At 38.2% G+C, this 65,386-nt stretch overlaps 1 pseudogene; it reads right to left on the bottom strand.

The window, feature by feature from the left end:
- Positions 1-56,916: 56,916 nt before the first annotated feature.
- On the bottom strand, positions 56,917-58,901 carry LOC107522393 (calcium homeostasis modulator protein 6-like; annotated as a pseudogene).
- Positions 58,902-65,386: the final 6,485 nt, after the last annotated feature.

The following is a 65,386-nucleotide window of genomic DNA, read 5'->3' on the forward strand; positions in this document are numbered from 1 at the left end:
TTGTCTGTCCAGGGAAGTCTGGTTAGCATCATGATAGCATCTGGAACCTGGTGGCTAAAAAGAGAGTTAAAATACAAAGCCAAACAAATTGTTGAACCTAAAGGCTGGAATAGTGCAGATAAAGAGTTGGGGGGGGGGTCCTCCATTTTGTAGATAGCTAGTAGGCATATTTTAGTTATATTCCAAAGGCCTGTGGCTATACTAGCTTTTTTTTCCCCCTTGAGCCTGAAATCTGATATGCAGGTGGATCCAAGTTATTGTCTGGGGAGATGATGTCATGGCTGGAAAAGGACAAGAAAGCTGGATCAGGGAAGAGAGTAGCTCCCTAATGTGGGAAAGGAGCATAAATAAGGATCCCGTGAAGCAGGTTGACAGGTGTCTATCTTTCTCTCCCCTCTCTGTTTTCCCTTCCATTTTTCTCTGTAATATCCAACAACAACATCAACAACAACAACAATAATAACTAAAACAATAAAACAACATGGGCAACAAAAGGGAATAAATAAATATTTAAAAAATAATTTGATTTGATGACTACTAAAGTGAATTATTGACCTTTACACTTCTGGGAGTTTTGTAAAATTGCTGACCTTTTGAATATCAGAAATTGTAGGCAATTTTAATAATTCTACTATTTAGCCACATACATAAAAGCTGAGTTTGTAAAGGCAATATGTTTAATAATGCTGCACTCATAGTTTTGCTTGTTCTTTTTTTTAAAATAAATATGTTTGTCCTATTATCCAATATAAATAACTTTTTGGATTTGTCTGATTAACTTTTCTGTGTACTCCTTCATCCTTGGAGAATCTGCAAAAGAGTAAAATATTCTATCTCTTCTTATGTTTGCCTATGAATGAATGAAACAAAATGCCTAGTTGGACAGTGATTAACCAGATCTGGGATGTCCTGAAACAGCTGTGTCCAGGGGGCCCCCTTAGATTTTATCAGAGTTGTAATCTTCCCCTAAGGATGGCATATGTTTCAATTTATTTAAATCACTCTACAGTGATTTTTCAAGTTTTTGAATGCAGGTGACATTGTGGTAAAGTATTAACAGAACTACTTCCAGTCAAAGATCAATGGTCTAGGTCTGTGTTATGCCCCTGACTAATAGACTGACCTTTGAGAAATAATCTATTAGCCTTAGATCTTATTTTAGGTCCTATCTATCATATACTGCCTACCTATCTATCATCTACTTTATCATTTTTCTAATCTATCATCTACCTATGTCCTATATATCTATCATTTTCTGAGGTAGCCTTGAAATAAAGGTACTGTCTAATAAATAAAATTTGTTATTATCATCATTTAAGTGCCAAATCAGAATTTTCACAGCATATATGTTTGAGAAAAGTTATAGTTTTTTTTTTTCTATTTCTGTATTTCATACTACTTGCTCTCATTACCTTTGGTGGTAGAACTCTGGATGAATGGCTTCAGGAAATTATAATACTTCAAATTCTGTCTTAGTAACTTCAAATTTAACTTTGATAATTAAAATTTATCCACCCTTTTTCTGTTTCACAAAACAGCTCTCACACCTAGGCTTCAATCACACACAAGTTGGCTGATGGCTTAGGAGGGAGCATCTAGACTATGGGTACGTTTTCCTCACCCTAATTATACACTGGGATGGACAGTCAATTCATTATTTTATTTTTATGGTGTGCAAAGTTTTTGCATCTCTGGAGTGCAGATTTTCATTGAGTTCTATTATAGTTCCAATAAAAGAAATCCTTTAGTACTATTCACTGTCATTTCTATGTCATTCTTGTTCATGTGGAAGGGATAGAAAGACTTGCCATGTAAAAAACAAAAAGAGGGAAATATAGATAGATAGTTATAGAAATAATACTCAACCCATATCTGCAACTTCGGGAGAACTACTATAGTTTCCAAAAAAGGGAATTAGGATACAGAACTCTGGTGATGGGAACGGTGTGGAATTAATACCCTTGCTATCTCATAATTTTGTAAATCAATATGAAGTCACTAATAAAATTTAAAGAAGAGAAAAAAAAGAAAAGAAAAGGCATCACAAAAGCAAAGTTTTCTTCAGTGTGATAATGTCTGGGTCATGCCAATGACAAAACAAGTGAGCTATCTTTTCAGACTACTTGCATTAAGTAGTAAGTACACATCTTTAAGTAGTAAGAACACATCTTTTTTTTTTTTTAATTTTTTATTTAAGAAAGGATTAGTGAACAAAAGCATAAGGTAGGAGGGGTACAACTCCACACAATTCCCACCACCCAATCCCCATAACCCACCCCCTCCCATGATAGCCTTCCCATTCTCTAGCCCTCTGGGAGCATGGACCCAGGGTCCTTGAGGGTTGCAGAAGGTAGAAGGTCTGGCTTCTGTAATTGCTTCCCTGCTGAACATGGGCGTTGACTGGTCGGTCCATACTCCCAGTCTGCCTCTCTCTTTCCCTAGTAAGGTGTGTCTCTGGGGAAGCTGAGCTCCAGGACACATTGGTGGGGTCTTCAATCCAGGGAAGCCTAGCCAGCATCCTGGTGGCATCTGGAACCTGGTGATTGAAAAGAGAGTTAACATATGAAGCCAAACAATTTGTTGAGCAATCATGGATCCCAAGCTTGGAATAGTGGAGAGGAAGTGTTAGGGAGGTACTCACTGTAAACTCTAGTGTAATCCTGCTTTCAGGTATATATTTTGCAGTAGTTTATGGATATGTGTGAACATAAGCTCTCTCTCACAGAAACTGGTGTATATCTAGGTTATGGGACTTTGTTAGAAAGTGAACTACCTGAGATGAAATTAGAGTGTACTATTAAAGGAAAGGTCTCACACGAGTAATGAAGCTGAAGGGTTGTCATTCCACACGTGAAGTCTCTGGATACATTCTGAGGTGAAGCATGTTGAGATGGCAATCGTTGCTTTGGTTAGGTTGTGATCGGCGGATGCAATATTATTTGGTTTGGATTGGGAGATGCATACGGGAAAGTGGGCCCTATCCAAGGGTGCCAGGACTGGGGGAAGTAGGGGCTCTATAGTGAAGATGTGAGGTTCCTGCTGTCTTAGGGTTCAAAAAGACAATCAATAGTTAATATTATTATCACATTGTTTGTTAATTGGGTTAACTTTGAAAAGTCCCTTTGTTATGGTTTGCTGTACAGTACCCAGTATCTTGTATATAGCTGTGCTATTGGAAACTTCTAATCTACTTGGTCTAGGCTTTTGAGAGAGTCTGCATATCAAATACGTAGCCTATATATTAAAAAGATTCAGTTTGTCTTTTGAGAAACTTTGAGACATACAATTGATTTCCCCCTCTCATATTAATTAACTACTGATTTATATGTCTACATTTTGCTAGGAGTGTACATAAACACCATTCCCACCACCAAAGGGCTGTGACCCATCCCTCCCGCCCACTCCCACCCCCCACTGGCCCAGGAAGCTACATGTCTACCCCTCACCACTGGGTTTTTACTTTGGTGCCCTACTTACAATTTGATCAGGTCCTGCTTTTAGTTTCCCTTTCAGATCTTCTTAGTCAGCTTCTGTTGATGAGTGGGATCATCCCATACTCATCTATCTTTCTGACTTAGTTCCCTTAACATAATTCCTTCTAGCTCTGTCCAAGATGGGTCAGAGAAGGTGGGTTCATTGTTCTTGATAGCTGCATAGTATTCCATTGTGTATATATACCACAGCTTTCTCAGCCACTCATCTGTTGTTGGGCACCTGGGTTGCTTCCAGGTTTTAGCTATTATGAATTGTGCTGCTATGAACATAGGAGTACACACCTCTTTTTGGTTGGGTGTTATGGAGTCCTTGGGGTATAACCCCAGAAGAGGAATTATTGGGTCATATGGAAGGTCCATGTCTAGCCTTCTGAGAGTTTTCCAGACTGCTCTCCACAGAGGCTGTACCAATTTACATTCCCACCAGCAATGTAAAAGGGTTCCTCTGTCCCCACATCCTCTCCAGCATTTGTTGCTGCTGTACTTTTTGATGTATGCCATTCTTACAGGAGTGAGGTGGTATCTTAGTGTTGTCTTAATTTGCATTTCTCTGACAATCAGTGACCTAGAGCAGTTTTTCATATGTTTGTTAGCCTTTTGGATCTCCTCTGTGGTGAATGTTTTGTTCATTTCCTCTGCCCATTTTTGGATGGGGTCATTTGCTTTTTTGCGGCTAAGTTTGCTGAGCTCTTTATATATTTTGGTGATTAGTTTCTTGTCTGATGTCTGGCATGTGAAGATCTTCTCCCATTCTGTGAGGGGTCTCTCTGTTTGTTTAATAGTTTCTTTGGATGTGCAGAAGCTTTTCAATTTGATGTAGTCCCATTGGTTTGTTTCTGCTTTGGTCTTCCTTGCAATTGGGTTTGATTCATCAAAGATGTCCTTGAGGTGTAGGTGGGAAAGTGTTTTACCAATGTTTTCCTCTAAGTATTTGATTGTTTCTGGTCTGACATCTAGGTCTTTGATCCATTTGGAGTTGATTTTTGTTTCTGGTGAGATAAAATGGTTCAATTTCATTCTTCTGCATGTTTCAACCCAGTTTTCCCAGCACCATTTATTGAAGAGAGCCTCCTTTTTCCATTTAATCCTTTGGGCCCCCTTATCAAAGATTAGATGCCCATAGGTGTTGGGATTTACTTCTGGGCTTTCAATTCTGTTGCACTGGTCTGTGTGCCTATTTTTGTTCCAGTACCATGCTGTTTTGATGATGATGGCTTTATAATATAGTTTAAGGTCTGGGAGTGTGATGCCTCCATTTCTGTTTCTTTTCCTTAAGATGGTTTTGGCAATTCTAGGTGTTTTCAGGTTCCAGATAAATGATTGTAGTGTTTGTTCTATTCTCTTAAAGAAGCCTGGTGGAACTTTGACGGGTATTGCATTAAATTTGTATATGGCTCTGGGGAGAATATTCATTTTGATGATATTTATTCTTCCAATCCATGAGCATGGGATATCTTTCCATTTCTTGGTATCAGTTTCTATCTCCTTGAGTAGCGATTCATAGTTTTCAGCATACAAGTCTTTCACTTCTTTGGTCAACTTTATTCCTAGGTATTTGATTGATTTTGCTGAAACAGTAAATGGGAGTGATTTCTGGATGTCTTCTTCTTCAGATTTAGTGTTTTCATAAAGAAATGCCACTGATTTTTGTACATTGATTTTGTAGCCTGATACCTTGCTATATTGCCTAACAACTTCCAGTAATTTTCTACTGGATTCTTTAGGTCTTTCTATGTATACTATCATATCATCTGCAAATAGTGAGAGCTTGACTTCTTCCCTTCCAATCTGTATCCCTTTGATTTCTTTCTCTTGCCTGATTGCTATGGCAAGAACTTCCAATACTATGTTGAAGAGTAACGGTGACAGTGGACAGCACTGTCTAGTCCCCGATCTGAGGGGAATGCTTTCAGCTTCTGTCCATTGAGTATGATGTTGGCTGTAGGTTTGCTATATATAGATTCCACTATCTTGAGGAATTTCCCATCTATTCCCATTTTTTGTAGAGTTTTGAGCATGAATGGGTGTTGGATTTTGTCAAATGCTTTCTCTGCATCTATTGAGATAATCATGTGGTTTTTGGCTTTGCTTTTATTGATCTGGTGAATGACATTGATTCACTTACGGATGTTGAACCAGCCTTGCATTCCTGGGATGAATCCCACTTGGTCATGATGAACAATCTTTTTGATGTGTTGCTGTATCCGGTTGGCCAAGATCTTGTTTAATATTTTGGCATCTATGTTCATCAGAGATATTGGTCTGTAGTTTTCCTTTTTTGTTCTGTCCCTATCAGCTTTTGGTATCAGGGTGATGTTGGCTTCATAAAAGGTGGAAGGGAGTATTCCTGTTTCTTCAATCTTATGGAATAGCTTAAGAAGTATGGGTATTAACTGTTTCCTGAAAGTTTTGTAGAATTCGTTTGTGAAGCCATCTGGTCCAGGACTTTTGTTGTTGGGGAGATTCTTAATAACGGTTTCAATTTCTTTGTCTGTGATTGGTGCATTTAGATTTTGTAGTTCTTCTTGGTTCAGTTTTGGAAGGGCATATGTTTCTAGGAATTGTTCCATTTCTTCCAGATTCTCTAGCTTGGTGGCATATAGTTCTTTATAGAAGTTTCGCTGAATTCTCTGGATTTCTGTGGTGTCAGTTGTGATATCTCCTGTATCGTTTACAATTCTATTAATTTGAGTCTTCTCTCTTTTTTGTTTGGTAAGAACACATCTTATCTTTTTTTTTAAAAAATATTTATTTCCTTTTTGTTGCCCTTGTTTTTTTTATTGTTGTTGTATTTATTATTTTTATTGTTATTGATGTCATCCTTGTTGCATAGAGAGAGGAAGGGAAGACAGAGAGGGGGACAGAAAGATAGACACCTGTAAACCTGCTTCACTGCCTGTGAAGTGACTCCCCTACAGGTGGGGAGCCGGGGGCTCGAACCAGGAGCCTTATGCCGGTCCTTGTGCCTCGTGCCGTGTGCACTCAACCCGCTGCGCCACCGTCCAACTCCCAGAACACCTCTTATCCTATAGTCTTGCCAATATTTCCATTTTATTGTAATGTGTGCACTTAACCAGGTACACTACAACCTGGCCCCAATATTTCCATTTTATAAATAAAAATATATAAATAGCAAGAACATCACTAATTGTATTGAAACTTAATTCCCAAGTTGTAGAAACAGATGAACTCTTTGGTTTAAGCTTTGTTATTATTGCTAGGAATTTTCTGCTCAGCGCTACAAAATGGAGCCGCCTCCCCAATTCTTCATCTGAAATACTCCAGCCTTTAGTTTCATAACTAGTCATCAACTTGCTTGGCTTTATATGCTAACTCTCTTTTCAGCCATTAGGTTCCAGATGCTAGCATGATGCCAACCAGACTTCCCTGGACAGACAACCCCACCAATGTGTCTCAGAGCTCTGATTCCCCAGAACCCTCCCCCACTAGGGAAAGAGAAGGTAGGCTGAGAATATGGATTGACCTGTCAACGCCCATGTTCAGCAGGGAAGCAATTATAGAAGCCAGACCTTCCACCTTCTGCATCCCACAATGACCTTGGGTCCATACTCCCAGAGGGATAAAGAATAGGAAAGCTATCAGGGGAGGGGATGGGATACAGAGTTCTGGTGGTGGGAATTGTGTGGAGTTGTACCCCTTTTATCCTATGGTTTTGTCAGTGTCCCCTTTTTATTAATATTTACTTTATTTATTTATTCCCTTTTGTTGCCCTTGTTTTTATTGTTGTAGTTATTGTTGTTGTCGTTGTTGGATAGGACAGAGAGAAATGGAGAGAGGAGGGGAAGACAGAGAGGAGGAGAGAAAGATAGACACCTGCAGACCTGCTTCACTGCCTGTGAAGCGACTCCCCTGCAGGTGGGGAGCCAGGGTTCGAACGGGGATCCTTATGCCGATCCTTGTGCTTTGCGCCACCTGCACTTAACCCGCTGCACTACAGCCCGACTCCCCAGTGTCCCCTTTTTATTAATAAAATAATAAAAAAAAGAAAAGAAAGTGTGATGGCACCAGCACCAAAGGCCCCATATTCAATTCCCAGGATGACTATAAGCCAGAGTTGAGCAATGCTCTGGTAAAATAAAAATGGAAAGACTCCCCAGCACTGACGCTTCCCCTGTGGTCTTTACACATTAAAACTGGAAGTCTAAGGATTTTTTGCTTTTGTTTTTATAGTGTACATCAACACCATTTCCACCACCAAAGGACTGCTTGGATTATTTTGATGTAAATGTAATAACAAAGAAAATCCAGAATGAGATAGATAACTCATTATTTCAAATGTCTCATATAAGTACTTCCAAAAGTTTGTGAAATAGCCTTGACTCTGCAATCATGCTAAGGAGCACAATTATACAAAAATATCCTAATGGTGGCTGTCTTGGAGTCTTAAATCATTTGCCAAAGTTGATACAAAGCATCAAAGCAAACGTTAAGTGGTCTAATTTCTTGACCCAACTTTGTTCACTTTCTTCTTATTCCAGATGTAAGTAAAATGTGACCATATATATTAGTGGAAGTAAAAGGTAGGAGCACTGGGCTAAGAGACAGTTCAACAAGTGTGGTATTTTGACATGAAACATTCTTTTTTATAGTAAATAATCTTTGCTCATATTTATTTTAAATTGTATTATCTTTATTTATTTATTAGACAAAGACAGTGTGAAATCTAAAGAGGAGGGGGAGAGAAACCTGTAGCACTGCTTCACCACTCACAAGACTTTCCCCCTGCAAGTGGGGACTGGGGGCTCGGACCTGGGTCCTTGTGTATTATAACAGGTGCATCACCACCTAGCCCTAATATTCTAACTCCAACTAACTCAGTGCTTCTCAAATATTCCAACAAAGGACAACAGTAAAATTGCAAGTAAGACCTTTATGTACTAGAGATTTGTACAACAAAGTTATACATGAGAAGCTCAGCACTCTAAAATCAATGATGTGATGGTATACTCTGTATCCGGCAAGTCTTCTATCTCCCAGGAAAAGTGACTAAGTATTATTTTAGGGAACTTACTATAAACAGTAGGAGACAAGAAGCAAGCAACTTATCCAAAGGATAGGATATTGCCTGTAGTGCTGTTCTATCATAGCATTACAGAAATAGGTAAGTACATGGCCACAGAAAAAAGACACACTAGGATGTTTTGTACCCCAGCTCCCACCTGGTTTCTTAAGTCACACACTGCTCTTTAGTTAGCAGGCCTCAGCCAGCTGGTCCCAAGGGTGAGCTACAGAAGATAAGGAAGAGTGATTTAGACTAGGACTGCTATGCTGACCCAGCAGAGCAAGAGAGTGCTGACAGCACATAGCTCTGGAGCCTGTGAGGAAAGAGCAGCTTCTTTCACAAGGTTCAGGAATCCAAAGCGATAAGCAGGCTGTCTCATCACAGACCCCTGCAAGCGTCAACCCGGCTTTGACCTAGCACGTTATGATTGGGCCCTCCTCAATCGCTATCAAACAGGCCATGGCCGGTGCGCCGCTATGTTCCATCGCTTGGGAGCCAGAGATGACCCGAACTGCCCCTGCGGCTCCAGACAGACTATGACCCACATAGTCAACGACTGCCACCTCTCCAGATTCAAAGGAGGTCTCGAAACTTTACATCAGGCTCAACATGACGCTGTTGACTGGCTACGGAAGAAGGGCAAATGCTAGAAGAAGAAGAAGAAGCAGGCTGTCTCCTGTCTCACAGCCACAGCCACACTGCAGAATGTCAGCAGCAAAAGGAAGGCAAATGAATTTCAATATTTTCTTTTGTTCTCTGCAAACTTTCATTACTGAGATGAACTGTTGTTTTATGGTAGATATTTTAAACAATAGAACTGTTGTTAATTGTATTAAGCCTTCATTCCCAAATGACAGAAACAGTTGAGACAGGAATATGGAAAGTGTTATATATGAGAAAAGAATGATGATCAAGGGAGAAAATAGCCTTGAGTCATTTATTCTGCAAAATAAACTTTCGAAGGTCTCCCTTGAGAGAGAGAGACCAATTATTAAATAAGAAGCAAATATATATGCAAAAAATGGCATTGGTAAAAAGTAATATAAGCTGGAAATTACAGAGTGCCTTTATATTGGATTTGAGAAAAAGTCCATGATACAGTGACTGAAATAAAAATGTAAGTGGCAGCGATAGAAGATAGGTGTTAAAAAAAAAAAACTGATGAGCATTATTTCCTTTTTTTATTTCTGAATTCTCTCTGAAAGATTATTCTGAAGGGCTCATTGCTTTTAGAAAAACAATTGCTGAATTGCTACTATGGAAAAGGTGCTAAAGAAAGGTTTATGAGTTAGAACAAAATATTCTTTCTGCCATGAAAATGATCTTGTATAGGTAGAATGTCATGGCTACCAAAATCTGAAAATCATAATGCCAATATGAACAGAGAAGACATTATGCACAGAGGAAGGAAGCATTCAAATAGAGTGTCAGTCAATGTTAACTACTGATTTATTGGATGGGCAGGAGGGAGAAGCCCTCATTGGTGGTGTCTGCTGGATTCTGTGGTGTTAAGTTCTAGCACCATATGTATTTGCAAACTATTTCTGTGAAAATGACCATGTAAAATTCCTGAAAATTTATAACTGGCTTTGGCAAGTCTATATAGAGTTGCTCTAGCACACTGTTAACTCTGATTTTGCCTTGAACCCCCATGGTCAAAAAATACATTTTGGAGAAACTGAAAGTAAGGTTGAATGTAAAGGACAAATGTTATGTATCTAGATTGGGGTGAAGGTGAAAGTGATTAAGACTGATTAAGGGAGTGAGGCGGTAGTGCAACGGGTTAAGCATACTTGGCGCAAAGCCCAAGGACTAGCCTAAGGATCCCTTTACAAACCCCCCCCCCCCTGCACCTACAGGGGAGTCGCTTCACAGGAGGTGAAGCAGGTCTGTAGGTGTCTGTCTTTCTCTCCCCCTCTCTGTCTTCCCCATCTCTCTCCATTTCACTCTGTCCTATCCAGCAACAACAACATCAATAACAACAACAGTAACTACAACAACAATAGAAAACAACAAGGGCAACAAAAGGGAAAATAAACAAATAAATATTTAAAAAAAGAAGACTGATTAAGTCCTCTTTGGGAATGTCTTCAGACATTCCATTGCCAAGAAAAACAAAAGTAAACCTAAACCAGTGAAGTTACATCAAACTGAAATATTTCAGAACAACAAAACTGATAATCACCAAAATAAAGATACTCTACTGAATGGGAGAAAGCATTTGTACACCATCTATCAGAGAAATGACAGCCAAAATAAATAGAGAACTCACAAGACTCATAAAAAATGGGACGACTGAAATGATTCTTCACCAGAGAACATATTCAGATTGCCAACAGATATACAAAATAATGCTCAGTGCCACTGTTATCAGAGAAATATAAATCTGGTATCAATGAGATAGACACCTTTCAACTATACAAATGTCTTATGTCATAAATTAAAGAAATAATAAATGCTGATGAAGTTGTAGAGAAAAACGAATACTTGTACCTTGCTGGTGAAAGGTAAGTTGATTCAGTCCTTGAGGAAAACAGGCTTGAGATTCCTGAAAACACTAAAAATTAGGGTCAGGTGCTGGGTTAAGTGCACATAGTACAAAGCTCAAGGACCTGTGCAAAGATTCCTATCAAGCCCTTGGCTCCCCACGTGCAGGGGGGTGGCTTCACAAGAAGTGAACCAGGTCTGCAGGTGTCTTTCTCTCCTCTTTATCTTTCCCTCCCCTCTCAGTTTCTCTTTGTCCTATCCAATAAAATAAAATAAAATAAAATAAAATAAAATAAAATAAAATGGACACCAGGAGTAGTGAATCCAATGGTCTTCGAGGCAAATATATATATACTCTAGGTTCCTGATTATTAAACAATTTGTTCTGCTTTATATCTTAATGCTTTTCAGCCACCAAGTTGCTGATGATGCTACCATGACGCCATCCTGGTTTCCATGGGCAGCAACCTCACCAGTGTGTCCTGAAACCTCACCTCCCAAGAGTCCTACCCCACTAAGGAAAGACAGAAGCAGGCTGGGAGTAAGGATCAACCAGCCAATACCCATGTCCAGCAGTGAAGCAATTACAAAAGCCAGACCTTCTACTTCTGCTCCCCATAATGACCCTGGGTCTGTACTTCCAGAGGGATAAAGAATAGGAAAGCTTCCAACGGAGGGGATAGGATGTGGAACTCTGGTGGTAGAAATTGTGCCCCTCATCCTACAGTCTTGTCAATCATTATTAAATCAATAAAAAAAATCTACCTACTCTATGACCCAGAAATTCCTCTGCTAGACATCTATCTAAAGAACATAAACATGCTTAACTGGTGATGTCTGTGCACACCCAGACTTATGGCAGTGGCATGTGTAATAGCCAACATTTGGAAAAATGATCCAAATGTCTGACAACAGGTGAGTGGATAAGGACATTGTGGTATATATACGCAATAGGATACTGCACACTTGTAAGAAATGAACTATCTCCTCTTTTGTGACAATATGGATGGCTGGAAGTAATCATGTGAAGTATTTAAATCCAGAAAGAGAAGAACCAGAAATAGATACTCTCACTTAAAGGTGAGATATAAAAAACAAAGCACAGCACAATACAGGGTAATCCTTAAAGGACTGTAGCAGATATTAAGACTTAGAAGAGGTGAGAGACGCACACTAAGAGGAGATTGGGGACCTTAGTTATTATGGTCCCAACATGTTTATTTAAATCATTATCAGTAGGAATACTGCTGGTAATAATGCCTCTTTATAATAACACCGGTGGTAATAAGAGTCCTCTTTCCAGATTTAATCTGTAGCTGTATCCATTGGCAGTTGAATGTTCTACCACTCTGTGATCTCTTCCAACGTCCTTATATCAGTGAAGACATCTTAGGAGTCAGTTACACCCATGTTTCACAGTGATGGCAACATTGCTCTCTAATGTCACCAGTGTACTTTTCTCTGCAGTCTCCTTTCTCTGTCTTCTGTGTGTGTGTGTGTGTGTGTGTGTGTGTGTGCATATGTGTGTGTGTGTGTGTGTGTGATGTGCGTGTGTGTGTGTGTGTGTGTGTGTATTTGATTTTGATTCTTTGAGGAGGGTAGGGAGAAGGGTTTTCTTCATTTAAGGGGAAACACTGATGTACTAAAGAATAAGGTCCTTGTTCTTTAATGGGAGAACCCGTTGAAATGCCCACTGCTAGAAAACAAATAAACTAGAAACCTGGTATTAGTAGATGGAATTATAAAGTAAGACTTTCAAAGTTCTGGGTTAAAAGGCTGGAAAAATAATGAACAACAGAACAACTTTTAATGGCCAAAACCTGGAAGCAATTGAGGTGTCCAACAACAGGCTGAGAAAGTTGTGGTCTATATACACAATGGGATACTACTCAGCTATTAAAAATGGTAAATTCACCTTCTTCATCTCATCTGGGACAGAACTTGAAGAAATCATATGAAGTGAAAAAAAGCCATAAAGAGAAGTGTGAATATGGGATCATTTCACTCACAGACAGAAGCTGAGAAATAAGAACACATGAGAAACACAAAGTGGAACCGGAACTAGATTTGGTGTATTGCACCCAAGTCAAGGACTCGGGGATGGGTGGGGGGACTTTCGGGCTCTTGTGCACGAAGGTGGTCGAGGACCTAGGCAGGGAGTTACAGTGTTTGGTAGAAAACTGAGAAATTCGGGCTGGGTGGTGGCACGCCGGGTTGAATGCACATGCCACAATGCACAAGGAACACAAAGCACCCCCCAGTCTCCGCTTGCAGGTGGAAGGTTTCACGAGTGGTGAAGCAGAGCTTCAGGTGTCTCTCTCCCTCTCTATCACCCCCTTCTCCCCCCATTTTTGGCTGTCTCTATCCAATATATAAAAGTCATATAAAAAAAATTAAACAAAAGAAAACTGAGAAATTTTACACGTGCACCAACAACTGCATTTACTGTTGACTATAAACCATTAGTTATCCCAATAAAATTTTTTTTAAAAGTGGAGAAAAGGGAGTCGGGCTGTAGCACGGTGGGTTAAGCACAGGTGGTGCAAAGCACAAGGACCAGCATAAGGATCCCAGTTCAAGCCCCCAGCTCCCCACTTGCAAGGGAGTCATTTCACAGGCGGTGAAGTAGGTTTGCAAATGTCTATCTTTCTCTCTTCCTCTCTGTCTTCCCCTCCTCTCTCCATTTTCTCTCTGTCCTATCCAACAATGACGACATCAATAACAACAACAATAATAACTACAACAATAAAAAAAAACAACAAGGGCAACAAAAGGAAATAAATAAATATTTAAAAAGTGGAAAAAAAGAAAAATATAAAAGTTAAAAATATAGATAGGTAGGTAGATATAGATGTATAATTTTGTGGATCCAACTGGTGTCTCACATATGCACAATTAGACTTCTCTGGGTTATTTTTTAACTTAAATTGAAAGATAGAGACAGAGAAGGGTAGATACTTCATAACATAAGAGCCTCCTCTGGGACCCAAATGATTTCTCATGTGATGTCAGAATTTGAACCAAGGCCATGTGCATGGCAAGACAGAGGCACTCCCCTGTGAGTCATATCTCTTTTGTAGTCTGGTGGAAAGTTGCTGTACTATTTCCCACTACATTCTATAAGTGATATCTAAAAAGTTTAATACACCAATATAATCAATATCAATTAAAATTGTATTTGTTATTAATAATTTGTTACAAGAGTGTAAGACTACAACATACAGCTCCACACCACACCCACCACCAAAGTTCTGTATCCCACCCTCACACCCTCTAAAATAACCACCATAATTCTCACAAGTCTTACGAGCAGACACAATATCATCTTTTTTGATAGCAGAATAGTATTCCTATATGACATAGTTTCTTGGGTCAGTCATCTGTTGATGACATTTAGGCTGCTTCCACTCTTTGGCTAATGTGAATAATGTAGCTATAAACACAGGGGCGCATATGTCCCTTTGAGTTAGTGCATGAGTGTTCACTGGATAAATCTCTACAAGTCATATTGCTGAGTCATAATATAATTCCATTTTTATTTGTTTAAGGACTCTTCATACAGTCTTCCAAAGGATCTGTGCCAATTTGCATTCCCACCAGAAGTGAAGAGAAGTCCCTTTTCTCCTCCACCATCTCTCCAACACCTGCCATTTCCTGGATTGTTGATGTAAGCCATTCTCTAAGGTGTGAGATGGTATCCCATTTAGTGTGGATTTTTCATTTTACTCAGTATCTCAGTATCTGGGGTTTTAGCTCCCAAAATTTAACGAGATGTTATTTTAAAGTTAATATTTAGTTAAAATAAAATTTATATGTAAAACCAGGAGTCTTGACATATCTCACCTAGAGCACATGCCTTATAAAGCTGGAAGCCCAGGTTTCAGACCCTGGTACCAGTATAAAATGGGAAAAAATGGGGTGGGGGGGTGGAGAGGGCAGTGGGCAGAGGATAGATAACATAATGGTTATGCAAAGAGGCTCCGAAGTCCCAAGTTCATTTCCCCGCACCACCATAAGCCAGAGCTGAGCAGTGTTCTGGTAATAAATAAATAAATAAATAAATAAATAAATAACAACAACAACAAAGTAACCCTGATTGGTCAAAGCACCTATGTGTAGAGCCTCAGTATTATGGTAACCAAGATCATACCAGCAAGACTAATCCTCACATAATAGACAAAGAATAAAGTTAATACAGTGAAAATAGGGAAACAAACAAACAAATAAAAACATTTCCTTAACATTTTCAAGAACAGAGATAAGAGATGAATTTATCTTTATCTGTCACTTGCTATTGTGGCTCATGCATATGCTTATTAGCTAGGTTAAGGACCAGCCACAGAAGGTCAGGTCTGGATTGTGTCTTCTCTACGAAGAGAGTCCTTTACATTTTTTTTTTTCTCCTGAGCCTTTCTTCTGAGATCTACTTTATGTCTCTTGCATCTAACTCCAAGATGGAGATGGTAATTTCTGAGTGCATTTAGCTTCTGAATATTATAAAAATTAGATAATGTGGTAAGTGTTTCTTGGAAAATACAGTTCTCTACCAAAGCAATGCTTGTAAAATCATATCATATTCATATATATTCTCTCACTAGGTTCTCATTTCTGTATTATATTTGCATTCATCTATGAATACAGAAACCTTACCTCGAGTTCAAGATCGACTCACATGACCTAACCCAGATATTTTCCTGTTCCTGGCAACTGTATGAACTTACCCTTTCCTAGTAAAAAAAAAAATTTGTGTTACTTGGCACTTTTTTAAATTGTACTGTTTATCAATCAGGTTTGCTTTTTACAGATCATTTACTGCTTTCACACTATGGATTTCTGGAAAGAACTATTTCTTTCCTGAAACTTCTGTAGTATATTTCTTTGTTTTTTTTACACATGATGGGAGCTCAAACCATACTTCTCTTTTGCATTTTACAAAACAATGTTAATGACCTCGCTCTGAAATACTGTGAAAATGGCAATTTCTGGCATACATTAAAAACAGAAAGCTTGGTAAGGTACTATATCTGATTTATCATGATTATGAAAAAAACTCAATTAATTTGAATACACCCATATTCCTTGACAAGTTGTTATAGTTTTTTATGTTCGTACTAATGAAGTTTTATATTTGCATAGTGATAAAAAAATGCCCTGTGATCTCAGATTATACTTTATTAACATTCCTCTTTAAAGAAGATCTAAATTAAATCTACTCCTTGACATCAGTAGTATATTTTACTCAGTTTCTACTATTAGTTCCCTCAGGGTTATTCTCATCAAAAGAAGTGGCTAAATTTCACCTCTCTCTAGCTCTCTTTTTCCTTGAAGTGTTTTGACCTCCTTTGGTGTTGCTAGCATGTATTTGGCGTCTGATCCCAAGAGATATTACCTTGCTCAGCATCCAGAGTGAATCGCTTGGAGACAATGGATTATTTTGATGTGATGCTGATTGTTTTTATTTTATCTTTTTCATATAGAAAATGTGGAAGGAAATGAAACATACTGTCATTTTTATTTGCTAGTTAGCCGTTTGTGACAGTAAAGCCTTAGTGGTAGAAAGTTTCATTCTTCTCTTTCTTCCACAGAAGGCTACGTCTCTTAACCTGAGTTTAATCTAAATGATCTGTGTAGGATACAACAGCAACATAATGTAGAAGACACATTTTTAATCCTTTTTTTTTTTAAGTCAGCTCCTTACCCATGCACAAATTCTTCACTCTGGGATGCCCCCCCCCCCCCCCCCCCCCCCCCCCCGTTCAAATAGAAAGACAAAGAAAGGGAGACAGGGAAAAGGAGAGATACTTCAGCACTAGAGTGTCCTTTGATGCTCAGTACTTCCCATATGGTGCTGGAGGTCAAATCTGGGTCGTGTGAATGGCTAGGCAAAAGTCCTATATTGTGGTTATTTCTCTAATCTCCTGTTTTGTTTTTCTGTTTGTTTTTTAAAGTTAGTATATATATTTGTGGCCCTCAGACATGTGAAAGACTTGTATTTGCAGACTAGGAATGCCAAGAAGAAACCCACTATACATTTTGTTATATCCTAAAAGTTGTTTATCTGCTAAAGAAAAGAGTTACTTTGTTGTGATCTCAACAGGAGTTTGGGACTATTAGCATACAAATGGGCACCCTGAGGAGGTTCAGAGAAGGGAATGCATAAAAACAAGGGACTTGGAGCACATTGCTCTCTTTGGCTGTTTCTTCTCTTGGGGAGAGGCATTTCATCTAGGTAGAGGTGCACCAGGTATCTCAGCATGGCTACTTCTCCAGGGAACTGAACACGTGTGACTCTGCTAGCCGTAAACTTTTAGACCCCTCTAAAGCCATGAGCAGCCTTTACCAGAGCTGATAACTGTGTATCTTATGGGACTAAACTTTTGAGAGCTATACTCAGACCTTATGGACCGAGTATACTCTTAACCCTTGATGATAAGTGCTTAATTTGCCTCTTATCTGTTTCACCCTGATAAACCTTGTGTTGTTTAAACCAGTTCCTGGCTCCCGCTGTGAGTCCTTTCACACGCTGCAAGCAGCCCCCACCAAACCCCTTTTTAAGTTAATTGACAACATATTTATCTCATTATTTGATATGAATCACTCCATGGTACTGAATATGATAATGATAATCGAAGGACATATGGAATCTCACATGGTACAGACTATAGTGGCAACTTTTACTATTAAGTGTGGTAATTATTATTAACTATTATTATTATTATTATTATTTTCCCTTTTGTTGCCCTTGTTGTTTTTCATTGTTGTTGTAGTTATTATTGTTGTTACTGATGTCATCATTGTTAGATAGGACAGATAAATGGAGAGAGGAGGGGAAGACAGAGAGGGGGAGACAGAAACACCTGCAGACCTGCTTCACCTCTTGTGAAATAACTCCCCTGCAGGTGGGGAGCTGGGGGCTTGAACCAGGATCCTTATGCCAGTCCTTGCTCTTTTGTGCCAAGTGTGCTTAACCTGCTGCACTATCGCCTGACTCCCTAAGTGTGGTAATTATTAACCATTGCTTCTATTCGGCAAATATATTTTGGGTGACAAAAATACTATATATTCAATTTTTTTTTAAAAAAACTTAAGACAGTGTATTCCTTACATGAGCAAGTCTCACCAGTAGTAACTTTGGAGCTGAAAGATTCTTTTTATGGACAAGTCTACTTACAGAACCAATGAAGTTACTGTTGGCTGAAATTATCATTGCTATGAAGCTAAAGCTTTGAAAAAGATAAACTCATTAAGCAAGTGTTCCAGAGTCAAACTGAAGGGTAGTCTAGAGAAAGATGACTGTAGAGTCCTTATTAATAAGTTACTTTGTGATGAGGGAAGGGAGAAAGTAGAGGAAGAGCAGGGTAGGAACAAGGGGAGGAAGAGGAGAAGAAGGAGGAGGGGCAGGGAGAGGAGGGGGAAAGTAGGATAAAGGGGACAGGGAAGGTGGAGCAAGGCTGGGAAAGGAAAGGAGGAGGAGGAAGAGGACAAGGAAAAGGAGAAGGAGAAACCACTTCCCAATACTCACTTTCAGATCATCTTTGAGATAAATTCCCATGCAGGGAATTCTTTTAATGTGAAACTGATGCAGTAGCTTTTAGTTCTGTCCTGGGGGAAATAGTCTTCATACTGTTAAAAAAAATATCCTTGGGTTGGACACAATTGCTAGGAAACTTCTAAAAAAAAAAAAAAGAAAAGAAAAAAATGCATTAAAACAACTTATCAGAATATCTTTTTTGAGAGGGGTCTGGGGGCATGTACTAATTATGTAACAATCTTGCAGAAGGGCAAATAAATGATATCTTTGTGGCAAACACAATCTATATGTAAGGTAATGTGAGGTCTAGGAGATGAAAATCTATCATAAAAAGTGTCTCACTTTTGTGAGAGATAAGGTTTCTTCAAAGGGGAAGAGAACTTTCACTTTCTCTATAAAATATTTTTCCTAATTTTAGAAAAATAAACATTTGTGTTTTTAAATAAACGAGCTACCTGTGTAGATAGAAAGAGTTCAAGTATAGCCATACATTCAAGGCTGCTGGAGACCTGCTTTATTAAAAGTCTGGTTGATTAAAATTGATTAAAGTTTATTAAGCATTTACTTGTGTCTGGCCCTATTGATTATGAAAGTAAAAAATAAAGTTTTTGTTATGTTGTAATTTTTTTTTTTAGAAAAGGGAACTCTCAAATTATAAGCAATATTAAAGAATACAGTTTATATATATTATGTTAATATATATAATATATAAAAATATATAATATATAATATATAATATATAATATATAATATATAATATATAATATATAATATATAATATATAATATATAATATATAATATATAATATATAATATATAATATATAATATATAATATATAATATATATATTATATATAATATATATTATGATTCTATGAGTTCTCAGTGCTTTTTTTTTTTTGTCCATAGGGCTTATTCATGAAGTAACTATTGAGACAAATACATTTTTTACGTTTCAGTTGAATATCAGCTTGCCACAAAGGAATTAATAGTTCAATATTCACTTCATTCAAGGAAGTTTTCAAGGAGTTTGGTACATAGAGCTTTAGAATATTATTAGAGCTAATAATGAGTTTTCTGAAGAGATGAAGGAAAGGAAAGGTGAACTCAGGATAGGTAGAAAGCAAGCCATTATTTTCATACGAGGACAAAATGGCTACCTATAAAGCAAAAAGGAGTTTTCAGCAAACACCAGTATCTTGACCTTAAACTAATCAGATTCTAGAAGTTGAAAAAGAAAAAAAAAAGTTTTGTATAAGCCACTCAATCTGTGGCATTCAGTTAGAGCAATCTAAGCAAACGTGAATAGTAATTCTAGAATTGAACCATCAGCAAGAGTTCTGCACCCAATTTACAATGTGAGGACAACAAGCAATTCTCATATGCCAGCTGGATGTTTTACAACTCAACTCAATTCTGAAATGAATTTTGCTAAGATAGTAGAATCAGGGATTCTAATAACTCCTTCTTTTTTTTCTTCTTCTCCTTCTCCTCCTCCTCCTCCTTCTTCTTCCTCTCCTTCTTCCTTCTTCTTCTTCTTCTTCTTCTTCTTCTTCTTCTTCTTCTCCTTCTCCTTCTCCTCCTCCTCCTCCTCCTCCTCCTCCTCTTCCTACTTCTTCTTCTCCTTCTTCTTCAAAAATAAAATATTTTCATAAAGTCTAAGACCATAGTGGATTCTCACTTCTTGTATCATGGAATATTAACCGTGACCAGGACTTGAGGCTGGAGATCTTATTTTGTGCATCTGTATTTCTCTATTCCTTTCCCTCAGTCTGGATGGATATTTTTGTATCTGTTATTGTTCCATTGCTATACAAATATGTAATATCACTTCTTTTTTAAAAAAAATGTTGATATATTATTGGATAGAGACAGAGAGAAATTGAGAGGAGAGGGGGAGCTAGAGATGAAGAGAGACAGAGACACCTGTAACCTGGCTTCACCACTTGTGAAGCTTTCCCCCTGCAGGTGGAGAGTGGGGGCTCAAACCCTGGTCCTTACATATTGAAACATGTACATTCAACCAGGTGCACCACCAGCTGGCCCCTCTTGTTTCTAAACTGAATCTCTTCATGGCAGATCTCTTTCTCTATCTCCCTCTCCCTTTTTCCTTTCAACTTGAAGGTCTAGTGTAATGAACAGCACATGCCAATGATATGCCTGGTTGTTAAGCTATATGGCTCGCGTTTTGTAATAGAAAATGTCCATCTAGTAGTCGGAAACTGGCGCAAGTTTTGAACTCAAGTAAGATTCAGTAGTCTTGTCCTGTACACACTCCCCACTGCCCTACTCACCCACACATTATTATCTGACTCCAGTTTTCACTCTTAGTGAATAAAAAAAGTGATTGTGTAGCTGCAAGAGTGAAGAGAAAACCTTCAGACCTAAAAGATCTCAGATAAAAGCTCAATAGGCTGTGAAGGCAATTATCTAATTCATCTGGGTCACCCTCACCTTTATTACTAGAAGAACTGGCTTTATTTCAATTCAGTCATAAAGCCAATGGGTGATTAGAAAGAAAACAGGCAAGCACTTCTTCCAATTTACTTACAGTTAAGAACAATTATGACATTAAGTTCATGGATAGTGAAGAGATTAATAGACATTTCAAGGAGTTTTATGGACAGTTATATATGAATGATAATGCCACTATTTGTTAAGGGAAAAGGCCATATAGATGCATTTTCTGAAGTGTGAACAAATTTTGGAACTAAAAGAGATCTTCCTGAATAAAGCTGTTTTTCCTTACTTAAAACTAAGTCCAAAAGAAAAAAAAAAAAGTCCCGAGAAGGTCAGGAGGCAGCCAGATGCACTAAGGCTTTACATTAAAGGTTTCTTTGATCTTTTATAGATTATATGATAATAAGACTATTTCATCTCAAATGATCCTGGCCTGGATTTTGTTTGACACGTGTTTTATTAAGTGCTCTTATCTGCCTTCTTAATAATCCACTGCTGTTATTTATTTTAAAAAATGTTTTTGTTAAATGACCTCCCCCCCCCCCCCCCCGCTACTCAGTGCCTTTATTTACATAAGTCGAAAGAGTTTTATGGCAATATATTTAAAATGCTGTCTTTTTCTACTGGAGCTACATAGGTGATATTTATCTTTTTATCATCCGATCATGTCTTTCTACTCCATGCCACCTGTGCTTGTTATGTCTCCTGGAAAACAGTGCCTAATATAAATAAGACAAAGACTTTTCTGGATTTAGGGAACTTCTCAACAGAACTTTCTCATTTAAAGGAAAACTAAAGAAACAATACAACTTATATCAAGCGATCTGGGTAAGAAATGCATTTTGAACCACTTTAAAAAAACAGATGAGTATTTTTTTAAAGCCTTGTAAATAGACTTTTAGTTATCAAATGCCAGCTGCACTTCTACTTTGAGCGGCGCATTTTGTAAGAGGCAAAAATAGTAAGAATTATTGGTAAAGCTAGAAAGAGTTATGTTATGTTGGCAGTCTAGTGTGTGTGATTTTGATAATACTCAAGTATTCACCTCTCTACGAAGTAGACTCCTGAGCTTTTTCTGGAATGATTTAGTCTCAAGAAACTTATTGACTGTTTTTTTAAAATTTATTTATTTATTTATTTATTTATTTATTTATTTATTTATTATTGCATAGAGACAGAGAGAAATTGAGAAGGGGTGAGGAGAGGGAGATAAAGAAGAAGAGAGACAAATACCTGCAAACCTGCCTCACCACTCATGAAGCTTTTCCCTTCCCCTTGCAGGTGGGGACCAGGGGCTTGAACCTGAGTCCTTGCACATTGTAGTGTGTGCACTTAATCATGTGCACCACTGCCTGCCCCCCCGACTGACTCTTCAAATTCAGCAGTTTGATCTGATAAAATATTGTGACAATTAGGTAATATATGATATAGGTATAACTTACTACAGCACAAAATTTGAAAAATACATAATTAAGTACATTGTCTAAAATAGTATATAGTGAATTATATGTATACATAAACACACACATATATTAAAGTCCTTAACTGAATTTCCAGTATTTAAAAAATAAAATAAGAAAAGCTTTCTATATCTGCTCTTACAAGGTACTTTGGGGAAGGATTTTAATAAGCAGCGCTTGTGTCTGAAGTGATAGTTCTTTTGAGAAACCCACAAATGACCCTGTTCTATTTGTAGGACATGACTTTCTACAGTATGAAAGACAGCTAAAAATCTTTTTATATAATTGGTTCTTGAACCAAAGTAAAAGACTCTGGGGTGGCTAGGATGGTTCAGGTCCTGGAACATGATGGCAGAGGACCTAGAGGGGATTGAATTGTTATATGGAAAACTGGGAAATGTTTCACTTATACAGACTATTGTATTTTACTGGTGACTGTAACCATTAATCTCCCAATAATGAAGTTAAACTTTTTTTTTTTTTTTGCTATAGAGACTTCAGATTGAAAAAAAAAATTTCCAGGGGCCCAGAGGCTGGGTGGGTGGTGGTGAACCCAGTTAAGTGCATATATTTCCATGTGCAAGGACCTGGGTAAAAGTCCATATCCTGCATAGGGTACACTTCAGGAGCAGGTCTGCAGTAGTCTATCTTTCTCTCTTCCATACTATCTCCTCTCCTCTCTCAATTTCTTTCTGTCCTAGCCAATAAAAATATAAATATTTTAAAAATAATTACTTAAAATATTTTCATGGAGAGGGGCAGGGGATAGTGTACCTGCTTAAGTGGATACATTACAATACATCAAAACCCAAGTTTAAGCCCCTGCTCCCCACCTGCAGGGGGTTGCTTCACAAGTAGTGAAGCACATCTGCAGGTGTCTCTCTCTCTCCCTCTATGTCCCCCACCCCTCTCAATTTCTCTCTGTCTCTATTCAACAATAAATAATGATACTTAAAAAAATTTAAAATTTTTCATGTATACCAAGACTGTTCTAATAATAATTATTTTTGTTAGTTAGCGACTAAACAGATCATTTCCCCAGTTTCCCATACTGCAATATACAAAAACACTTCTTCAGTTTTTCCTTTCTTTATTCTTGTTCTCATTTTCCATAAAATCCTCCAGGCTTTAAAAATTTTACTCTTTATCAGTAAGTTATTCCAATTCAAATAATATATTACTTTTAGGATTGGTCCTTCTCATGGCTAAGCATATTCAGGGGTCATCCATCATTTATTTCAGGCATCTGGGAGGTGCTTAATCACCAGAGCACCCTTTTCTTCTCTTGGGCCTCTTGAGATTGGGAATACAAATCACTTTTTGCTCCCAAACTCTTTTTTTTTTTTTTTTGGTATTTTTCCTGCAAAGATGTATTCACTATTCACTTGTCCCCTAAAAACACAGAAACGTCTCAATGAAATACTCACATCCTACAAACACAGCTGTGTCCAATCTCTGAATATGAGAGAAGAAATTCTGCCTGTTTCTATACTAAGACCTCCATTTTCATTAGTTAAGGGAGTCTGGAAGAAGTCAGCTATTTTTGGCCAATGCTTTCCTCAGAAAACAAGTAGAACATGTGTGTTTTAGTCTCACCTGTCATCTGATAGACTGTCTACTCAGGTTCCTCATTCTAGTTGAAATTGGACTTTGATCCTTGTCATCCCTCTAATGAGGACCCTTGTCATCCATTCTAATGTCTGCTATCAAATTTATTCCCATGGCAAGGAACTGCACTTGGACTCGACCCCTACCTTGGACAATTACAAGTAGCTGAGAACAATTCCACTGCAGATGTTTTCCTTTAATGCTCTGGTTCATATCAGATCCACTGTCAAAGGATACCATCCAATATCAGGCTCATGCTCCCCAAGCAGTATATAAATTTATCAATATGAACTACTGCTTCTTCCTACAGATTACCCATCCTATTCGGCTTTCATAAATATATTTGGATTTTCTTTCATGAGGAGCTTTAGATTTGACTTGACTAGATTCCTGAGAAGGTTCAATTGTAGATCAGGCTATTGCTGCCATATCTCTACTGAATTGGAACAATGGTCCTTATATTCTCTGAGAATTGTTCTTTGATGTGGAAATTATCCAACCTGATTTCATACAGAATCTATCACATTAACTTATTGGAAGACACTACATTTTTTCCAATATAAGGGGAAATGGGGTAAGATTCAGATGTGGTGAAATGTTTTGCATCAACAATTTCAGAAACAGCAATTCAGAATGAGGGAGATGATCAGGTGAAGGGATTGGGTACCCAGCACATGATGCGAAGAGAGACTTGGTTTATGATGGAAGTTATATGTAGACGTCTATCACAGGATGTAAGAAACTGTATTCATGTATTATCAACTATTCTGTGAAACGTTATTTCTTCAATACAATGATTTGGAGGAAAAAGGGTCTTGTGTATTTATTAGTGTGTGTGTGTGTGTGTGTGTGAGAGAGAGAGAGAGAGAGAGAGAGAGAGAGAACTCAGAACATGGCTCAGCTCTGTCATTTGGTGTTGCTAGGAATTGAACATGGTTCTCTGGGGCATCATACACACAAGTCTAACTTGCTGTCACCATCCCTTGCCTGAGCTTTATTTCCTTTATTAATTACCCACTGGTGTCATACTACCTACTCAGCTTGGATTTTTTTTTTTTTTTTTTTTTTTTTTTACCAGAGCACTGCTCAGCTCTGGCTTATGGTGGTGCGGGGGATTGAACCTGGGACTTTGGAGCCTCAGGCATGAGAGTCTCTTTGCATAACCATTATGCCATTATGCTATCTACCCTCCACCAATTTTTTTTTTCTAAGAAATAAAGTGCATAAACTTTCAGTTCTATTTAAGGTCATGTTTTATCATGTTTTAAAAGATTTCTTAGATTTTTCTTTTTTTCACACTCTCTAAACAAATATAACTATGACAAAGTCAAAACAATACTCATTATAAAGTTATGCTTTTATAACATTACAAGTAAAGCCTTTTAAATTTTCTAAATGTTCTTTGTTGACTCCTCATAAGATTAAATGGCCTGGGAAGAGAGCTGCAATCATATCTGAGTCTCAGATTTTAAGGAGAGATTAATTGCTCATTTAACATAAAGCTTCCAAGTGAAATAAAACCCTTGGGTAGCATGAGCTAATTGTATAATAAAGGATCATAAAATTTAGTCTGCATAATAATTACCCAGGGTGCTTTTTTATAAGCCAAAATCTATTACTCAACCCAGAGATTCTGAGCTAGCAGATTGGAGTTCGACCTGGGAGTCTATTTCATAAGCATCTTGCACATCGATGTTAATGTAGTCTTGAAATTCTAGAACCCTGCTTACAGAAAGTACCAAAACGTGTGTGAATGGCAGAGGAAGATAACGCAAAAAAATCTTTGCTCTGAATTAGGTGTTTGGACTAATTTAGGTGTTTTGAATAGTTTGCTCTCTTGCCAACGCCTATGTTCTCTGGTTTGAATCTAAGGGGAAAGTGGAAATGAAAGATACCAAGACAAAATGACTTTCATGCTCAGTATTTGAAGATAGCTTTTACTGCAGTTTACCATTCAGGATAACCATGACAGTTTGGCACAAAAGTCATATGAGGTGGTGTTAAGCAAGTGAGTCTGCATTAGTTGCTCAGCAGCTGTATCTCACAGTGTAAGTTCTGCAGCAGGAATAGAAGGGACACTGAGAAGCTAACACAGGTCCTCCTGTGCTGGTGCTCTCTTTCTGCAAGTGATTTATTTTTTTTCTGATGTGACTTTTTCTGAGTCACTCTACTCTTCGCTTCTCCTATCATTGTTATGAGATTTCCTATACAGTTCATCATCGTTTCTGTGGATTTGTTGTTGTTCTCCTCCATAAATTTTATTTCAGAGAGCACATTTTTTTTTTTTTGTCATTGCATTAAGAACTTCGCTAGGATGCTTACTGAACAGGATGCTCTACTGAAATTTGGTCATTCTCACTCAACTTTTTTTTTTCCTTTTTTTTTTTAAATTTTTTATTTAAGAAAGGATTAGTGAACAAAAACATAAGGTAGGAGGGGTACAACTCCACACAATTCCCACCACCCAATCCCCATAACCCACCCCCTCCCATGGTAGCTTTCCCATTCTCTAGCCCTCTGGGAGCATGGACCCAGGGTCCTTGAGGGTTGCAGAAGGTAGCAGGTCTGGCTTCTGTAATTGCTTCCCCGCTGAACATGGGCATTGACTGGTCGGTCCATACTCCCAGTCTGTCTCTCTCTTTCCCTAGTAAGGTGTGTCTCTGGGGAAGCTGAGCTCCAGGACACATTGGTGGGGTCTTCAATCCAGGGAAGCCTGGCCAGCATCCTGGTGGCATCTGGAACCTGGTGATTGAAAAGAGAGTTAACATACGAAGCCAAACAATTTGTTGAGCAATCATGGATCCCAAGCTTGGAATAGTGGAGAGGAAGTGTTAGGGAGGTACTCACTGCAAACTCTAGTCTACTTCTGCTTTCAGGTATATATTTTGCAGTAGTTTATGGATACGTGTGCACATAAGCTCTCTCTCACAGAAACTGGTGTATATCTAGATTATGGGACTTTGTTAGAAAGTGAACTACCTGAGATGAAATTAGAGTGTACTATAAAAGGAAAGGTCTCACCCGAGTAATGAAGTTGAAGGGTTGTCATTCCACACGTGAAGTCTGAGGTGAAGCATGTTGAGGTGGCAATCGTTGCGTTGGTTAGGTTGTGATCGGCGGATGCAATATTATTTGGTTTGGATTGGGAGATGCATACGGGAAAGTGGGCCCTATCCAAGGGTTCCAGGACTGGGGGAAGTAGGGGCTCTATAGTGGAGATGTGAGGTTCCTGCTGTCTTAGGGTTCAAAAAGACAATCGATAGTTAATATTATCATCACATTATTTGTTAATTGGGTTAACTTTGAAAAGTCCCTTTGTTATGGTTTGCTGTACAGTACCCAGTATCTTGTATATAGCTGTGCTATTGGATGCTTCTAATCTACTTGGTCTAGGCTTTTGAGAGAGTCCGCATATCAAATACATAGCCTATATATTAGAAAGATTCAGTTTGTCTTTTGAGAAACTTTGAGACATACAATTGATTTCCCCCTCTCATATTAATTAACTACTGATTTATATGTCTACATTATGCTAGGAGTGTACATAAACACCATTCCCACCACCAAAGGACTGTGACCCATCCCTCCCGCCCACTCCCACCACCCACTGGCCCAGGAAGCTACATGTCTACCCCTCACCACTGGGTTTTTACTTTGGTGCCCTACTTACAATTTGATCAGGTCCTGCTTTTAGTTTCCCTTTCAGATCTTCTTAGTCAGCTTCTGTTGATGAGTGGGATCATCCCATACTCATCTATCTTTCTGACTTAGTTCCCTTAACATAATTCCTTCTAGCTCTGTCCAAGATGGGTCAGAGAAGGTGGGTTCATTGTTCTTGATAGCTGCATAGTATTCCATTGTGTATATATAACACAGCTTTCTCAGCCACTCATCTGTTGTTGGGTACCTGGGTTGCTTCCAGGTTTTAGCTATTATGAATTGTGCTGCTATGAACATAGGAGTACACACCTCTTTTTGGTTGGGTGTTATGGAGTCCTTGGGGTATAACCCCAGGAGAGGAATTACTGGGTCATATGGAAGGTCCATGTCTAGCCTTGTGAGAGTCTTCCAGACTGCTCTCCACAGAGGCTGTACCAATTTACATTCCCACCAGCAATGTAAAAGGGTTCCTCTGTCCCCACATCCTCTCCAGCATTTGTTGCTGTTGTCCTTTTTGATGTATGCCATTCTTACAGGAGTAAGGTGGTATCTTAGTGTTGTCTTAATTTGCATTTCTCTGACAATCAGTGACCTAGAGCAGTTTTTCATATGTTTGTTAGCCTTTTGGATCTCCTCTGTGGTGAATGTTTTGTTCATTTCCTCTGCCCATTTTTGGGTGGGGTCATTTGCTTTTTTGCGGCTAAGTTTGCTGAGCTCTTTATATATTTTGTTGATTTGTTTCTTGTCTGATGTATGACATGTGAAGATCTTCTCCCATTCTGTGAGGGGTCTCTTTGTTTGTTTAATAGTTTCTTTGGATGTGCAGAAGCTTTTCAATTTGATGTAGTCCCATTGGTTTGTCTCTGCTTTAGTCTTCCTTGCAATTAGGTTTGATTCATTAAAGATGTCCTTGAGGTGTATGTGGGAAAGTGTTTTACCAATGTTTTCCTCTAAGTATTTGATTGTTTCTGGTCTGACATCTAGGTCTTTGATCCATTTGGAGTTGATTTTTGTTTCTGGTGAGATAAAGTGGTTCAATTTCATTCTTCTGCATGTTTCAACCCAGTTTTCCCAGCACCATTTATTGAAGAGAGCCTCCTTTTTTCATTTAATCCTTTGGGCCCCCTTATCAAAGATTAGATGCCCATAGGTGTTGGGATTTACTTCTGGGCTTTCAATTCTGTTGCACTGGTCTGTGTGCCTATTTTGTTCCAATACCATGCTGTTTTGATGATGATGGCCTTATAATATAGTTTAAGGTCTGGGAGTGTGATGCCTCCATTTCTGTTTCTTTTCCTTAAGATGGTTTTGGCAATTCTAGGTGTCTCTCTCAACTTTTATCATTAAGGAAAAAACTAAGTACAGTGGAATCGTGTGAGCATGACCATATCCCAGCAATAACCTTGGTATCAAAAAATGAAATTTTGCTATTGGATTTCCTGCTTACATGTAAACACGTACACATGTGTAGATATGTGTATATATGCATTAACGTATATATAGTGATATATACATGAATATATGCTATAACCTTTACTTAATAACAGTGGCTTTGTGGATAATAGCTATAAGCACCTTTTTCATTTCCATTCCAATATTTGGAACTCACTTTTATTTATAGCTTATATCTGGTGCTTACTGAGATTGTCAAAATAGAATGATAAGGGTGAATCTGACACTGAAACAGAAGGATGAATATGGGATGATCTCACTCTCAGGCAGAAGTTGAAAAACAAATTCAGAAGAGAAAACACAAGCAGAACCTGAACTGGAATTGGCCTATTGCACCAAAGTAAAGACTCTGGGGTGGGTGAGGGGTGGGTTGGGAGAATACTCTTCCAAGAAGGATGGCAGAGGACCTAGTGGGAGTTGTGTTGTTATATGGAAAACTGAGAAATGTTATGCATGTACAAACTATTGTATTTACTGTTGAATGTAAAACATTAATTCCCCAATAAAGAAATTTTTAAAAAAGAGTGAATATGACAAAATATTGAAGTTATAGTAAATACCAATGACTTTCAAAAATATTGTGAATATTTCTGTGAATGGAAGGGAGGTATACATGCTTAAGGTCCTGCCACTGGGTGAGAGGTGGGAAAAGGCTTTGCACAAAGCAGGATACAGAATACTGTGTTTCCTGAGACAACATATGTTACTTGCACTAAGGTGTGCTTTTCAACAAACCCAAATTAGGCCAGCATGCATTACAAAGCTGTGAGAATGTGATCATTTTTAAAACATGGTTGTTTGTGTGAATGATTTCTGTATACAAAGTGAGGTTCTCACCTAATTTAAGTAATTTCTACAGATGTATTTTAAGATATTTGAAGCAACGGTTAGGGAAACTCAGATCCATGGATATGCCTTTGCCTCATTCATTTAGATACTTATATCATTATAAATTATCTATAAAATGTGGCAATTCATTTGGAAGCTTAATTTGTCAATACTAGCTAGATCACATCTACAGTTGAACATGTCTGTCTCTACATTTCTTTGCTTAGAATACGGTAGAAAAGTCATTTTTGTCCCACTTCCCCTTAAAGTAGTGTTTTTCAAAGTGACCTTTGTCTACTACTTTGTGATAATTGTTAAAGCATGTGAGTTCCCAGATTCTACCTTACATACCACAGTAAATGCAAAGCAATTCCCCTAGAAGCTGTGCATGTCAAGAAAAGATGCACCACTTCTGAATGAGAAAATGATGCTATTGACATTAACCTCAGAGATATGAAAATGATTGGAATTTATACTACTCTTGTGTGGCCATCCCTATGTGATCTTTCACACTGAGCTTAGTTATTCTAACTACATTTAATGGTAAAATACTCAACCACAAAGTACTGTTTGTAGAGTTGTAGTGGTGAACAAAGAAAGGAAACTTCTGGGCTTGCAAGAATATATCTATTCTAGATTTAATATTTACATCTATCTACCATCTATGCGAAGTGTAGAATGCATCCTTGAGAGAAAAATCACTAACTTAAAAAGTCAACCAAGTTAGACCATACGCTATATATAGTCATAGGTGGCCCTTTTATTATTTTATAAACCTGAGATAATCATGGATAGACATTGAGATACTAGTGAAGGATATTTGCTTACAAATGTTAGCACAGATGTCCTAAGGAAGGTCAAGTACTGTTTTTCTAGTGAGGGCTCAGCTCAAGATGTATTCTAGAATTGGCTAATGCTGTAGAAAACTAACTAAGAGAACAAATGAAGACAGCAAATGTGTTTTTGGAACTTAGTTGCTGCACAGATATTACTAACACGGCAATTGTTTTGCTACGTGTGCAATGTAAACATTATGGTGATGTGAAGGAAGAATTTGTTCAGCTTCACTGTTGATAAACAATCCGCTCTGAAGCATGTAAAAATGAAGTTGAATTGCAATGGCAACAACCATATTTTGAAGTTTAAGTTTTGTAGAGGAATAGTTTGTGATGTAATAGCGAAGATGATAAGAAAATACCCAGGGGAGTCGGGCGGTAGCGCAGCGGGTTAAGCGCAGGTGGCACAAAGCACAAGGACCGGTGTAAAGATCTGGGTTCGAGCTCCCGGCTCCCCACCTGCAGGGGAGTCGTTTCACGGGTGGTGAAGCAGGTCTGCAGGTGTCTATCTCTCCCCCTTTCTGTCTTCCCCTCCTCTATTTCTCTTATTCCTATCTAACAACAATGACATCAACAACAACAACAATAATAACTGCAACAATAAAATAAGGGCAACAAAAGGAAATAAATGAATAAATTTTAAAAAGTAAAAAAAAAGAAAATACCCAGAATGGCATGAGAGGTGTTGTAATGACTAGAGCATCTGACCTTTAAGCCTGAGGTCCTGAGTTTGACTCCCAGTATCTCATGTGCCAGAGAAATGTTCTCTTTCATAACTAACTAGCTAGCTGACTAAATAACTACATAGACAATACTTTGATTCATTATTAAACTAAAGACACACTTGCTATAATGTTTATCGACAGATTTTTTTTTTCTTTCAAGAAAACTCTGCTATGAAAAAGTAGAAGAACTAAGGGGTGTGTTCAGTGACAAATAAGAAAACAAATTTATGAAGGCTAACACATTAGATTTTATATTATTCTCTTCACATAATATTTATGTAACAGAAAGTAGGAAAAACATGGTGACTGTCAACCACTATGGTATGTTGAAGCATCTTGATTATCAAGAATAAAATTATTTCCCTTTGACCAGGCTGGTGAAAGAGCTCCCTGGGATATTGTGCTGCTTTGCCATGTGTGTGGAAACTAAGAACAAAACAAACAAAAAGTTTGTAACCATTGTATTTAATTACTTACATTTTTGCCAGAGATGGGGGTGCATGCACACAAGATTTTACCACTTTGAGGGCTACTTTTTTCATTCAGGTAGATAGAGAGAAGGGGAGAGGCATCAGAGCACAGAATTTCCCTCTGGTATTGAAGCACTGCCACGTGATGTCTCAACTTGGTCTTGAGCACAGCAATGCACACACCCTACGGCATGAGCTATCTTTCTGGCCCTGGATTCACTTTTTGTTGTTGTTTAAACATGTGAATCAGGGGCAGCAGTAGCTCAGTTGGATATTGCACATATCTTCCCTTGCCTCTGATTCAGGTTTGCTCCTCCTCCCCCACCTCAGAGGAGGAAGCTTCAGTGTTGTACTATTTTTCTGCCTCTCTGTCTCTGTCTTAAAATTTTGACCCAGAGTGGTGAGGTCTCTGTGAAAAAAAAAGTAATAAATAAATAAATGAAAATAACTATGTGAACTGGGAAACCAGAATTGATTCTTTATATTATATATTTGATACTTCAAGGATCTTAGTAAGTCTATGCAAGGAACATGGCAAAATTACTTATGGGAGATGCAGATGAAGAACATAGTTGGAAATTTAGAGGTTTAGAATAATATGGTTTCAATAAATTGTTACAATCCATTCTAAAATATATACCATAGCCTCCAGTGATATCGGTAGTAGTCTTGATATTGCACACCTATGAAAAATTTAAATGAAAAGTAATATTATAATTGAATCTTAAAATTTAAATTTTCTTTTTTTTCTCATCAAAAAAGAGCCACAGAAGAGCATTATGATATTGGAACCCAGTTCTTTCACTGGAAGAATTTAAATTTAGCTATCATTTTACAGATACATTGTTGGCGCTGGTTATAGATGAACTGGCAATGGATTTTGTAAATATAGAACTTAATTTAAATAAAAGTGAAAATGAATATTCTAAGTTTTCAGAATATAGAAAACATTGTAAAATATCTTAGTATTTTCAATATACCTAGTGACACTGGTTTCTCAGCTAATTTATTTATTCAGAAAACATAGAAACCATGTAGAAATGCATTACCTCCATACATAGTTCAACTTGGGCTAGATAAATATCCATTCAAGAATCAAGCTCTTAGTTTTTAAAGTTAAAGGTTTATGGGCAAAATGTTCATTCAAATTGTCCAGATGGACATATAATATGAAATAACTACATGTACAGGTATAACTCTAAAGTGCAAAATTTATGAGTGCCTTTATGAGGGATCTTCTATATTATTTGACTATATGATTACTTTTAGTTAATAAGACAACATTATTTTGACTATGTTTATAAAAGAATGTCTATTGAATTTAATAACCAAATAGACTTGTATTTTGTATATATTTTGAATTTTATTTTATTTTTACTTTTTTTTTTTTGCCTCCAGGGTTATTGGCTCTTCAAATTGTTCTATATTCACTGGTTTTAGCTAAACAATTTAATCTTGGTAGTTCAGTCATGTTTTCTCTAAATTTATAAACATTGCTTAGTTAAATTTTTTTCAGTTACCACTGGGATTAAACTAATCTTTTCAGATGGAAACACAGAGACATAGAAACAAAGAGAAAGACACCAGAGTACCAAAGCTTTCTTCAGTGTATTGGGACCAAGGTTGTATCCATGACCAAATAAGCTCAGTATTCAGTAAGGTATCATGGGAACTTCATACCTGTTCCTTAACCTCTTCTTTCATTCTTATTACAACTTCTAAAACCAGGCATTGATGCTAGCAAAACTACACTTAAGCATCTGTTACATTTAACAAGCGTCAGATAGAAATTTACCTGATAGCAAAAAATATAATTAATATGCATTGAATCATGAAGAGGGCTATGTCATAACAGTCTATAATCAACATAGATGTGGGGAATATATGAAACTACAGTGTGACCAGAGAGGCAAAACATAGCTCTGCTAGTCATTCTAAACCTGCCATAATAATTTTAGCATTTTCTTAAGTGTTCCCCATTTCCACAAAACCATTTGTATTCTGTGCTGTTATATATCCTCTAGTATTTTTATTTCTCACTGATAGTTCCTCTTTAGTGGAATATGACTCAGAATATACAAAACAGAATTAGTGTCTTTTTACAGTCCCTCTTCCATTAAGAGTCTGTGAATCTGTGATTTCTATGGATCAGTAAATGACCACTGGAATAAAGCTAGGCTACAAGAAGAAACATGTTGTTTATATTGATGGAATTGGAGACTGCAAGACTAGGAGAACTATATCAGAGAAACAGAAAAACTATATGATTCACTCATATGGGGGATATTAAGAAGTAAAGCAATGTAACTGTCAAAAGGGACCCTTAGAAAAAGACCACAGAGCTGAAGTTGCTAGAGGAGTATATGAGTGTGGGTATAGGGAGTAGAGAAGGCTCAATAGACGAAGATGTAGATTTAGGCCCTTTCATGGATGTAATGTGAAGATCTACTTTTAAGAAAGTGTGAAACAGGATTCTTGAAATATGAATGGTAATGTAAATCAATTTTGCCACAAATCAAAAGTATTTTTTCAACTTCTTAGTGTTTAGTTAACAAATTCGGTACACAAAAACATGTCTAGACAAATTAAATATCGTCCTTGCTAACTCTTGTTGATAAGACTTATCTTTGTTTCAATATAAGTTATCCTTCAAAAATATTTTTATTTTACTTTAATGAGAGAGAGAAACACTGGAGACACTGCTTAGCTCTGACTTATGGTGGAGTTGGGGATTGAATCTGACTGAGTGAGACTTGAGAGCCTCAGGAATCACAGTTTTTTGCATAATCATTATGCTGTCTTCCCAGATCTCAATATGAATTTTTTATTTTGCATAGTCAACATATGAGATTTATTTAATGAAGAGTCATATTTGATTATATATTTATTTATTTACATTCTCTACCAGCATGCTCCAGTAAAGAAGAAAAAAACCACTCATGCTCTAAAGGAGAAGTTTAGAGTTAATATGCTCTAAAAATGGTAGCAAATTCCCTCTTCCCATGTTCTTTTCCTCTGCTCTTTTTTATTTTTCTCTTTGTTCTTATTTAAAAAAAAAAAAGACTTGAGTACTTTTTACCCCCAAATGAACTCCAATAGCATATCAATGTTAAGAAACAGCCCATATCCTGATGATGGAAGGTCTATTCTTATCCTGGCCTATTGGGAAATACCCTCTGACCTGCCACTCTTCTCTGTAAAACTGAGACTAATTTAAAGATAAATTTTCTGTAGCTACTGTGAAGCAGAAGCAAAGATAAAGTTAATGGGAATGTGATTCGATTTATAAAAATCTGATTTACACAACTTTTCAGTAGCACATCTATAACATTGGATGAGGAACATCTGTACCAAAGGAAACAGCAAATTTCTTAAAATTACATTATGAAAAGAAATTGAATTGTGAGAAAAGACAAGATATATAGGCAATTACTCAATATCAACATGATTGACAAGTTCAACTTTTGTTGGTTTATAAATAATGAAATTACTGAAACCATAAGTTCATTTACTGCTTTATCTCTAACTGATGAGGACCAATAGACTAGTGATTATATATTATGAAGCAAGAGTAAGCTGCTTTTACTAGGAACTTCAGACCTTTCAAAAGAGCTGTGATGATAAAACTTAGATTGGACTACTTAGTATTAGCCTTTTTTGGTAATATTTAATGTTCTCTAGATAGCCTTGTGATCTCACCTTCTTGGATTCCTTTTTATTGCATGTAGTCATGTGGCCTTCTAACCAATAGTTTGGGATAGCAAATGACACTATCATATCTAGGGCCAAAGATCTGAACTTGTGACAAGCTCTCTACTTCTTTTCAACTATTAGCATCAAAAATATCTTCACCTGCAGAGATTCTCTAAAAGAATATATGAGAAAGATACATACACTAGCCTGCTTTGACATGTACATGAGTAAGAGCTTATTCTTTGTTGCATTAAGTCATTTTCATTTGGGGCTAAGTTGTTATGGAGGCATAAATCAATATAAATTGATTAATGTAACTGTACAGATATTATTTTATTTTTAACTAAGAAATATTTTTGAGGAATGAAAGGTAGAAGACAAGATAGCATAGTTTCCAAAAGTTGACTTAACCTTATTATAAAATATTTATTATGGGCACACTTCCAGAGGTAGGCCTACAGTGTAGCAACAGCTGTGTTTCTCTCCTCTCTTCTCCCTGGTCAACTAGGAGTATCAAAGAAGTTCACCTGAGACTGAAACAAGAGGAGACTAGGATTACTTTGGGAACCCACCAAATCACCGGCAAGTAGAAACATGTGTGTCTTGTGGACAGAGAGGACCCTAAGGAGAGATTCCTGGGGCTAAATCCCATATCTCCTCCCAAGAAGCTGGTAACTGTATGGCAGTCTGCTGGTTGAGGAACTACCTCCAGTCTATTTTACCAACAAAAAGACTGCTAAAGGGAGAAGAGGACTTGCCTAAGGCTCACCAAATACAACTGTGAGTCCCCATTGCTGCTACCCCTTTGAGGATGGAGCAGCAGTGGGGAGGCCCTATACTGACCTTGGGGAGCAGAGGACTGACAAGGAAACTCAGGAGAAGAGCTATACCCTGGTGATCTAGAACTGAGGTTGTATAGTGGGAGCCTTTCCACCTGTTCTCCTGGTGAGAACACAGTGAATAATTGCATCAGAACCCACAGATTATAAATGGGACTTGTTTAGAAACTCATAGGGCCCGGCAGTGCTGCCCAGCTCAGCTCTGGCTACCAGCAGAGAAGGTGAATTAAGCATGGGGGTTTGGATCCTTTGGGCATTGGGGTCTCTTTGCATAAAAACTGTGCTATCTCTACCCCACCCTGCTTTATCTCTTGGTCAGGAGTGACTGATAAAGCTAAAAAACCTACTTATAGATAAAAAAGCCTTTAGGCTACCATAGCATACAGGGAAGAAAAAGAACAAAAGAGGGTTTAACAGCCACTGTGCTCCAACTCAGGGATTGAGATAACATTGAAACAACTGTTAATTTCCACAACTGTGAACTCTTTAAATACCTTACTTAGACACAGGTCAATCCAGGCAAGAGTGATCAGTAATTTGAAAAGTACTGAGAGAGGGAACTAATAACACACCATATACAATGGTTAAACCAAGAAGAAACATTGGAGAAATTAATAGGATAAAATCTCAGATAAAAGCCCCCCAAAGGTAGAAGCACATAAGAATGAAGACAAAATCCCAACACTCACTGAGACATTAGTCACAGGAATGAGGAGTTTGAAAAAAATATAATCAGAAATGGGAAAAGAACAAATGAGACTCTGAAAGAAAGCACTAACTATTTCCAAGTAATTAGAGAGCTGAAAGCTGAAATAGCTGAGCTAAGAGCACAATTAGCTGAATAAGCTAATACACTATTAGAACAGGGTAACAAAATAGCTGAGCTACAGAAAACAACAAGGGGAGAGAGAATAGAATAAATGAGGCAGAAAATAGAATTGGTAAGACTGAAGACAAATTGGAGAAAACTAAGAAAGAAGTTAGAGATCTCAAAAAGAGGTTAAGAGATACTCAAAACAACAAAGACATAGGAGATGACTTAAAAATATATATATAATATAATCATTATAGGCCTACCAGAGGAAGAAATAAAGTGATGGGGAAGAAAGCATTCTATAGGACATATGAGAACTTCTTGAGTCTAGACAACATAAAAGACAAAAGTTCAAGAAGCCCAGAGGATCTCAAGCAGAATTAACTCAGACTTAAAAACACCAAGACACATATTTAGAATGAAACAGAATAAGGATAAAAAAAAGAATTCTGAAGGCTACAAAAGAAAATGGAGTCACTTATAGAGGAAAACCCATAGGATTAGCAGCAGATTTCTTCACAAAAACGCTAAAGGCCAGAAGAGAATGGCAAGGAGTGCTCAATGATAAAGGCTTTCAATCAAGACTACTATGTTTTGCTAGACTGTCATTCAGACTAGATGGAGATATGTAAAACATTAATCCCCCAATAAAGAAATAAAAATCCAAATGGATCAAGGACCTGGATGTTAGACCAGAAACTACCAAATACTTAGAGGAAAACATTGGTGGAACATTTTCCCACCTAAACCTCAAGGACATCTTTGAAGACAGAAACCCAATTGAAAGGAAGACTAAAGCAGAAACAAACCAATGGGACTACATCAAATTGAAAAGCTTCTGCGCAGCCAAAGAAACTATCTCATAAACAAGGAGACCCCTCACAGAACAGAAGAAGATCTTCACATGCCATACATCAAACAAGAGACTAATCAACAAAATATACAAAGAGCTCAGCAAACTTAGCAACAAAAAAGCAAATAACCCCATCCAAGAATGGGCAGAGGATATGAACAGAACATTCACTACAGAAGAGATCCAAAAGGCTAACAAATGCATGAAAAATTGCTCCAGGTCGCTGATTCTCAGAGAAATGCAAATAAAGACAACATTAAGATACCACCTCACTCCTGTGAGAATGGCATACATCAAAGAGGACAGCAGCAACAAATGCTGGAGAGGCTGTGGGGACAGAGGAACCCTTTTGCACTGCTGGTGGGAATGTAAATTGGTCCAGCCTCTGTGGAGAGCAGTCTGGAAAACTCTCAGAAGGCATACATCATTGTTTTTAATATTTTTCTTTCATTGAAAACCTATGTCTTCTCTATTTATGATTTTTTTTCTAGTACTATAGAAAATACTAATTGTATTAAAAAGTACCAAAGGCCAATATTCTTGCTAAAGGAACTTTAAATAAGGTTTGAAACTATGGTTATTTTAATTTTTTCCAAGATGTGCTTCACCCCTCTCAGTTAATTATTAAAATCAGCTGACTGATCTTGTGATGAGAGTGATGTATTTCCAATTTTTATTCGTTCTGGTATATCTTCTCTGAAGTTTCTTATTAATGTGTGAAAACAGCTTCTAATTTTTCTTTAATCTTCAGAATGATTAAGCTAACTCATTGCTTGGACTAACACAAACTTTGTAAATAGAAATACATCATACTGTGTAGATGTGAATTTTATAACAATGAAAGTACATAAGGAAAATATACTTTTTTCAATACAAAAAAAGCAAAAGAATGAAAAAAAAACTTTTTATCCCAATGAGCCTATTTTTACTGCTTTCATTATTTAGTTTCCATTCTAAAGATTTTGAGAGCAAGGGAATTTAGTAGTGGGGCTCCTTCAGAATCAAAGAATCATAAACTGAAACATTAGGGAGCCTCTTGTTCTTTTTCATCGTAGAGTTTTCTAGGTAGACTGAACTGAGATAAGCAGAAATTGGAGTCAACGAAAGTTGATTCTTTGCCCAAGAAAAAAAATATCTGGAAAAACAAAGATTTCTTTTTTCCTCTTTTCAACACAGTACAAGAGAAAATGTATCTAAGTAAATAAATTTTGGTTAAATTTGAATTTCTTACTACTCTTTTAGTGTATACTTTTTATATCTCTTCGTAATAATAATTGAGTTTCTAAAAAAATAATAATTATGGTGTTCAACCTGATTGATTCATGGAGAAAATTCTGATATAGTTTTTGAGACTTCTCCACAAGAAAAGAAAATATTGCTATTAGATGCACTATCTAGTCATCTTCAGTAGGAATTCCTAAGGTTTTTTTCTTCACTAAGTCTAGGGCTATTTCTCGGGAAGTAAGTTAAATTGAGTTGTTGCTTATTTATGCCAATATGTTTGTTATTCACAGCTAGATTTTGCCATATTTAGTATCAGTTTACCTAAATGTACTAAGCTCGGAACTGATTCTAACAATTCTTTCTGCTCCTGTGATCCATTTAGTAGACTCCATACATTAGAGAGTGACAAAACTCAGAACATTCACTTCCAAGTGTACAGACTCAGAGTAATCTTTTCAAGTCAGAGTACATTGGTACCTGGGGAAACATCACATGAAATCATGTGCACTGGATAGCTTTTATGGAGCTCATTATCAAATAGGAACATTAGGCAGGAATCTGGCAGAGAAAATGTAATCAGGATTTATAATTAAGTGAGAACAGAATTTATAAACTTGATTATAATTGTAGGGTTTCTAGGCCCCTTTCCAAATATCAGCCACATACACTGCAAGTATAAAATTAGAATTTGTATACTAAGAAGTCTTTAGTATGCTTTCAATAGTCGTACTGGAATCTTTGACAAACTTAATTTCAAAACAAAAGTTATGCAAAATTTCTTCTGAAGAAAGCTTGGTTAAAGGATATTTCTGGTAGGCTTAGTCTAGAATTTCTAGCAATGATAGACATAACTCAGAATCAGTTCTCAAAAAAAATTTTTTTTTGTTTTCCTCGGTAATATTAGTACTACGTTCTTTAAATAAGAGACTTTTTTTTTTGCTTCCAGGGTTATTGCTGGGGCTCAGTGCCTGCACCATGAATCCACTGCTTCTGGAGGCCACCCCCCCTTTTGTTGCCCTTGTTGTTGTATCCTTGTTGTGGCTATTATTTTTGTTGATGTCGTTCGTTGTTGGATAGGACAGAAATAGAGAGAGGAGGGGAAGACAGAGAGGGGGAGAGAAAAATAGACACCTGTACCACCTGTGAAGCGACTCCCCTGCAGGTGGGAAGCAGTAGGCTCCAACTGGGGTCCTTACCCTGGTCCTTGTGCTTTGAGCCACAGGCGCTTAACCCACTGCTCTACCACCCGACAACCAATAAAAGACTTCTTAAAAGATAAAGTCTCAGATCGAAATTGTGCTTATTTTGCACTTACATCTCATTCTGGTAGAAATAAAGGTGGTTGTTTGGCTTTCTTTTGTTTGTTTTATTGCTAATCTTCAGCGTTTAGAAACAGCAATGGTTTTCTAGAAATAGCAATTAGGGAGTATGTGCATGGGCCTTGTGTATGTTAAAAAAGCCAGCTTAAGCATACCTAACATACAATATGGTTAAAGGAGAGTATACACTTAGCATAGCACTTCAGAAATAGTTGCTATGCCTAGCTTTACCAGCATGTGAAAGGTGCTGAAGTAGGACCATCCCAAGAGTCTCAGAGCTGTTATTTTCAGGATGTCTTTCTGTAATATGTAGATTACTTTAAGGTAAGATTTATGGAGAGCCTGTTGTCTCCAGAAAAGCCACTAACTCTTCTTTTATATCAAAGTGAGCATCACTTCCTGAGTTTTGATTATTACTTCCCCCCCCATGCCTTCTTTCCATCTTCCACATTCTGTGGGAGTTTAGTTATATATGTAATTAAAATGTACAGATAAAAGTATTTAGTCATATTTACTTCACTAAAAAGTTTGTAGTTGAGATTTTAGTCATGTATATAGCTATATATTGTTTTAAAGATTATTATATTTCCTAGCTGAGTATATATAGTTTGCTTGTGTATTTGTTAAGGTACAGAAGTAGGCATTAGTAATTTATAATTGGGATAGAACATTACATACGAACAACTACAGCCCTGTTTTTAGGGAAAACACAAGAAATACTTGGCCAAGGGATATATGTACTTTGGCAAGGTATGGCAACACCCATCATGAAGAGGTGTGAAGTTCTATTCCTGAAGCAATAGAGACATTTCAAGTTATAGCAATAAAAAAGTCTAAAAAGAAAAATTTGGACACATGCTCCAATGTGGAAAGAACCAGGTTTAGGTCCCTAGTCCCCATATGGAGTTGGGAGCCTCCAGAATCAGTGCTGAAGGTGTCTCTCTCTCTCCTTTTACCTCCCCCTTCCCTCTCTACTTCTCTGTCTTTATCCAATAAATAAATAAGATAACCCTAAGAGTGATTCAGAATAACAGAGCCCTGCATTAGAGGCAGTCAAAGCTACCCTGCAGTGAGGCTTTCTGAATTTAGACCCCCTCCCTGCTGGTAGATGTGAGTGAACATGTGAACATCAGGTATAAGGACTCTCACTGAAAGTCATTTAGTCGTCGTGGTGAACTACATCCAGCACTCCTTGTACAAACCAATAGGGTTGGATTCCTGAAACTCTAAAAGGTAATGGAAAATATTTATCAAGTCTCTCAAAATAATATATGTATGCTTATGGATTTCAAATGATTCTTTAAAGCTTATCTTGGAAACAGGCTAGGGCTATGGATTGACTTGCCAACACCTATGTCCAGCAGAGAAGCAATTACAGAAGCCGGATATGCTAACTTCTCATCTCATAAATAATTTTGGTCCATACTTTCAGAAGGGAGAAATGATGGGGGAGGGGGGAGACAACCAGAGGGCTCTGATCTCCAACTCCATCAAGACCTAGAGAAGAAGAGGAAAAAAGGGAGAACGTTTGGAAGTAATAGTAAGTGTAAGTGTGACTTGGAAAGGAAGAGAAGACAGGACCACGGCGGGGAGGGAATGGGGAAATATATACAGATATAGACAGATAGTTGTAAAAAATAGTAGTTAACCCTTATCTACAATCTCGGGAGAACTGCTATATCTTCCAGTGAGGAAGGGGTGGGGATACAGACCTCTGATGTTGGGAATAGTGCAGAATTGTCTTTTACTACCTTGTGCTTTTATAAATCAATATTAAATCACAAAATTAAAATATAAAAAATAAAGCTTTTCTTGGAAATCTAATGTACAATAAATAAAATAATTCTTGAAAATACTGACTGTTCCTATTATAGCTGACAGTTCATAGATAACAGGACTCCCTGGGTGGGGTTGACGGAGCTGTGATCTCAGCAGGAAGAAGCTGGCAGAGATGTCTTGTGGGTTCTGTTACCTGTCACACGGTACCTATCCATAGGCTTCTTTTCGCCAATGAGAGACAATGTTACTTTGCTGTTTGTTTTTATTTGGCTGCCTAGAGTGAAATGTCAAATTATATGAAGCATGCTGGGTATTTTTAAATTCTTTCTTTCCATTCTAATGGTACACACAGGTCAAGCCCATCCAGAATATACGCATTATGAATAATTTGGGGCTGTAAGGATGATAAGAGAATAAAGAAGATTCCCTGGAGTTTTGTTTGGTCTTTGTCTGAGCTAGTACAGGTTCTGTCCTGTGAGTGTCTTTAGGTAAGTTTTGTGCTTATTTATTCCGTATCTCAGTATCTAATATAGGGCTTGATAAATGGCAAAAACTCAACAATGTGGTAACAATAATAAAAACATACTTGAATATAGAAAATCACCTCAAATGAATACAAAATAGTAATTATCATTCACAGTACTGGTGAGTACTGTGCACATTAGTATAAATTTTAATGTTTTGGGTAGGAGAAAGCCTCTATGAGGTGGGTAATTTAGTTGACTAAACATAACTGATTAGTAGTTGAGGTGCAGAGTGACTAATTAACTCTTCAACAGAAATGTAACTAGGATAAACCAGAGGAAAATGGGGACTCAGCCAGGTCTCCCAGTGAGCCCTGAGTTTATCAAGGTAAATCCTGGCTCCTTTAATGGATAAAGGGATTCTAGTGAATCAGTTGGTATAGAAAAACGTGTATACAGATGCTATATTTCTGACACGAAGCCAGATACAGGAGTAAACATGTATAGGGACAATCTCAAAGCAATCACCTTTTTAATGAAACAGGGTTACTGAAGCTATTACTGAAGTCAAGTTTCAAATGCACACACACACACACACACACACACACACACACACACACACACACACGCTCTAGTTTAACTTGCATATATATTATTGTTGACACAAAATTTGTTTTATTCATTCTGGCATTAATTTTCCTGTGTGTATATACTAGGCATATACAAACTTGCATGAACAATACTGTGTGAGTGGACATGAGTGAAACTTCCGTAAGTGCATTTGTATTTGTATGACAATCCTACCATAAGAAGTTATAAGCCAGGGTCTCGGCAGTGAAAGTGTGCAAGGACCCAGGTTTAAGCCCCTAGTCTTACCTTCAGGGAAGAAGCTTTGCAAGTGGTGAAGCGGTCTTGCAGATTTCTCTCTCTTCTTTCTGACCTTCCCTCTAAGTTTATCTCTCTCTATCAAATAAATAAATATATACATTTTTAAAAAGACATAAGCCGGGAGATGGGCGGTAGTGCAGCAAAGTGCAAGGACCAGCATAAGGATCCCAGTTTGAACCCCCGGCCCCCCACCTGCAGGGGAGTCGCTTCACAGGCGGTGAAGCAGGTCTGCAGGTGTTTCTCTCCCCCTCTGTCTTCCCCTCCTCTCTCCATATCTCTCTGTCCTATTTAACAACGACGACATCAATAGCAACAATAATAACTACAACAATAAAACAACAAGGGCAACAAAAGGGAATAAATAAATATTATAAAAAGATATAAGCCAAGGACTCCCTTTTAGGTGGCATTAAATTTAGAAGAAAAATGAAAGAGAAGAACTATAGGTAGGTATATTACCCTTCCTAGGATAATAATATTTTTGTTGAGTCTTTAGAGATACAGGTAGTTATAGTGTGATATGCGTGTGTGTGTGTGTGTGTGTGTGTGTGTATGTGTGTCTTTTATATGACCAATAGTGGTTCAGGGGGTTTATTCTGAAGATCAAACCAAGCAATCGATGTAATCTATTAGTAGGCACATATATTTTCTCCATAGCTCTTTTCCTTCTGTACAGCCCCACATATAAACTGGGTCAAGAATAGTTCATAATCATTCACCCTGCTTAGGACAGTAGCTAACACTAATGCTGGATTTCCTGTCTCCACCTGGTTTCACATAGAACCTTATTCGTTTTCCACAAAGCAGTTCTACTTTGCAGCTTGCTTATTTCTCTGTCTGACATTTTATTTGGACAAGTTCATTTCTGCAATATTGGTTTATCAACTCTTAAGAGTAAATACTGCTTACTGACACAGAAAATAGTTTTATATTACCATCCACTACAGACCTTTTTCAAAGTCCTGTAAACATTGCATTTACCTCGTTAAAGTAGAATATAATTTCCTGAGGGAATAGATTTCCCTTATTTTTCTCCAAGATCATTACTACATGTATCTAAAAAGTGTTGTATCTGAACAGAAGTGCTCCCTTCCTCACAATCTTTCTAGCTACTTACCCACGTCTCTTCTTTACTTAGTGCAGAACCTTTACGTGCTGGGACATTACTCTGTTTTCTTTCACTAGCCAGCTCAGCTAAGTTGCCTTTGTTGGCTTTGTAATTTGGACTCAAACACTCTTAGAATTCTGTAAGACTCTATCCTATGCCCTCCTTTCTACCTTTTCTTCTCTATCTGTGTTCTCTCTTTGAGTAGACTTGAGAATTTCAGTATTTTCAATGCTATCTACAACTTCAAGAACTGTATTTCTAGCAACTACCCTTCTTCACACTTCAATGCTATAGAATCTTTTTTTGAGAGGCCCAATTAACAAGTTTATTTTAAAAGATGTACTGCACACACCGGGCATATGCTTTTAGCACAGGTTTTGTTTTCTTCAGTAAGTTTCTAATAGAAAATCAAAATATTCCATTCAACTATATTCCATTTTTCCCTTTGATACTAGAATGCCTTTATATACTCAAATCTCAAATTACATACTCCATAATAATATAAGCTTCGTTAATTTATTTAAAAAAATTTTTTTTAAATATTTATTTTATTTATTTATTCCCTTTTGTTGCCCTTGTTGTTTTATTGTTGTTGTCGTCGTTGTTGGATAGGACAGAGAGAAATGGAGAGAGGAGGGGAAGACAGAGAGGAGGAGAGAAAGATAGACACCTGCAGACCTGCTTCACCGCCTGTGAAGCAACTCCCCTGCAGGTGGGGAGCCGGGGTTCAAACCGGGATCCTTATGCCGGTCCTTGTGCTTTGCGCCACCTGCGCTTAACCCGCTGCGCTACAGCCCGACTCCCTTATTTTAAAAATTATTAGTGACTAGGTATTGATAGACAAAATTATAAGGTAGTGGCTTTAATTCTGTACCTTTCCTACCACCAGAGTTCTGCATCCCTATTCCTTCCATTGAAAACTGCGGTAGTTCTCCCAAAGTCATAGACATATGTTGACCGCCATTCCCATAACTATCTTTCTATATTTATATATATTTGCCCATTTTTTCTTCCTATAGTCCTGCCTTCTCTTCATATCCAAGTCACACCCACACCTATCACCGATTCCAAGTGTCCTTTTTCTCTCTTCTCTCTCTAGGTCCTGATGGAATTGGAGTTCAGAGCCCTCTGGTCATCTTTCCCTAACGTTTTTTCCCCTGCTAGGAGTTATGAACCAGATTCTTTACAGGGTACAGCAGGTGATTTCAATTGCTTCTTCAGTGGATTTGGACAATGGCAGGTCGATCCGTATCCCAGGCAGTTTCTATCTTTCCCTAGTCAGGTAAGGCTCTGAAGAGCTGAAGTTCCAGGACACATTGCTGAGGTCATCTGCCCATGAAGTCAGGATGGAATCATGATAGCATCTGCAACTTGGTGGCTGAAAAGCAGTAAGATATAAAGCAGGACAAAGTGATAAAAGAACAGGAGCCAAAAAGTAGGAATAGAGCAGATGACAATAGGGATCTCATGGTGGAAAGAAGCTGGGATGTCTATTTAAGGTATGTTCCTAGGGGCCTGTGATTTTTGTAGTTTTTGCTTAAACTTGATAGATAACATGGAGGTGGACAAAAATGTAGTCTAGGATGATAGTGTCAGAGTTGAGAATAGGGCTAAAAGTTGGATTAGGACAGAAGAGCTCCCAAACTTGAAAAATAATCTATGAATAAAATTAACTAATGAAATATAATATCTTATCAGTGAGATGTATAAGGTTTTTCAGATAGGACCTATAAGCACATCCCAAGGGAAACTTTGTTGAAAAGGACATATACAAATAAGTAAAACATAATAACTCAATTCTTCTAGATCATCATAAAGGGAACACTTAGTATACAGTATAAATTCTTACAAATTCTCATTTATCCATTACTGATGTATAATACTTCTGTACTCAAACTGTCCCTCCCGGTTTTCCTTCCAAAATGCCCTGATTTTTTTTTTTTTTTTTATCAGTTTTTGCTTCTTATCCTCTTTTCTATCCTTCTTATTTCTCCATTTAAGCAAGAGTTTATCTTAAGTAGGTAAGAAGTTGAAATTTGAAGCTATCTAATTCAGACTAGGTTTTAGTGGTTGAGATTTAACATATGCTGGGAGATGACATCTGTTTTTAATATTTAATCCCATAAGTAATGTTTACCAGTAGTACTAGATCCCATGAGAAATCACTGGAAAGTAACTTCTAGAGTTTCCATTTAGTCATGTTCTATAGTAGAGAAGCATGAGATTTCTAAAGTAGTTAATCTATCGATGGTCACAAAATGGCTTCCCAGGGAAGCAGATTTTGAAAGGAAGATTAATGATCAGGGCATTTATTAGGAACTACACTTGGGCTGTGAGAGGGATTGGAAGGAAAAAGGGAAGGAAAAGTTGAGCTTCATTCATTCTTTATTACAGTGTTAACTGATTTTTTATGGGGTGTTTTGGAGCTGTTAGCCCTTTCAAGATTTCTTGAGTTGGGAAAAAGGAGCAGAATTTTCATATTTGCATACTGATATGTGAATGTTAGTTGCAATACAGGCAGACACAATTCAGCAAATAACTGTCTTTCTTTTTTCTTTCAGTTGGTTTTTATTAAGAAAATGTTATACAGGATGGTGGTTGTCTCAGAGGAACAATTCTGGGGCTGGGTGGTGGTGCACCTGGTTGAGTAGACATGTTACAGTGTACAAGGACCAAGCTTTGAGCCCCTGGTCCACACCTGCAGGGGGGAAGCTTCATAGGTAGTGAAGCAGTATTACAAGTGCCTTTCTCCTTCTCTGCCCCCCCTTCCCTCTGAATTTCTGGCTTTCTCTATCCAATTAAAAAAAATAAAAGATAGCTTTTTAAAATAAAGCCTGCATGGCAAGAGATACAATTTCATATTTCCCTCAGTGAAGTGCTAGACTCATCTATACCCACCACCAAAGTGCCCTTTGTGCAAACCATTGGACCATTTCTCTTCTACAACTCCATCCCCAGCCCCACTATCACCAGATCTTTAGATACAGGTCAGGGAGTTATACATTTAACCCTACCTTCTCCCTTGCTTTGTTTCCTGAGTTTCACATATGAGTGAGATAATCTTTTATTATTTTTTCCTTCTTATTTGCTTCCTTTAGAATGATCCCATCTAATTCCATCCATGTTGCACCAAAAGGCAAAAAATTATCTTTTATGAAAGCTGAGTAATTAATATCCCTCAGTGTGTGTGTGTGTGTGTGTGTGTGTGTGTGTAAAAGAGATAGGAGCTTTCTTAAACTAAGGCAGTAGTCAAAGAGTATTAGTGATTGACAATCATATGATCATCCCCTATTAGCATACTTAACAGATCAAGGGACAAGGCCTTCATCTCTTAAGAGGGAAGTAGACTGATCAGGGAAATAACTCACTTGTGTGGAGTGCTATTTTGCCATGTGTGTGACCCAGTTTTTAGCCAGATCCCCACCACACTGAAAGAAGTTTCAGTGCTGTAGTCTCTTCCAGTTTCTCTCTGCCTAGCTACCTCTGTCTCTATCTAGAAGAAGGAGAAGGAGGAGGAGGAGGAGGAGGAGGAGGAGGAGGAGGAGGAGGAGGAGAAAATGTGTCAGTTCATCCACCAAGTATATTGTGATGTTCCAAGAATATGCTACCAGTTATAAGAACTCTCATTAGAGGCCTATCATGGGCCCCTCAAATTATATCAAGTTTTATTTCTATTCATGAAGGAAATTATAGAAAAGTTTATTCCTGCTGTCACAGTTCAAGTGTAAGAGAAGTTTTGAATTCAGGAAGTTAACAAGATAAGTACACAAATAAATATGAGCAAGGTCTAAAATAGATGGTCAATGCCATGTTATGCTCCTACTCATTTGTTACTTCGAATTGTCTCTGTGGGACTATGTGAAATCTTGGTAGAGCTTAGGGAAAACTCCCCCCATCCTTGAATGTAGGTCTGGAAAAGATACCCCCTTGTTAGCCTCTCTCACAGAGATGAGCAAAGGGGAAAAATTCTCCCAGACTCAGTTTCCCCTTATTAGACTCTCAAGCCCACAGAGATCTCACAGTTTCTCCCTGATAGCAGCAGGCCATATGGCTGCCTGCTTTAAGGTTCATTCAAAGTTCACATAGTCACCCAGAGTTCACATAACCACCTCACTTTTGATCACAAAGGAGAACATATCCATCAAACACCTCCTCGACACCAGGCAGTAACCTCAAAACACTGTTTCCTTATGTTTTTTGATATCTTCGATTTACATCAAGCCTTATTTCTCTTCTCTCTATCTCTGCTGGTTTAACCCCTATGCTTCTCTCAAATGCCTTTAGATAACCTGTTTGCATCATGGAGAATAATTTTCTTGACCTTTATGTATCACATCAATTCTTGTCATACCAGTCCCCTACCATAGGGGCAAGCTGACCTTTAATAAACCTATAATTTCTGATGTATTTGAAAAATGTTCTTTGTTTTAATCCCTATATAAACCCAAGCCCACCCCCAAATAAATGAGTGTGTTCACATCAGAGTCCTCCCTGAGTCTCTTTATCACGCAGTCTCTTGAGCTAGTGATAGAGCTTTGGCAAGCTTACCTTCCTGGCTGAGAGTTACCCCGCATGAGTACCAACATCTGGTGCCCAGATTGTGGGGCAAAGGTACCTGACAACTAAGAAAAAGAAAGCCTAGGCACTTCCCTGGTCGGAAATCTAGCAGGCCGGGCAGGGAACCGGGATCAGGACTCCAGTATGTCTCTACAGATGCCAAGTTTGAGATGTTGGCCTCCCAATTCCTGTAGTCTTGTGGGATCTTTACTAACACCTAGTTCCATTTCATATGGCAAATTTTCTAACATTTACAGATACGAGGTACAGGCTAGGGCCCAGGATACTCTGATACATGTGAACATAAATACATAAGCAAGGGGGAGATTATATACTTCAATGTAAAAGTATTTAATAGCCCTCTATGATTAGGCTTAGATTTAATAAGCCTGGTATTCAAGTAGAATGACCTAAAGAAGGTATCATAAATTCTCTAATCATATGTTTATTACTTCAGTGTGAATACCCTCCTCTCCTGCCTCTTCCTGCAATTCCGTCAATTAGTCTATCTACTCAATTAATTTTACAAAAGAAAGGAATGAAGATATATTTTTTCATCTTTTTAAAATCTCTTTTGACAAAGCATCAGCATTTTTCTTATCTCTTGATAAGCTACACAACTGGTCAAAAGAACAGACATTCCAAGCTGAGAACAAATGCTTTTTAATATCTGTTGAATTGTCAGATGAGTAACTAAATGCTGTTGTTACATTGTTTATAGTCAACTTTTATTTTTTGAGAATTAAAACTTATTTTACTAAGTGTGATTTAAATGATAACATTTGAGAGAATACACACACTTAATATGATCAAATACTACACTGACTTTGAGGTGAAGTTCTGAGAAGGAGGGGGTAACAATGGACCATATAGTTAGGGATAGTGTTGAGCCCCTTTGGAAGACTGTACAGATAATCCTTAAGTAAAAAATGGAATTACCTTATGATCCAACAATACGATTGTTGAGCTTTTATCCAACAGCCACTCAAACACTAATTCGAAGGGACATATGCATCAGTGTGTTCATAGCTGCATTATTCAAAATAGTCAGAGTCATCTATTGACGGGCATTTAGGCCCATCAATAGATGACTGGCTAAAGAAGTTATAGGATATATATTCCATGGGATATTACTCTGCTATCAAAATATATTGTGTCCTTTGGGACAAAATGGATGAAACTGGAGGTGATTATGCTTAGCAAAATAAATAGATGAAAGACAACTACCAGATGGTTTCATTCATATGTGAAATCCAGAGAACTGAAACAAGTGAACTTGCAAAACATACAAACACACCGTCACATTCATTCATATGTGAAATCCAGAGAACTGAAACAAGTGAGCTTGTAAAACATACAAACACACTGCCACATTCATTCATATGTGAAATCCAGAGAACTGAAACAAGTGAACTTGCAAAACTTACAAACACACAGTCACACACACACACAACAAAAACAAGTGAACTATTTCCAAGGCTTGTGAGAACTATGATGGCTATCTTTGGTTAGGTGAGAGGTTGGAAAAAGATACAAGTTATACACCTGACAAGGTTATTATATCCAAAACACATAAATAACTCACATAATTCTGCAACAAAATTAAATAAATCAACTAGGAAATAAAGATATGAGTAACTAAGGAAAAAAATCTTAGTTGAATAAAATGCAAGAATATCTTACCTACATCAAGTTTGGTCCCCTGCATTACATATGTCAGAGCAATGTTATAATGTCTCTCTTTAAATAAACAAATAAAATGTTATAAAAAGGAAAAAGGTTATAATTTGTATCTCCACAGATGAGATATAGCTGGTCACTAGGCACATTAAATTATATTTAATTTTCCTTTTTTGGCAAATACAAGTTAAAAAATTAATATACAAGAAGTATGTTAATGAAGTATCTCACATGTTTGAGAAAGGCTGTCCTCCAAAAGACAAGTGCACATGTTGGAGGGGATATAAAGGAAGGGTATACTTGTATACTGTTTGTGGGAATATTGATGAGTACAATTATTATGCAAAAACAGTTCATGGATTCCTCAAAAATCAACAACATAAATTTTATATGATCCAGTTATTCCATGAAGTAATTATAAAACTTTTACCCAAAAAATACCAAGCACTAATTTGAAGGGATATATACATTTCTATATCCATTGTAGCATTATCATAGTAGGCAAGAATTAGAAACAAACTCAGTGTCCATTTTTCTAGTCCCAATAGAACGATACTTAAAGAATGATTTTGTATAATTTCTAGAACGGCAAGACTAAACTGATAGTTTAAAGAAGCATGCATAGGTGTTAGAAGTACAAATCCACCTAAGAATGATGACCCCCTACTTGGATTAGGGCAGAGACTTAGATACCCTCCTCAGCTATTTCCTATTATACTTCTCCCACTCACTCCCAAGCTACTCTTATCAAAGCAAGGATTGCAAAAGCTGAAAAAGGGCAAGAGACTGGCATACTTTAATGATGACTCTTTAGTCACTCTCAGGCCACCTCATCCCTACTTGGGGAGTCCTGAGATTCCCAAACAGATATGATGGGCCTAGACCTCAAATAAATCCCTCTCTCCATTGTTACCAGTCATCTCTATCAGGAACAACACAATAGATCCATTTGTGGGCCCCTATAGGACATTCCTCTCAACTTCTTGGATCAACAACATACTCTACGCTACACCTGAGGAAGATGGGTCCTGATATTGAGACAACTTGGAATGTTCCTAATGATGACCACATAATGTGAGCTCAGATCTACAGGGATGCAGAGGTCACTAGGCTGCTAAGTTGAATATGGGCCCCAGATCAGATCAGATTGATGGGGTTTACAGTCAACACTATTTATACACCTTTTCCATATTGGGGAGCTACTCTTTTCCCTGATCCAGTTTTCTGTTCCTTTTCCAGACATGACATCATCTCCCTAGACAATAACTTGGATCGATCTGCATATCAGATTTCAGGCTCAGGGGGAAAAGAAAAAAAAGCTAGTATAGCCACATGCCCTTTGGAATATAACTAAAATATAGCTAGCTGTCTACAAAATGGAGACCCCCCTCCCCAACTCTTCATCTGTACTACTCCAGCATTAGATTTATGATTAGTCAACAACTTGTTTGGCTTTATATATTAACTCTCTTTTCAGTCACCAGGTTCCAGATGCTAGCATGATGCCAACCAGACTTCCCTGGACAGACAATGTGTCCTGGAACTCTGAGTCCCCAGAGCCCTGCCCCATTAGGGAAAGAGAAAGACAGGCTGGGAGTATGGATCCACCTGTCAACGTCCATATTCAGTGGGGAAGCAATTACAGAAGCCAGACCTTCCACCTTCTGCATCCCATAATGACTCTGGGTCCATACTCCCAGAGGGTTAAAGAATATGAAAGCTATCAGGGGAGGGAATCATATATGGATTTCTGGTGGTGGGAATTGTGTGGAGTTATACCCCTCTTATCCTATGGTTTTGGCAGTATTTCTTTTTTATAAATAAAATTTTTAAAAATGAAAGAATATAAAAGTTAATTTAAAAGATAATATATAGAAGGGAAGTATAAAAGCAAATGATACTTTTTTTTTCAAATACTAGAAAATAGAAGCAGATTATGTAGTTTCTGTTACCAACATTTTATTATATATCATTATCATTTCTCTTTTTTCTTTCTATTTTTATTTGACAGGACAGATAGAAACTGAGATGGGTGGGGAGATAAAGAGGGAGAGATAAAGATAGACACCTGGAGACTTGCTTCATTGCTCTTGAAGCGTCCTCCTGAAGGTGGGGAGCAGGGGCTCGAACCCGGATACTTATGCATGATGATATGTGTGCTTAGCCACACATGCCATAACTCAATCCCCAATTCTCATTTCTTTATATGTGGCTGTGCTTTCTATTTTGGGGTTACCTGCAGTCAATCTCCACCTGAAAATGTTATATGCAAGTTCTTCTGAGCAAGAGAGTAAACGCACTTATGCAATTTTTGACACAGTCTATCATTATAATTCTATTTTATTATTGCTGTTAATCTCTTTCTGTGTTCCTGGCATCCCACCCACTTAACTTATCACGTTTCCGTCTTTCACAATCCAAGGTATCAGGATTTGTTACAAAATCAATATGAGTATAGTAATTGCCTGGGCACTCTGGTTACCATTTCTTGATAAGCCATCACATGTCCTTATCCAGCTCCAGTTATCTTTGGGACTGTTCATAGGCCACATATCCATGATTTTTCAGTGTGGAAGTGCCAAACTCTCTTCTTCTTCTCCTTCTTCTTCTTCTTCTTCTTCTTCTTCTTCTTCTTCTTCTTCTTCTTCTTCTTCTTCTTCTTCTTCTTCTTCTTCTTCTTCTTCTTCTTCTTCTTCTTCTTCTTCTTCGCGTTTGCCCTTCTTCCGTAGCCAGTCAACAGCGTCAGGTTGAGCCTGATGTAAAGTTTCGAGACCTCCTTTAAATCCGGAGAGGTGGCAGTCGTTGACTATGTGGGTCATAGTCTGTCTGTAGCCGCAGGGGCAGTTTGGGTGGTCTCTGGCTCCCCAGCGATGGAACATAGTGACGTACCAGCCATGGCCAAACTCTCTTAATTATAATAACTAAATCTCCACCCTCAACTGAATACAAAACACATGTAACAAGTAAAAATTAATGGCTAAGAGTGGACACCAGACCTTCTTACAGATACAGAACTCCCCCTAACTCAATTTATACTTATAACCTTATAAAATCAAAACCTCACTATAAGTCAGAAAGCCTCATTTTGTTCCCATGGACTATATTTCTCTTGGCTTGTTGAATTCAATGAACTCCTTTCTGTATATAGCTTAAACTCATGTAATTTTTTTCCATTAACATGTACAACAGATAAGGACGCTGGACTGTTACATAAATAATATAACTTTAGAGACTTGTATAAGGGTCTGTGAAGGGAGCAAAAATGATTACAGGTGCTTACTGGCCCATTTTGGTTTACACTTTTGCTTTTCACATCTCAGTTTCAAAAGTTTACTAGACAGTCAGATCTTTGGGAGAGAAATGACAATCTAATGCCCTATAAGAAATTATGATGTTCATCATAAAGTTATAAAATATCAACTGTATTACCATTGTTCTTAATAAATTCTTGCAGGCTGGCAAAAGTTCTAAAAGTGATGATGTGCCTTATTGGCCATGATTGTGACCAAGGTTTGAGTCTGACTCCCATAGTATTGGAATTGTTGTGATATTGTTCCCTTTCTGTCTCTCTTTTTCTATTTGAAAAAAAAAAGTCAGTTCAGAACAGTGAAGCACTAGGAACAACAAAGAAATGGTCACATCATTTCCATCAGCATATTCTATTGTATCAAAGTTAACATCAAACTTGAATATCTCTACTTTTTCCATTTTAATTACTATCAGCCCAGTTCCAGCTCACTCCCACCTATTTCTCATGCCAACATCTTCTGGTTAGTATCCTTAAAAAAAGAGTTTTATTATCTTTATTTATTGGATAGAGACAACCAGAAATCAGGAGGAAAGGGGTGATAGAGAGTGAGATAGACAGAGACACCTCCAACACTGCTTCACAAGTCACAAAACTTTCCCTTTGCAGGTGAGGACAAGGGGCTCAAACCTGGGTCCTTGTGCACTGTAATTCATGCACTCAACCAGGTACATCACCACATGGCCTCAACTGGTTAGTTTCTCGTTTCCAGTTTGGCTCTTGTTCTCCTGTCATGCTTTTTTTTTTTTTTTCCATAAGAAAAATAGAACAATTTCCTTATGATATTCCTAGGATGAAAAACATTTTTTTATATGACAGTCTGTCCCTTGCTCATTTTTCTAGTTACCTTTAATGTTTCCAGTTGGGCTGGTGATCTGTTTCATCGTGGTCTTAAGATAGTCTGTTCCTGGAAACTGAAATGTTCTGTTTCTCTACAGATTTTAGCTTTTCACAGGCTCCCCTAAACCTTTACTCTACTAATTTCACATCACCAGTCTCTTTCCATATTGATTTTTATGGTGACATTTTATCTCATTTCCCACACGATGCTGACAGAAGCTATATAATGAGTACATGGGGGCTCATTAAACTATTCCTTCTACTTTGGGGCATATTTGAAATTTACCATAGTGAATAATTCCTAAAAATCTTTTTACACTAGAAATATATATATATAAAAGCTATTGCTTACAATAACACTAGTTTTTAACTTATGTATTTAAATTTTTTCACTATGAATGTTTATATTTTTATTTAGTAACCACATAAGAGCTGTAATGTGCCTTTGTTTTAAAATTCTGTACATGATGTTGTCTTCAAAAACGTGAATTTTTAAAAAAATCAGTTAACTTGAAGAAATCTCTGAGTATAACTATTCTCACACTGATATTTGTTAGTGGGTGTTTAAAAACAGCATAGTTATTCAGTCTAAAGAACCCTGAACAAGGTAAAAATTGGAACTGGGTTTGAAAATGTGAACTCTTTATTTTTTTTTCTCCAAATAGTTCATTCTAAGAATTGCATTCCAAAGTGAAGAGATAAAAGAAGAACCAATAAATAGTGGAAACCACCAACAGTAAAATCACAGATAGGCTAGTTAGAGTCACATGACTATAATGTCGGTAGCAGAAATTGCATGATCATAGTATCTATCCCCTGAAATTTTGAAAATGTAACTCTAATTTTGTCTTTTTTTTTTTACTGAACTATTTAACCTTTTCTTTTTTTTTTTTTTTTTAACTGATATAACAAAAGGGGTAAATTTCTACATTTCTATTTCAAATTTTAAGTCCTATGATTTCAGAATTTGGAAGACCAAAATATAAAAAGGCCCCATTAACAACAATTTTTATTTATTTATTATTTTTTTAAAAGAAGCAAGAACTCCACAGAAAACATTTCCAATTCATTCCTGTGGTCATAATTCATCAGTGGTCCTCAGACCATGTGAATTAACAAAACTGAGCGCAGGAACAACTGCATAGCCCTTCTTCTTCTAGCGTTTGCCCTTCTTCTGTAGCCAGTCAACAGTGTCAGGTTGAGCCTGATGTAAAGTTTCGAGACCTCCTTTGAATCTGGAGAGGTGGCAGTCGTTGACTATGTGGGTCATAGTCTGTCTGGAGCCACAGGGGCAGTTCGGGTCGTCTCTGGCTCCCCAGCGATGGAGCTGCATAGCCCTCAGAAGACTTGCCACGCTGACTCTTCTGGCTTTGACTGACATAGTACTGTTCATCAGTATTGAAGGCACAAGAGTGAGGAAATTTTTTTGCCAGTTATCCTGGTGTGGGGTGTAGTGCTCCTTTGGGTTTGCATTCTTCGAGAAACAGTTAACGTGCTCTTTCACATGCTAATTTAGCTACATGCTCTGAGGCTTGACTTGTGAAGATCTGCTGCTTCAAATAGACTGCTGTTTCAAATAGACTTTCCAAAAGTTCAGCTGCAGGAAACTAACTGGAGACTGGCACTGGGCACTGGGCAACAGATGTACCAACAAGAAAGATGATGATAACCAGGGCTATCAGGAGCCAGCTTCCCACCTTTGGAAAACACAAAGACAATGCAGTCACATTTTTACAAGAAACTGAAAAAGTCTCAAAACTTGAACTTTCTCCAAGTATGATGATGAACAAGCAACAGTTATAGGTTTTAATCCCTTAAGAGAAAGGAGTGGCAGTGTTCTGTGGAACCTTAGGCACAATTCCTTGCTGAACAAATCAGTAATATTCCCAAGCATGCTAGACATCCTGGAATAGATCTTTAGTTCAGTCTTTTAAAACTCCACATTGCAGGGGTGAGGGGTGGCAGGCGATAGCGCAGTGGGTTAAGCACACGTAGCACACAGGGCAAGGACTGGCATAAGGATCCCAGTTTGAGCCCCCAGCTCCCCACCTGTAAGGGGTGGGGTTGTTTCACAAGCGGTGAAATAGTTCTGCAGATGTCCAACTTTCTTTCCCCCTCTGTCTTCCCCTCCTCTTTCAATTTCTTTGTCCTATACAACAACAATAGCAATGACAACAATAATAATAACAAGGGCAACAAAAATTGGGAAAAATGGCCTCCAGGAGCAATGGATTTGTAGTGCAGGCACCAAGCCCCAGCAATAATCCTGGTGGCAAAAAACAAAAACAAAATAAAACAGAAACTCCACATGTAGAATTTTTGAAAACCCAATAAAGCAGTTATTTGAAAAACAAAACACCTCTGATTTTTAAAAACCACAAAAATGTGGGTTGGTAACTTTAGATCCAGACAAACCCATTTTATTGCAAAAATAATGAAAAAAAAATTCTTCCGCCTCCTGACTGAACAACTTGCCTTGACTCAGTGTATTCTTTCTAAATTGTGGTTAAGAGACATAAGAGAGGGGCCTGGCAGTAGCACACCTGGTTAAGCACACATTCATTACAGTGTACAAGGTCCTGGGCTCCCCTCTGCAGGGGGAAAGCTTCATGAGTGGTGAAGCAGGGCTGCAGGGGTCTTTGTTTCTCTCCATCTCTTATCTTCCCTGCCATCTCAATTTCTCTGTCTCTATCCAATAATAAATAAATGAATAAAATGTTTTTTAAAAGAGACATAAGAGAATCATGTAAGAGGCAAAGTGCCTAATACAGAGAAGATATCATATTCTATTAGATATGTCTATTCATTCTTTCAAATTTAAATAAGACTTTCTGATGCTAAAAAGTAGGTAGCCTTTTAGCGTGTCTTCTCAAGTCAGTTATTTGTCTGGAAAGATCACTGGCTGTCCAGCAAATGCCTGCCCTCTCTGTCCCTCTCAGCAGCCTCCAACACCAGTGCCTGACCTGTGAATGGGCTCTGAGCTCTTTTGGGAGGTCCTGCTCATCTTGCACATTGGCCTTCTGGCAAGGCACGACGGGCAGCTGTTCTATACAGGTGCCATATTCTTCTGTGACATTTGTGTAGAGTTTGGAGCACAGATGCTGTGCAAGGAAGATACTCCCACTGCTGGCACACTCATAAAAGGTGCCCCCAAGCAATGCCACAAACACCCAGATGAATGGTGCAAGTGCGGTGGTGCAACTAAGCAGCCAGCAAACTTGACTTTTTTGCTGGCATGTGCTGCAGCTGGTGGGGCAGCCTACTTCACAGCAGTGGGCGGGTCAGCAGGTGCCAGGTGCCTGCTCTCACCAAGTAGCCCAGGATGAAGAGAATCAGCGAAGGCACGAAGAGGAAAAAGTTCCAGGTGGAGCTGCAGGGACGCTGGAATATTACCTTAGAGAATAAATTCTCACTGCCTGCGGTTAGGAGAGTCACCAAGCCATAGCCCAGAGTATAACAGTACTTGAACTATAGATCCAGCACTGCTCGAAACTTTTCCATGGTCTTCTCAATCCAGCTTGACATGACCAGATTCAGATGATCTGGCCTTTCACTGCCTTGCTGGGATGCATTGGATCGACCTTCTCGTGGTGCATCCCGTAAGTACCCATTTATTGGGGAAACTGACGATCCTTCCTAGCCAACTGAATCCACATGGATCCCAGTCACTTTCAAAGCCAGCAACAAGCAGACATCAGGCTCAACCTGACGCTGTTGACTGGCTACGGAAGAAGGGCAAACGCTAGAAGAAGAAGAACTGCCTTGCTCCTGGAATAATTTAGGTAGGCTGACTCTTAATGCTTTTCTGCTTTTTCTAAACCCTGACTGCCATCAGGAAAGAAGACTTCTCAGACTTTGGGCAGATTTTACTTTCTTATTTCATCCAAATTGGCTTTGAGAAACAGACTCATGCACACACACACCCTATTCCCAAGAGCCATTCTCCTTCTGTAAGGCAAATTGACCTTCTCCGCCCCTAATTCAGAAACAGATAAACCCTGCCCCATGGTCATCTTTGTTTCTACCAAAGTTTTTCTTTATGCCACTTTTCTCTTTATTATCATTATTACTATTTTATTTGATAGGACAGAGAGTGGAGGGGAGGTGGAGAGGGAGAGAGAAAGACAACTGAAGCTCTGTTTCACTGCTCCTAAAGGGTCCTTCCTGCAGGAGGGGAGGCAGGGTTTAACCTGTAATGTGCACTCAACAAGCTGTACCACTGCCTAACCCCTCCACCTGCTTCTTAAGGAACCAGAGAACTGTCCCAGCCATTCCTTATTAAATGTAGTAATCCAATGGGAAGCACACATTTTTCCCTGCAGAAAAATTAAAACAAACAATAACAACAACAACAACAACAAAAACCCCACCAGGTTCTCCTATATTGTAGCCACTCTAGTTATGAAGTCAGCTCCTAGCAAGGCCGCGTCTGTGGTTCATAATTGTGAAGGACATCACATCTAGTGGAACTGTCATCTTTGTAACCCTGCCTTTTAGTTTTTTGTTTGTTTGTTTGTTTGTTTTCCTTCCCTGGGAATACTTCCAGACAATTATCTCCTACTGCCGAACTTTTACTTCATCCCCAACCATACCATACTCCTCTGAGGAAATGTTTCTACCTTCATATTTTTCTTGTACCACAATAAAAAAACACCTTACTAACATGCATAATCTTTGCTTTTTACATATACATCTTTCTTAACTGGAGCTTAAATAAATACAAACTTCTGGGGCCTGCAGCTATCCACCGTGGGAAGGCTGTTTTGAAATTGGTGCTGTTCAGAATAAGATACACACACACACACACACACACACACACACACACACACACACACGAAAAATATGGACCTGGAACAGTGAAATTATGTGTGTGAGTTGCCTGGAATACAAAAAATGTACCCTGCTGTTGCTGAGGAGTTATTCTGATACAGTCTCCGCCCCCAGGTTTTACTACGCCCTGCGAAATCCTAGCAGTGCCCCCTTCAACCAATCCTGGCCCTACACGTCACCCCTGGTTGTCGCCCAATAAAAAGCCCCCTCACCCCCCCCCCCTGGGCTCTCAGCTCTCCCTCTCTGAGATCTCGCCCCCTGCTCTCCCCCGTGGTCAGGTAGTGGGGATGGCCATTGCCGGCTGGCCCCACGTGGTCTGAACCAAATCCCCCCATCCTATAATAAAGATTTGTGTACCCCTTTGCTCTGGATGTCCACTCTCTTCTCCACGGTGCAGCCCGACACCAGACCGCCACAACAACACCCTACTATACTATTCTGTGATAGTTAAGTCGTTTCCTATGTCCCTCAAAACATGACTATACTGAATGTTGTGGATTTGCCTTTTAGATTGAGAAAATTTCTTCTCTACTTCTGTTATTGAGGGCATAGCCATTTTACACACATTCTCTTTCATAGTGATTTTTTAATCATAAGAAGATATTGAACATTGTCAAATATGTTATATTCATCTGTTGAAATGTTCATGTAATTTTTTTGTCTTTTTTATGTTATGGATCATAATAATTTACATGTATACGTTGAACCAAACTTGCATCCATGTAATAAATCACATTTGATCATGGTTGAATTGCTTAATAGTGTATTACTGAGGACTTTTTCATTTAAATTCATCAGAGATATTTGTCCATAGTTTTTGTTCCTTGTCTGGTTTTGGAATCAGGGTAATATTGTGTCATAAATATATTTGAAATCTTGCCCTTTTTTTTTAAGTTATGAGAGAGTTTGGGAAAGCTAGTTTTTTTTTTTTTTTCAGCTATTTTGAGGAAATCTTAACTCACAGGATAGTTGTGATGGGGATACATTTTGACAAATTAGGGGTTAGTACATCTCAAGCTCCAGCTAAGCATCCTTTTCCTCTACCTTAGACCACTCAATTCCAAACTCCTTAATTAGCTCTCAACACCCCCTTCTTAGATCATCAACTTCTGTGACAGATCATACTATCTTGAGATTTGACCCTGTATCTCCCCTTGCTTTATTTTTTTAGGCCTCACCTATGAGTGAGTGTTGGTATGCATGAGACCCCTTCTGTTTCATTTGGTTTAAATCCCCCCTGCTTAACACTATTCTATTTACATAACCACTTCATTCTATTTATATAACCGCTGTTAACAAGCACCTCCCTCCAGGGCATTGGTTCAATCCCCACTGTTTCATGATATGTTTTTGCTCCACCTCCCCTCCTTGTCACACCCTGATCCTCTCCTTGTCACACTCTGATTGTCACCAGTCACTTTTCTCTCCACCCTCTCTATGTCACACCCTGTTTCCACCCTACTTGGCAAGTATATATAAAGACAGCATTGTGAGTTTTAGAGGACTGTACCTTGAATTTAGCTTAGCTCGTCTTAGATTGTGCTGCGTCCTGCATGAATAAAGAGATACTGCGTACAACCCAGACATGAGTCCCTGGTCATCTGTTACCCGCCCGTGAAGCCAGCCCGGTGGAAACAACCTAACCCGTCGAAAACAACAAGTGAGGTTACCTGGAAATCATTGTTTTCTTTCTGACTTATTTCACTCAACCTGTGATGGAGGTTAAGTTAAAGAATAACCTATGTTGCTATCTCTGTGACATCACTCCTTTCTTCATCTCCTCATGGGTGCTTTACCATCATGACCCCATTTAAATCTAATTATCTCCCAAGTTATTAGCTTCTACTTCCATTACACCGAGGAGTAATGCTTCAACATATGAAATTGGAAAGTGGGCAACATAAACACTGTATATTGCTAATCAGGGCCAGGTGCCATTATTTTTCTTGGCTAAGATAACTTGCAGAAAATATACTTGGAACTCCCTGTAAGGAACTCATATATTATATTCAGTTAGGAACTTGAAGGTGATGAAAAATCTATTAACAAATAAATATGAAGAGCATGACATATGCATTTTTATGCACAATAATTAGAAAGGAGTGATTTGCTTATGGCAAGGGGTTTATTAAAGAATAATATAGTGCGGTTGGGAGATGGCACAGTGGATAAGGCATTGGACTGCCAAGTATGAAGCCCCAAGTTCAATCCCTGGCAGCACATGTACCAGAGTGATGTCTGGTTCTTTCTCTCTCTCCTTGTATCTTTCTCACTAGAAATAAGTAAAATACTAAAAAAGAATAACATATATATATCATCTTAAGAGATGTAAGGACTCATGGGATGAGCACTGTAGGTAGATGGAAAAATAGATATTACACAGAGTAGATATTTTACAGATTATTAGTGGTCATCCCTACTGTGAGAGGCTGATGAAGGCACAGGTCTCAAAAATGTACTTCTTATATTTTTATTTGCCAGATGTCTCTTTCACAGAGAGCATACATGTACAGACAGGTATGTATGGGAAAGAGTTCTATTTGTGGTAATGACACAGAGACCTTGGTGGTGAACTGGATGATGTATACATAAAGCTGTGTTGTTTTATAAAGAATATATTCATTTGTGTTGTTGAGCCAGATCTTGTTGAGGGAGGGCCGCGGAGATGAGAGAGAGGGGGTCTGCAGCGAAGAGGAAACACAAATCTTTATTTGCGCTGGCACCTCAGAGTTGGGTGCTAGAGAAGCAGTTTGGGCCATGTGGAGGTAGCGAAAATGGCCGCCTCACGCAGTAACCTTTCCTGCGTCTGAACACCAGGGTGGAGCGCTGGCAAGAGAATGAGGTGCGGAAGACGAAGGGTTTTTATAGGAGTAGCTTTCACGAGAATGGGAAGGGGGAGGAGTAACCATAGCACTCCAGGATAGGATGATAACTCTCGTGAGAATGGGAGGGGGGAGGAGTGACCAAAGCACTCCAGATATCGCTGGGATATAGACAATGTCCTGAGGGCATAACATGGTGGAACAACACTCCCAGAATATCCCAACTCTCATGGGAACTAGTAGCCTGAGGGGACAACATGGCAGATGTGAATGCATCTGCACAATTTCCCAGCACATTTGTTTATAGGAAAGACAGAGAGAGAGCAAACTGGAACATCACCCTTGCACACACAGTGCCAGAGTTCAAAGTCAGAACTTCATGCCTGAGGTCTAACACTTTATACACTTCACCACCACCTGGACTGCTCCCAGTGAAGTCCAGGTATAGGGTGAGAAACAAATAGGAAGCGATCTACAGAGAGAAATCACAGAATTGTTCCAGTGCTTTTAAAACTTCCCTTACTCATGTATTTCCATGTGGTGGCTTGGGGCTCAAACCCAGGGCTTTACACATGGTAATGTATGAGCACCACTGTGTGAGACAACTGCCAGACTTCTGAAACTGTAATCCTAATATCTTCTAGTATTGGAAACCAATGTTGAATTAACAAACGAACAAACAAACAAACAAAAAACCCAAACAACCAGAAAACAGAAAAATATTGGGCTCTCTTCACAAACCATGCCACACACCCTCTATTTTGCTGGGACCCTACTGAATACACTTGCCCCACGAGTCAGTGATTGGATCAGCATTGTACATTTTCCTTCCTTCCTCTCTGTCTCCCTCCCCTCCTTCCCTCTCTTATTTTCACTGGGACAAACACCTCATCACAGTCCCCTGCAAGCGTCAACCCGGCTTTGACCTAGCACGTTATGATTGGGCCCTCCTCAATCACTATGGAACAGGCCATGGCCGGTGCGCCGCTATGCTCCATCGCTGGGGAGCCAGAGACGACCCGAACTGCCCCTGCGGCTCCAGACAGACTATGACCCACATAGTCAACGACTGCCACCTCTCCAGATTCAAAGGAGGTCTTGAAACTTTACATCAGGCTCAACCTGACGCTGTTGACTGGCTACGGAAGAAGGGCAAACGCTAGAAGAAGAAGACTGGGACTTTACCTCTCTGAATAGACATTCAGATCAAAAGAGAGACCCAGAGAGGAGACCACAGTATTGAAACTTCTACCAGCGAGCTAGGTCTGAACCTGGGACACAAAAAATGAAAAAGCAGCTGAGCTATGGGGCCGGGCAGTGGTGCACATTATTGAGTGCACATGTTACAATGTACAAGGACCCATGTTCAAGCCCCGGGTCCCCACCTGCAGGGGGAAAGCTTTGTGTGAATGCTGCTGCAGTGTTGCAGGTGTCTATCTACCTCCCTCTATCACCCCTTTCCCTCTCAATTTCTGGCTGTTTCTAGCCAATAAATTAAATTAATAATAATAATAATAAAAAAAAAACACAGGCGAGCTATCATGCTAGATCAATACTTCATTCTTCTTGTCAAGTTTCCTGTTTTGCTAGCATCAGCTCATTTTTTGTCCTTTTTATTTGATAGGATAGAGAAAAATTGAGAGGGAGGAATAGAGAGTGACAAAGGAGATATACCTACGACATTGCTTCAATGCTTGATATATGCTCCTCCCTCCCCCCGCCCCCGCAGGGAGAAATACGGCACTTGAACCCAGGTCCTTACACATAAGTGATGTGTGCACTCAAACAAGTGTGACTTTGTCCAGTACCTGATTCAATTCTTTGAAGATTTAGGCCTGTGCTAGAAATTTTAGTATATTTTACACTACAGATAAAAGAAGCTCTCTGCTCCAGAAAGCATGTACTCCAGCTAGAAAGACCTTTAGCACAATGAACTGTTACGGGACAAAAAGGAACACTGCCAAGAAGAGCAGTGGAAGTTTAAGTAAGAAGACAGTCCTGAAACTTCTCTTCTGAATGTTGACAGTTAATTCTGGTTAATGCAGGCATGCTATTGTAGTATAATGTTTCTCAATTAAAAGAATCTGCTCTCTTTCACACTGTATTTAGCTTTATACTTTATTTTTGTTGTTGTTTGTTTGTTTCCAGGGTTATCTCTGGTGCTCGGTTCCTTTACTATGAATCCACTGCTCCTGGAAGCCATTTTTCCCCATTGTTGTTGCTTATTATTGTTGTTGCTGATTACAGTAATAAGATTGATATCTGATTACTGTAAAAAATGGCGACTAATCCCTAGCACTGCAAAAACGGTATCATCTGTTTTCCATCTACACC

This window comes from Erinaceus europaeus, chromosome 4, assembly GCF_950295315.1.
Source record: "Erinaceus europaeus chromosome 4, mEriEur2.1, whole genome shotgun sequence".
Classification (NCBI taxonomy): domain Eukaryota; kingdom Metazoa; phylum Chordata; class Mammalia; order Eulipotyphla; family Erinaceidae; genus Erinaceus; species Erinaceus europaeus.